Source organism: Aythya fuligula, chromosome 14 (genome assembly GCF_009819795.1).
Source record: "Aythya fuligula isolate bAytFul2 chromosome 14, bAytFul2.pri, whole genome shotgun sequence".
Lineage (NCBI taxonomy): Eukaryota > Metazoa > Chordata > Aves > Anseriformes > Anatidae > Aythya > Aythya fuligula.
The window spans coordinates 16,173,343-16,245,431 of NC_045572.1; the positions used below are offsets into that span (position 1 = coordinate 16,173,343).

The 72,089-nt window shown below is 42.8% G+C and overlaps 1 protein-coding gene across 2 annotated transcripts; it reads right to left on the reverse strand.

The window, feature by feature from the left end:
* Positions 1–6,503: 6,503 nt before the first annotated feature.
* SMAD5 (SMAD family member 5) lies at positions 6,504–35,825 on the reverse strand. Of its 2 annotated transcripts, none has more exons than XM_032196947.1 (7): positions 35,736–35,825; positions 16,056–16,692; positions 14,613–14,864; positions 13,289–13,408; positions 12,459–12,680; positions 9,697–9,953; positions 6,504–8,455 (listed from the first exon to the last, which is right to left on the reverse strand). In XM_032196947.1, the coding sequence occupies exons 2-7, from the start codon at positions 16,456–16,458 to the stop codon at positions 8,312–8,314; spliced, it is 1,398 nt and encodes a 465-aa protein (XP_032052838.1). In that variant the 5' UTR covers positions 16,459–16,692; positions 35,736–35,825; the 3' UTR covers positions 6,504–8,311. The 2 variants fall into 2 exon arrangements, with proteins under 2 accessions (XP_032052838.1, XP_032052839.1); XM_032196948.1 differs by lacking the exon at positions 35,736–35,825 and adding an exon at positions 25,845–25,976.
* Between the last annotated feature and the right edge of the window lie 36,264 nt (positions 35,826–72,089).

Genomic DNA, 72,089 nt, shown 5'->3' on the forward strand with positions numbered 1-72,089 from the left:
ACAGGAATTTCACTGGATTACACAGCACTTTTGCATTTAGTCCTGGAAATAACAGTGCTCTTTACAATAGCAGATGTATGACTTCAAAAAAAGGAGGAGAAAAGCTTGTTTGTACAGAAGAAAACACACCTGTCCTTAGAACAAAAGAGCTGTCAATTTTAAAAGTTTTTCTTTCTTAATGTTTTATGGAAAAAAGGAGACAGCAGTTACCTGCTTTTTTTTTTTTTTTTTTTTTTTTTTTACAGTACTGATCAAGCAGAGATCAGCTACTCTGCACCTACAGCTGCTCTGCCTTATCAGCAGTTTCCCTATCACATATATTGAAGGGAAACACCGGGGCTAGCAAACCAAATATGTTGGATATAGGAGAACTGAACATTGCACTTCTCATACGATTTTTTTTTTTTAATAGATTTGTCTTCACTTCTTGTGATACAACGAATACTTCTAGTGTCCTAGAGCAGATGTTGGTGCAGAACTGCCTGCTGTAGAACTGCCCAGCCACCAGCTCTAGACCCGGTGTAACCATCTCACCCAGAAACCAGGACGCAGGACAGCTGTGATGCTGCTTTCTTGCCTTTAGAAGAGCAGCTGATTATCAACACAGCACAAATGTAAGGTAGCAGGGAAAAAAAAGAAAAGTTTGGTGCCTGGCACACTCTCCTAGGCTCTGGATTTCCTGCCTCCAGTTTTTTTAAATGAACTTTTAGATTTTATTTATTTATTTGGTCATTTCAGTTTCAACGTTATGCTCTGGCTAGAGCTGCAATATTTTCCTTTTAAGCGGACCCCGGATACCCCACAGCAGCATTTACCAGCCAGCACCACCACAGCCTCAGACACACCTTGGGAAGCGGAGAACTTGAAGACTCAGAGGACTGCAAGCCAGACCTGCCCTCGTGCTCGCACCCAACTAGAGCCTAAAAAATGTTGTTTACAGAAGTATTCGTACAGCACACTTGACCAGGTGGCCCTATAAGGCAGTTAACAAGAACAATATATTCAAAAAGAATTTGACGCAAACTGCCTGGAAATTGTAAAATGCTGCAGCACCCATCACATGGGCATTTTATGCATTTGCACTTGGGCCAAGTTTTCTTTCATTAAGGCTTGCTCCCTATTTTTAAATGCAAAAGCACCACAAGAAGGCAATCAGCTGAGGCTTCTTTCTTACCAGTGATCTTCAGGTCTAGTCCTTAGACTGTGCTGGACTCCAGAGGTCTCTGAATGGTTTTAGAGGAAAATATTGATAAATACAAGAATATAGGACTGAGGAAAAACCAGCCTGTTTCAGCCTACCTGCAAAAAACAGCTAGCACATCCTCAAGGCACGATGGGCTGTTTTCCCCAGCACATCAGAAAACCTGGGCAAGCAGTAAGGCTCCAAAAAAAAATCCTTCAGAGAATTAAGGTTTCCTAGGTAAGGTAAGTGGCCATGGCTCCAATCCCCTTCATTCAGGTAGGGGAGAACACACATAAAAGAAGGAAGATGGCATTTTTATTTATGGCTAAAGGACGCTTGTTCTTTTTTATGACTTTCCAACTCCTTCAAGTCACACCTGATCTGAACAGCTGGGAGCAGCACTGAGACATTAGTGCTCGGAGTGTATTTTGGTGGATTTAGTGATGGCTTCACACTGTGAGGATTAATAATTTCCCAAATTTTAGTTTCCATTTTGAAATCTGCTGTTCCTGCAGGTGATCTGTTCTGGAGACAGATACAAGTCCGATGACATGAGCCTCTTACCTCCAACTCCATAACATATGCGTGTAGGCTGCATTTTTCAGCCCAGGTTAAGCTGTGTGCCAGCATGCAGCTTCCTTCTGCGTTGCTATTACACTTACCAGTGGCTGGAGTGCAAACCCAGAGTACAGAGCTAGAGCCAGCCATCTTCACTACACCTGTATAAAAATGCACAGGATGACATTTCTTTACTTAGAAGTTTCTATACCCAAAACTTCGGAGGAATGATTACTTGTGTTGAATGTCATTTAACCCAAACTGCTAATGCTGGCTGCCTACCAAACGCGAGTCAGCACAAACTAACTCTCTTGCCAATACTCATCAAGCAGTAAGATGATGCAGTATCTAAAAACGTATATTTAACCGAGGGGCTGATAATTTACAGGTACTTTGGGATTGCTACAAATGCCTTAGTGCACACAGAAGATAGCTGGCTCTGCATCCCAAGTCACAAGATTAGCTGTTTAGGAATTTAGGATTGGAGCCAGTGCTATCAGTGAGCATGGTCCAATTATTTTTATTATTATTATTTTTTAATGCTGGCAGTATTCAGAAAGCACACCAGGTATACACAGTGGAGCTTTCTAGTAATAGCAGGTGGAACAGATTCTGCTCCGACTCGTCTCACCCCTTGTCACATCATCAGCTGTCACAGCACACAACCAAACACACCTCCTTTCCCTTCCAGCCCTCAGCTCACTAGTGCAAAATTCAGTGACACAGGCATGGAATCAAAGAGGTGAGCTCCCTAGGCAAAATTCATTGATTTCCTGTTATTTAGCTTCGGTGTAAAACTTTCTGAATGCTGATCAAGCAGGAGGAAAGTAAATATTCTGTAAATATGTGTCAATTGAGCTCAAAATTGCATAGGGCAATCCTGAATTTGGAAGTCATCGGAATCAGCATTTCCACAATGACAAGTGCTCACTTCAGGAAAGCCGCCTGGAACATCCCCCCCGTTCTGTGCACTGACTCCAGACCATCACCAGCATCCTGCTGGGTGGATCCACGCACAGACAGGACCAATCCTAGAATATCTCATTTCCCAATTTTTCCTAAATTCCTTGGAACAGCTTTTCTGTGTAAGTAGAATTTCTTGGGAGGGAGTCAGGGAAGGCAGAGAGCACTGCACTAGACGAGGCAGGCAGATCTCTCCTGGCACAACACATAGGCCACCCGACATCTCATTACTGTAAACGCCAGTTGCATGTTTGCTTTGCTCTGCACACAGTGAACAGAAGCGGCCTCTGACTCACTTAACACACACCGCAGGTTGGGGTGGGGTGGGTGAGGTGGCGTTTGCCCAAAGCTTTTTCTTTTCTAAAAAATAATTTAAAAAACACCCAAAGAAAACAATAATCAGTTTCTGAGATTACTTTGGCTAGCTCCTCACAAGGATGTAACCATCAACTGTTAAAATACTTCTAAATTTCCCAGAGTAATAGGATTAACTTAACCTCTTAAATTCTATTAAATAATGTTTTAAAGCTATTAATAGCCTTTTTTTTTTCTTCTTCTTACTTTATAGAAAGCTATTAATACAGATCAACGTCAAGTTTCTGGAAAACCAACAAGCCACTGCAATGTGTAATTCAAGAAGTTACTAACCTGCAAAAAAGCCTCTATCATCTGGGCAGTACTATCACCGTAAATCTTTTGTCAACTTCTCATGGCCATTATTCTCTTGGAAGAACATCAAAGCAGTATGAGGAGGGAAAAAAAAAATTCCCCTTTCTCCCTTGCATCTCCCAATCTCAGTGCGAGTCTTTTCTACCTGATTGGGTGCTTCTTAGTACGCTGCAATTGCACATTCACAGGAGAACCAAACCAAAATAAACCAAACTTTTATTGAGAATACTGAGGACTTTGTGTAGTGTACCTCGAAGGTGGTGGTCTGCTAGCAAAAAGAATCAGTACTGGTTTTGATTTGTCCTTTCTGTAGATCTTACATGGAGTGGCAGATTCCTGTGGAATTGGGGTTCAGTATTTTTGCACTCATTCTACTAAAGAGGGGACTTCTTTTCCTTCACGCACGCCCTCAATTACTATTTCATCCTCTGTTTCTGTAGTATCTTGATAAACAAGAGAAATGTTTTCTTCTCCTCAGTCTTCAAAAGTTAGTCTAACACACAGTAACATAAAGTTTGCTAAAATGCTCCTAAATTTCTGTTTTATTGGAACAGGACTTGAATTTCAGGAGATATTCAAACAGCTTTCTTTTCAATTACTATTGGTCATCAGTCTAAAGCAACTCAGACATGATGAGTGGCTGTTTAAAAAGGTTATGGCCAGCCACAATGGTAGAAAAAAAGAAATTATCCACCCCCAAAACACACTAATCAGAACGTTACTTACAGATACACATCACTGTACTACTAATGCAACTATTTTTTATAAGTATCAGCAAGTGAATATAATTCCTGCAATCAGAATTTTTGGCTGGCTGATGTTTCTGAGAGAACTGCAGCAAAAAGCTATAGAAGAACATTTTTATAATTACAACATCACATTTGTATGAGGAGGAACATGTACATGGTAAGGCATCAGCAGTGAGTTGCAAGAACTCAATATAAAGCAACCATTGTAAATAAGTATTTCAACCCATACTGAGATACAGATAAAGGAAATCAGAAAAATCTGCAGATTTTTTTCGTTTGTTTATTGAAATATGAGCAGCAGTATGCAAAAAAAATATCTTTAAAACATAACATAGCAAAAACTAGTAATTTTAAAATTAACAAAATAAAAAGATGTTTAGAGTTAAATGAAAAACTCATTGCTAGAACTGTGTTTCCTACAATGTAAACAAAAGCATAAAGGTTATGCTTGCAACAAACACAGAAGCAGGTTTATGGAGCAGCACAATAAAGCAAATTTATGTTGTAATCTGATGGTTTGGTCTATTGATTTCAATTCAGAATGGGTTTCCTTCCTAAACAGAAACTTCACAACTACAAGAAGTTAGTCACATTTTTGTCTTTTGAAGCAAAACATTTAGCAAATGTTTTGTTGGCTTCTCTAAAGACCATCACTAGCAACACTTTGGGCAACTCAAACAATACACTGGAAAAAAAAAATATTTTAAACTAAGGAAAAAACTTGACACATTTCAGTGTTTGTCTAGACTTCCACTACGAGAGTAGCCGTCCAAGAACTGACAACTTTCACACTGTAATACTGTGGGGAAAAAAAAAAAAGTCATAGCTTCAGGCAAAAACCAGAAGAATTCCAATATTTTAAACAGTTCCACACTGCATCGTGATGTGTAGGCTGTTTCATCACTGTTTTGACTAACGGGCTGTTTTGTTAGGCTTGTCTCTCATCGGTCAGCCATACTCGAAGTTTTATTTTGGTTTCCTTTGGTCCTATAGATTTTACAACCCAATGTCAACTTTTCGTGTATAACTACGTCATGCCTAACGCAATTAAATGAACGTAATACTTACACAAGGTGCTGGATTGACTGCCAGCAAGACTGATGTTCTTAGAGAAGGAATATCCAAGCTACTATCTTATCTTAGTGACTATAAAAGCAAACCCGGAAGACCTCAGCATATGCCTGGTTCAGGCACTTTACTGGTATTGCCAAAGCTGTTAATTAATGCTGTGGTTGGTTGTAAAGTAGAAACATGCCCCAAAAGGAGAAAATACTTACACTTACAAAAGCCAAAACAGTTTTCACTGAAGAGTAACGTTCAGTCTAAGCTGGGCTATACTGGAAAGGCTCCATCTTCCACTACCACACTACTGGCTGATTCGATTTCTCCATCCCTCCATCTAGGATAAGTGACTTATACACAAGCACGCTGCAACAGAAGCAGCAACTCTGCTACCACGACACTTGAAACATTATTAGTGTCACACAGTTCTCATCCAACCCATCCATGCACTGACACCTGAATTTTGTATCAGCAGCACAGATAAACTAAGCAGGATTAGGACCACCATGAACCAGTAGTGCACATGATTTGCTAAGAAGCTGTCAAAAAAGTCCTACTTAAAAGGAACAGAGAAGCAGAATATAGGCAAATCTTACTTGGTCTGCTCTTGCAAGCCTGCCCCAGCAAAATCAGCAGCCACAAGGATATCCCCAGCACTGCATATATTACAGATCAAGAATATGTACACAAGCACAGAAATGCCAGAGTACTTTAGCACTTAATGACAGCATTAGAAGTGGGTTAACTAGAGAGTATTGCAGAAATTATGGTTCACTGCATGGGTAGCCAATCTAACCACAACACTAGCACTAAGCAGCAGCTCTGACTCACCAACTCCCACTTCAGCACCCATTCTTGAGTCATTTAGTTGGCCACATCCAAACAAGTGAACAGAGATGAAGCCAAGTGAAAAACATTATGGATAAAGCAAGATCTTGTACCTACAACTGAGATCTTTCCTTAATCCAACGTGCCATGACATTTATTATAAAAGCTAATCCAGAAAAAAAAATAAATCTGTAGTGTCAAATATACATATTCAGCAACTTGACAAAAGCTGGGTCTGGGGAGTGGAAAATGCAAGTATGATCCTGTGGCCAACTGACTTTGCATCTTATTCAATCAGCAGAACCATCTGTGGGTTGCAATCCCGAAGAATGAAAGAGAAGGCCCCAAAGATGAGTGGCAAACATTGATTTTTTTTCCCCTTCTCCTGAAGATGCACTTGTTTGTTTTTAAACACACTGGAGAAACTGGTTTAAAAAAAAAAAAAAAAAAAAAAAAAAGAGCAAAACACCAAGTAATATAGAAATTCCTGTACAAGAGAACATTAGGGTTCTGCAGAAGTGTTACAGTTTATCTTTATTCCTTTAAGGCATTTCATAAGAAACATTTTAATGACACGTAAACAACTTTATTCCTTTAAGATGATCTGTTACTTAGGTACCATATGATGCATGATTTCCACATTTGAGCAGAAACTGTCATTCAACAGAAGACAAAAGAACTTGTGTAAGCAATTGATGTCTCAGGATTGCAGTAGTTAACTGCAATGCACCTTTTAGTGAGTATTTGCATTTTTGAAGTTTTTAGTCTCTCCCCCAAATACTGAACTCTCTCCTGAAGTGGAGTTAGGGAAAGAGTAAAAAAGAAAATGAGTTCTGCATGCAAAGGCACTTTGTACATAATTAACTTCTAATTCTCAGAATGTTTCTTTCAACCTCTTTTTTTTTTTTTTAATTATTTAAAAGGGGAAAACTATGCATGTGTTACTTAACTGATTTCTTTTAGTGTTTAGTACAGTGTTTAAATTGAGTAATACAACAGTACAGGCAACAGGATTCCTTACATGACAGAGAAATTTCATCATCGTATTAATGCAGTCCTTGAATTCCATAAAGCTGCCAATTACAGTTTTGAGTCTTCTGACTGAACACCTGCCTTTAAGGTCAGGCTCAAGACCACTTTTCATGTAGGCTACAAAGAAGTGATTACTTTTGGTCATTACCAACAGGTCTGTATTAAATTACATGATCTGGAAGTAAAAGCTTCTGCATTCAGTTACTAATTTGCTAAGCCACTCACAGTCTTCAAAGAGACTCAAACTCATACTGAAAGTGAATTAAATAGTGTAATCACTAATACTGCATAATGTCTACCGAGAGATTAAAAAGCTTAACACAGATCAATTCCAGACAGGTAAAATAAACAGCTAGAACACCGAAAAGAAAACAAAAAACTTATTCCTTCGAAAAAGTAGTAAGCATTTACAAATTGTAGTGTTTATGTTAAAATAGAGAAAGGTACCTAAAAAGAAATAGGCCTTGGCAACCACATCCAAACGGCATGAGTGTAAATCAAAGCAAAACAAGAATTACTACTCCAGAAACGTGCAAGATGTTTATCTTGTATCAATTACTATTTAAAATGGTGGTTAAAAGCAATATTACAAAACTGAAGTGGGAAAAGGCTAAGAACTGCTACTCTGCATTAATATACAGTGTGTTTACGACAGCATTTTCCAATAGACAAGTGTTTTTACACCACTCCAATATTTGTAAAAAGTATATTTCATGTGTACACTTAAAAAAAAAAATCATTGTTCAATCTGAGGCAAATTAGCCATAATAGTCTAATTTTGCTTATGACAGATGTCAACCTTAATTTGTTAAGCAACTAAACTAAAAATACAGCTTGCAAGCTGGAGCTGCACATGTTCAAACAGTTTTATAAACGTTTAAAAAAAATCCCAAACTATGATATGTATTTATTTTTCTGAAGTCAGTCTTCATAATTCTTGTCCCTACAGGACAAAAAGAAAAAAAAATTTCCAGTTAAGACATATGCCTGTTTAAGTTCTACTCCAAGTAGGGGAAAAGTGTTCTGAATTTTTCAATAGACTTTTTTCCCTTAGGGCTCAACTGTCACTTAAGCATCACAAGAACAAATTGAAATGTAAAACTGATCAGCTATACACAATGGAATTGGTCACAACGGGATTTAAAAAAAAAAAAAAAAGTTAAACCATAAGATCCATTCTCCATACAGCTCACAGTATCCATACTGGAAGTTTCTCTAGAGTTGGAGCAAGTTCACTAAAAATAATGCTGAAGATAGAATTTCAGCACTATGAAACAGATGAGATGGGATTAAGAGGAGAACCCATTTGTGTAAGTACTTTATCCAGCCACTGGAGGGGCCCATGAAGATGAATTTCTATCCAGCATGGGGTGCTCGTGACATCTTGTCGATGATATTCAGCTCCCCAGCCCTATAAAAATGAACAAAATATTATAAATCAAGTTGAGAATATACTCACATTTTGAAATAACTGTACTAACAAGCACTAGAAAGTAATCTATGATATATATCTGAAGGTAACTCACAATCTAGCAACAAATCTTATCATCTATAGATAAGAAAAAAAACTCAGGTTTGGAAGGAGTGGTAGGGAGGCTGTGCTCAGAAGCCATAATCAAGTCTCCTCTGCTAGACCTAGAGTCATTACCCGAGCTCCAGAGGGACTCCTAGCTATAACTGCGTCTCTTTTCTGTTTCTCCCTCCTGCTCCCTGTCCTCCACACTCTCAAACTGAACACTGTTCATCACCACTGGCAAAACAAACAATTGTAAGATTTTGAGAAACATGTCTCATCCTGTGCTTATGCAGTATTTAACTACCTGGAGTTCATTTGGGTTTGTAGGCAGCACTATGACATGTATCTAAAGAGCAGGACAAGGTATAACGTATATAATGGTATATCTGGTTAACCTGAATGAACCAGGAGCCCTACCATATTTACTAACTCAGGCCAAATAGCAAGTGCAATGGGTACAAAAAGATCCTTGAGGCAAGATCCACAGAATTCCATTGGTTTTAACATGTCAATTTATAAATGGAACAAAGATTTCCTGCTTCATTTCATTTTAACCTTGAATACTTCATATCAAGCTTTCTTTTTGGACACAATGTGACAAAAACTGGAGGGACAATCAATTTTGAGGAAACACTACTGTGAGAATAACAGGACAGTTTGATTTCTTGGATTTAAATTATTTAATTTCCATATTAAATACAGTTATATAATTGTTTGTTAAATTTTTAAACTATTTGAAGGAGTTGCACAATTTTATTCAATCACTTACGCTCCTCTCTACTCACGTTCTTGTAATGCTCTTGTAGTTTATATTGCTCAGATTCAGAGCACTAGTTCAAATCTCCTTTAGTAACTTTAGAGTAACTACAATGATTAAAACCTTGTCCAGAATACTTAGAGTAACTGAATACATAGCCAATGTTCAACAGGTAAACTGTGCTTTTCTTTTCTGGCACCAATACCCTAATTTCCTTCATTTCTCCCTCCTAAGTCAGCATTTTCAACGTATTTTAAAATTGAAAATAAGCAAATCAGGTTCAGAACTGCTTTGCTACATTGCTATGGTGCTATTGTAAATTACTGCTGAGTACCCAAATCCACAATAAGTTTAAATGCCCCCAAAATAATTTCTTTACCTTCACAAAACTCATTCGAATGGTGCACATTTTGGTGAGTTCATATACTGCTTCAAATCCGTGGTTGACAGACTGAGCTAAAAGCTGAGCAAATTCCTGATTGTTAAAAATTTTCAGACTGCATCCACTAGGAATCTTGCACACAGTTGTTGGATGAAAGCCGTGGTGGTAGTTGCAGTTCCTGCTCTGTACAAATATGCTGCTATCGCTTAAACACTCAGCATAGACTTCCCCACCAACATAGTAGAGATGAACACCTTGAAAAAAAGAGAAAAATGTTTCAATTTTTTTAAAAATAAAAAAATAGCGTACTTAACCCCCTTGACATCAGAGACAACTACGTAAGTTTTCTGTTTAACAAGCTTTTTGAAAAAGCTGTTTTGTCCCACCCGTCTTATGCCCACAGCGTAACACATTTCCATTTCAAAATACAACAGGCTTCATTATGCATCAACCACTAGATGTCCTTCTCTCGTCAACTACAGAACAGAACGAAAAAACTACCACCCATGTCAACAGCTATTACAAGCTAGTTTCCTAGAGAACTTATGCAGATTCTAAAACTGCAGTGTTAAAAAACTGTTGGCTTCCACCCATGGGAATTCCAAAGAAAATAAAAGAGTCTTCGGTGCAGGGGTAGTGATAGACATGAATGAGAAAGTACATCCCTAGTCTGCTCGGATTTTCAGCCTATTTTTTCAAGCAAAGGCAGATGTGAGTCCTATTATCTGTACAAATTAAATAACATCAGGTTTTACAGACTTTAAAAATCAAGGTAGACCCTAGACTTATTATAACTGCCTGGTTTCAGCGATGCACATAAATAATTCCCTCTCTTTATATTCTGAAGCTCCTACTACATACAACATCTGACTCAAAATTTAAATATAAAAGCCACTAATCCTTTCAGTTCCTGACCACGGATGCTCACTGCCACTTTTCCACCACATCTTCACCCTTTCCCCCACCCGCCACTGCCATACAGTTGTGTTTTAGTTCAGTTTGGTTAAGTCTTTCTTGAAAGGCTCTGAGAATCAACTGCTGACTATGCCATCGTTTACCAGGTGAGGCTGTAGCAAGCCAACAAATGCAAGCTGATCTTTCAGGCAGCAACAACTGTTGTGAACATTGCTAGATCCATTTAGGACTACAGCTGAATGAAGTTTACACAGAGGAACCCTTGGCTTGATCAACTATAAACAGCTGGCAGAAAATCTGGGTGAGCAAGAATACATCTTCACTACACAACCCTATTTATGGCACAGAGACCACCACCACTTGCTAGCAAAATTATTTTTGGTAAAGGCCTACTGAGAGATATAAAAAGAAGGGAGCTGTATAATATAACAGTCTCAGAAGAACACTGATATGTCAAAACAAAAATGCACAATTAGAAATCATTTGTGCTTGCAATACAGTATGTCTACAGAAGAAGTTCAGCAGATAGAATTGGGTATTTTTTGTGAGGCAAAGAACTCCAAGACCTTCCGAACAAAAGCCACACATTATCTTTTATCCCAAACCAATCTGAATTTTTCTCAGGAATGCTACTATAAAGCAGTTTTAGCTTAGTAACTAGTACTAGACACACAGCATTTTAAAGCTCCAGATTTACTTGTAGTTTCTACTACTCTATGTGATCTTGGATCCATTTTAAATATAACATTTCTCTGCCGGTACCATCAAAAGTGGTCAAAGCAAAAAAATCTGACAATAATTTTCCCCTACTCCCATCCACCTCAGAAAAAATGAGTTGTTTTTCATTTATATTAATCCTTCTTAGACAACAGAATTGCAGAGATAAATTTCTAAAAAGTATTAATATACGTCTGGCAGTTTCCAAAACAACTGAAAAGTGTTGCCATGTTTATAGTAGTTTCTAATTAAAAGCCTCATAAGGGACAGGACAGGCCTTGAAGATGCACTATCAGCAACAGTGACTTGCATCTGGAAAGCTGAAGCCTGACCATATCAAACAATTTTAGGTGCTAAAAAGGCCTCTGGATCGGTGCAATAGAAATCAGGTGCTCTTCTCAGGACTTCACCAGTTAATTACAAAAAAGGGCATGCTCAGAAAGGGAGCACTACATTTTAAGATAATCCAAGCACATTCCATCAAGGATGAACACTGCGCATCTATACATGCTATCAGCCAAACATTACGGGAAAACTAGAAGATCTTGCAAAACCTGCTGTCTCCAGGAATCCCTCCCACACACATACACACCCATGGATTCACTCAGACAAATGAGCCCTTGCAGTTTTACATTAGCACTTCAAAGTCCTGCTGCCAACTTATGCAAGATATTTGAACATACTGTAGACAGCAGTGTAATACCCTGCATGAACAACAAAAATAAAAAGCATATCTTTGATATACTGTAAAGTGGTATGAAGAATTCGATTTATGAAGCAGATATAAAACTTCAGAAGTCCTGCAGTGTGTTTCTTGGTGCTGAAATAAAAATTTCTACATACAGAATATCATTAACCATAACGAAAAGCCCCTATGACACTATAGTTTGGTAAGAATTAGTTAAATTTTTAAATTAGTAATAAAGAAAAATGTATGCCATTTCTAAACCAATTAGAAACAAACCATGCCTAAGTAACTTGTCTTCAGATACTGGAGAAGTAGATAATAAACCACAGAATACTTCAGCTTCTCTGTGCTGCAACAATGACTACTCACAAACAAGAACAGAAGAAGTAAAAAACAGGACTTTAGCTTCCTAATCATGCATAATATGACAAAGCTTTACCTTTCCCAATATGTCGTCTAGTGTTCTCAATTGTTGAGTTGCGATTAACATTCGAGAGCAAACCTAAGCAGAACCTGTTTTTATTATTGGAGGGATCTGTAAACCCATCTACTAAGACACTTGTAGAAGATGCATGAAAAGCCTCTCCAACACGATTATTTAATTCGTAATACACGATCGAACACCAATGTTTGGGTTCTTCATAGGCAACAGGCTGAACATCTGAAAATAAGCAAAATGGAAATAACAGTTTACATAACTGTCAAAATATCAAAACTAAAACTGCAAAGCAAGTCTTCCAGGATATCAATAATCAACAGCTTAGCCAACTTTTATGATGAGCAAGAACAGTCCTGATTAGTCTTAATTATTTTCACGCATTTTAGCTGTCTGTTGATTTTAATCACTTTCCTATTTTAAGTCTGATATCAAGAAGAAAAACACACAAAAAACACAAATGACTGATACCCGGTGAAACCTTCCACTTTTTTTTTTTTTTTTTTAATTATTGCTATTTTGGCAATTTTCAGAGCCTTTGTGAATATAGAATTCTGACAGCAAGCAAAAGTAGCAGGAAAAACCCTAATTCTGAGAACGAAAAAGTTCAATTCATCGTAAACCATACTACTTATCTGAGGCATTAAAAGCAAGAGAGGCAAATGAGCAAGGCAAGTTTTGCTTCGTAGTTCTTACTGTTACAACTCCAGTTTTTCTTGGACTACTTCCACTTATGAACACAGATTTATTGCATCATTTGAAGCTATTCATTCAACTTGGTTGTGAGTACTAAGAAACCAAACAATGTTACTTTTACATACTATACAACTTACCTCTGGTAGATATATTTGGCATAATTTGAGGGATCATTGTATTGCTTGTGTCCATAGACTGCGAGTTATCCTGCCCCATCTGATCATCAGGGGGCATATATGCAGGAGGTGGAGTATCAGCTACAAACAAAAAAAAAGACTGAATAAACCTCAACCATTTAAATTATTTATTTATTCACTTTACAGTTGTAAATGCATTAAAATATTCTTTAATAGGAGATATTAAAACATTTGGACCAGTTTTCAAAGTAACATGAAGACAATACAGCCAGCTGTCTTTACAGCAAACTTCTTCAGCAGCTGCATTCTTAGTTTAGAAGAGACAAGGCTAGACATGAGAAAAACTAAGATATGCACCTTTTTCTTTGTTTGTTTTTTATAACTGCACTTCTGCAGCTGGACAAAACAACTACAGCTCCCACTTTTAGTACCACAAACACTAGCTTTTGTACCCACTGCTTCTCTCTGCTCAGAAAGAAACGAGGAAGAGGTAGAAATACTAATGTTATTTGCTATAGCCTGATGAAGGCCTACACCAGACAGTTATTTTTTCACTGCTTGTGTAGGCTGAGTTCATTGCACAAGCGTGCATCTCTGCATTGCTCCCTCCATTCAGCAGCAGTTAGTCTACTAACACAGTTACCCCTTATTTCAGAAATTCACTCTGGATATCATCCTTACTACTGATCTCGGTCACTCCCCACTCAAGAGGGATATCATGCTGACTGGACACTCTTTTTGCAGCAATGGGCAGTCAGAGAGAAACAAGATGAGGTCACTGAGCTCCTGGAAAGATGAATTCTGTAATTCTTTACCTCTGCAGCTTTCTAAATCACACCAATAATCAGACAGATTCAACATGGCTTCTTCCCTTTGCCCCTTTCAGTCAGGCTTTCCCCTCGTTTTCACCCAAATCAGTTAAGCTTGTCCCATTGAGAATTTGTTCCATTTTTTTCCAGTTAAATACCACACTTAAGTGTTCTCATTCACAGAAAGACATTGAAAACACCTTTTTGATAAGCCTGTGGCATCAGCTTTCTTTTCAATGCTTGACATTCTTCTAAAGCGTGTCAGTTATTCTACATTGAAGCTGTGCAAAATAACTCACTACTACGGTATCTGTGACAAAGAATATTTGGAAAGATAAACCAATTAACTCTAATCAGCAACAAATCCAAGATTAAAACTCCTTAACACGCAAGCAACAAAGCAATTTATTGCAAGTACCACAAATTCCTGAGTTAAGTCACAACAGGTCTTAGCACTGCAATAAAACCTTTCCATTACTTTTATTAAGTTCACATTTATGCTTACGTGTACTTACCTGGTAGCTGAAACGGACTAGATGGTCCAGAGCTAGCTGGGGAGCTTGGGTAAGTGCTGCTGGCTGGAGAAGGTGGATAGGGACTGTTTGGCGAAATGGAAAATGGAGTGCTGTTGGGTTGCTGGAAAGAGTCTGGAAATGTCGCATTGTGTGGCATATGTGGTTCGTTGTGGCTTAGGTTCCTGAACTGAACTAGTAGGCTGTGCTGTGGATTGAATTCACTATGTCTAGGCACTAACACTGGAGGTAGAACTGAAAAAGCAAGCAAACAAAACACAGAGAAACTTCGATTAAAAACTGAATTAGAAGGAAAAGGATATAAACCATGTGCTCGCCATGAAAATTTCAATACCGGTACGTGTGGAGAGAAGAGGATTCATCTGTCATGACAACACCCCATCCTCTCTCCTTCATTTTTAAATTACACTTTATCACGGCCTAAAACTTTACCCTTGCAGAAGACAGAGCTGAAGTACACTTATATTTCATGCAACAAGAAGCCATTTTTTTTATTATTATTAAAAAGAGTTCACATGCAGTGTGTAACGAAGTACTGATTTGGAAGTGCAAAACCCACTATATCTGTGCACAATCAAAGCAGTACAGACAGAAATCCAGACAACATTACTACAGTCGAACTATATAGCTACATTTAGACCTTTTCGCTGAAGACAATCTGTAATACAGTAGACAACTATTGCTAGATTGGAGTTTGAACTTTTAAATTCAAGAGTGCTGACTGAAGTCTGGAATTCAAGGGCTAGAGTAGAGCCCTTGAGCACAACAATCAGTTGCAGCAGAGATGCAACCATTTCGTGGAACAACGGAAGGCATTTTCACCACACCTTCCAGAGCAACCTAATTCTTCTCTCCCACTCGTAACCACAGTCCTCCCTCCTCACCTTCTCCCAAGGCAATGTGTCTTAACAGCAGACTTGCAACCTGCCACAAACGTGGTACCTACCTCGATCTAAGCGATCATTCCTAGTTCTGTTCAACTTTGCTGCTTACTGGTGGGAGTCAAGTGGGGAGCACCAAATCCCAGAATTTTTTTAATCCCCTCGGTTCATGTCACTCACTAATGAATATTAAAGCCCTGAAAGAATGCTACCAATCTCCTTGCAAAGACTGAAGTTTGTAAACATATGTCTCAAAGAGAACAAGGTCTGTCAATTACTGCCTTCCTACTTGATGGTAAATAAGGACTTCACCACTAACATTTAAGGTAGCAGGCTGGGGGAAAAGCATGATTTGCCACCAAGAAAACCAGTACAGAATGGACAACACACCTCACCATAACCCTACAGGAAAATTATACTTTTGAACATTATTCTTCCAAACTCCCTCTTACACCAGATTTAATTCGTTGTATAGTACTGAAGCGAAGAACAAGTGGCTCCTGGAGATTTTGTCCAGCTTTCAGATAGCCATGCTCAAACATACCTGGGCTCTCCACCCTCTTATAGTGGTATGGATTGATGCAGACTTCCTTCTGTTTAGATCCAAAAGGAAATTCACAAATATCCAATGGCTTCAGCTCATGATGGCTTTGGAGATCAGGCCAACGCCAAACACGACAGTAAATTACATGGGGAAGGCCTTTTCTGTGAGAAACTTGAAGTCGTCCATCTAAAGAACGGGGGATGGTAACACACTTGCTGGGCTGTCCTGGACTGCTCAAGGCTTTCTCCAGTTCTTCCATAGCACCCTTTTTCTTTTTCAGCTTTTTTACCAAGGCATCAACAGCTTTTTCTGCCCATTTTTCTTCTTCATCTCCTTGTTTCCAGCCCAACAGACGCTTTACAGCTGGGCTAGTAAAGGAGAACAAACTGGCCATTGACGTCATTTGACACAAGTCTTCAAAAGGTTTGTTGGGTTTTGTCTGTTGTTTTTTTGTTGTTGTTGTTGTTGGGCTTTTTTTGGTTGTTTTTCCTCTTGTTTTCAAACAAATGTCAGTGTAACTGAAAGCAGTTACTGCCACTGATGAACTGTGCTCTTTCTTGGACGCTGACAAACGAACATAGATGCCAGTGATGAAGTCTTCACATCAGAAATAACGATCAATTCTTCCAATTTAGCACTATTAAGAAGATGAGTAAACAGGCAATTAGTAAAGAATAAGGCAAAACAAAAAAGCAGATATTAAAATAATTCCTATTTCAACCCCAGCCATTGCATCTGATTTTGTTTCAGAACAAAACCCGAAAACTATCAGAATCTCTGCCTACAGCTGAATAAAGTAAAACGTGATCAAATCCCCAGCTGCTGCATTTCTGATTAGTGGGAAAAAGGACAGTTAGAGGACCAAAGAGGCAGCACGGTTTCTGTCAGCAATATTTTCCAACCATTCCTTAAATCCATGAGCTTCTTCCCAAAAACAAATTTGGGAAACATGCTTTAAAACTTGTGTTACGTCTCTGTCACGGTGCTTCACAAGAAGACAAACTCGCTACCAAGAAACAAGGAAGAGGCACGGTGGAATCAGCAGCTCCACACCCATTACTCCAGAGAAATCATCAGCTTCTCAAACGGATCTTCATTTATCAAAAGGAGAAAATACTAAAGCATCTACTAGTTCTTGAGCTCTGATTAGGTGCTCCATGTTTTTTAAAGAGTATTAAGACATCCCCAAACCCATCCCTCATGAGCCATTCAGAAAGGTGGGCAATCTTTGCAGCTATGGCTATTTTTATGTTGCACTTCCTTCTATCTTCTAAGAAGAATATTTGAAGCACTGGATATTTTTAGCTGTTGGCAAGAAATAAAGCAATCTTTTCCGTTCCCCAGAAAAGAGGAGGGGGGAAGGCATGGCAGTAAGTCCTAGAAACGTGACCTTTACTACCAAGTGCCCCAGAAAGGGGAGAAGGAGCAGAACAATGCTGTGCAACTCACGCGGTGCTCATGAATGGCGGGGTTTTCTACCACTCACTAGCTCTCATGCAAATCCTTAAAACACCGCCTCCCCTCCCAAATTAAGGAGTAAGGATGACAAGAGGAAATGATGTGCCGTGGCAAAGAACTGATAAGAACTTGTAAAATCTCTGGTGAATACTAAATAAGCAAGTATAGACAATGAGCAGCTGGCAAAAAGCAAGAGCAGAGCTAAGAGAAAGGATGTCAATAACAAAAGATGTTTCCTTTCTTGCTACAGAGACTGCCAAACAACATTGTCTCTCAACTTTTGATAAACCATGGTGAATTAAAACACCTAACATACCTCAGGACACCAAACCTGCACCTAAGAGAAAAAGGGGACAAGAAGAAGATTTAAGAACCTCTATGTTGGTTCTCTTAGAGTCCTACATTTAATCAAGTGGATCTTTTCTCCTCCCATCTTTGATTAATTAAACGTTATCTGATAAGGCTTTCCTACACGTTTAGACAAATTTAAAAACACGTTTAAAGACACAGATGGGTACTTTCTTTTAGCAGAATTAAGGACCAAAAACTGCCTTTCAATAACCCAAGCAACTTACTGCATTTTTGTATTCCAACCACAAGACAAGTGCCGAAGGCTACACCAAAGCAAGCAGTAAGCATCACCAGCCAAAGGTACAGCAAGCACCCCCGACAACACATTTGTACTGCCCCACGTGTAATTGTTCTAGGTTTTCAACTGGGGAGGTCAAAAAGTGAGGAAAGCAGGGAACAGACCCAAGGACACTTGGCTATCATGAAAAGTTTAAAATCTTATAAATGATTTTTGCAGGAAAAATAATCCACTTATTTCAGCCAGTAGCTTAACTCCACTGGTGGTGCTTTGATTCTTCAGCTTTTCTTCAATACTACGAAAAAAAAGGGGAAAAAAATGAACAAAAACAAAATGAAATTTAAAAGACAGATGTCTCTCACTGTCTCAGCAGTCCTTAGGCGAAGGTACTGCAAAAAGGAAAGAAAAAAAGCAGTAAGATATCACCAACTTTCTGAAGCAACATAAGAATGTGGCAGCATCTTCAGTAGAAATTTAATTCCCTAGAACAATTACACACGAGAACCTCTGCACCCTTCAAAGTAACAGGAAATACATAAAGGAAGAAACTTGGCCAAGAACACAGACTGAATTTATTCTTTTACTGAGATTAGAAGTTTAGTGTTCTAAAAAGTAAAAGCTGTTTATGGTGACAATTAACTTACTTCCAAGCCCTGGGTACATTCAATAGTTGGAAGATTTCAACAGCTGCTCACACCCCTAAAAAAGGAAATGAACCCACCTACAATCTTAAGACCAGCGAGAAGACAATTAAAAACTTCTATTTCTGTTTCTCAGCTATGCTTTCAAAGAATCTTAAGCATCATCAAGGCAGAGCATACACTAAAAATTCCTACAGTTAAGCTCAAAATAGATTTCAAGAAATGCTCGTCTCCTGCTAGTGGTCTATTCCATGACAGCTGCCCCATCCACACTATGCAATCAGATTTACTGATGTGATTCTATTCTATGGTTGTGTTTCGTTTTTTTTTTTTTTTTGTAGTATTTCAAACACAACAGTAACATGGAACAACAAGGAGCAAAATTTTACTGATTGTCTATCATTTCAACGTCATTTACCCACAACTATTCTCTTAGAATAAACAAGCAACTACAAGCAAAGAAAGCTGGAACAGTTCTACTAAAGCAATCCGTTACAATAACTGGTATTTGTAGGGCAAGTCAAGAGAATTTTGATAAGTGACTGTCTCATAAACAATGATTTCAGAAAAAGTCTTTTTGAAGTAATATAATTAGCTCTCAAAACTTTACGTAAGTCTGAATCCCTGTCAACAAAAGCAAAACCTAGTAAAACAAGTATCCCTGAAGCATCCTAACAATTTGATCTAATTTGTTTCATCTTCAGCAGAAAACTGCTTCCACATACATGCTTGTACTATGAAAAATGAGACTGCTGAAGTCAAAAACATTAATATCATTTACAGTAAATCCGTTCTGTCCGCCCATGAGGCTTTCTAGACTCTTTTGCTCAAGTGTGTTTTTACCTGTTCAAGAGCGGTGGGGGCAAAAAAGAAACCCTACAACAGACTCCTGTACCAATAGGCTTTCAGAAGTGGAAGAGACACTGACTGAACCTCATTGTAGGCCTTCTGGAAGTTCATTCTGGAACAAAAAATACTGAAGGTTTACAGCTTTTTATTATGAAAACAAACTAGCATTAAGAAGCTTCATAAATTATTTGTAGAGTAAAAGCATTTCCTTCTTTGAAGCCATTTAAGGTCACAAAGCAGTAGGGTCAGGAATTCATGTACAGAAACAGAACATTTTCATGTGGAAACTACAGCTCTTCTAGGATTTTAAAATTTCCGAATGAGTTGAGAATACCTTTAGAACATTTACTTGCATTTGATGTAATTCCAACACCTAATTATTGAAAGGCTTCTAACTAATAGTGGCATCTGCTAGGAACTGCTTCACCAGATCAACTATATTTAAAACCAATTTCTTCCAAGGGCTCACACATGCACGTAACAAGGCAAGACTTCAGTACACCAGTGCATCACCCTCAGAGAAAAACATCTATAGTCTTTATAGACTAAAAGCGATGCATTGCACGAGGTGAAATGAGGGGGCTTTCAATGGGTGAACACAGAAAGAAGTAATTGCTGCGCCAAAATTAGATTTTGGGGCAGACATCTGAACTTTTAGAGTTCTTACTGATGACTACAGAAATGGAAGGAAACTAGTCCTGTGAACAAGTCCATTGTTTGAACCCCTTCTTAATACCTCATCAAGCCAGCTAAATACAAATAAATTTGGGTAACAAACAGCACAATGCACAAATTACTTTTCATTTGTGAAGAGGGGAAAAATAGACTGTCGCTCACCTACCATCATAAACATGAAGCAGCAGAACTACGCTTTGCTTCCTCTGCTGAGATTTTCCTAGTCTACTGCTACTGATTCCAAACTACAAATTTTCCACCTGTAAAATGTGAACTTTAAGTCCCGTTCACCAAATAGCCCATCACCCTATAGGAATAAAAAGCATAAAATAAGTAACTACACCATCCTCATCCTTTCCTACTGTCAGCACTGACCTTGCATTCCAAGTGTACAAATGCTGTTCTTTGCTGCTTCATTTACTAGTTTGCAAATGAAGCCTCCTGCAGCACCCGATCCAATCAGAAGTGCTCCTGATTAGAAGCTGCTTTGAGACTCAGTTTCACAATATAAACAAACCACCCCTTATAACTAGCTACACAATTGGTAGGTCGTTAGAACTGCCTCAGACTTGCCAGTTAAAACTGTTTAGCAGTCAGCTCTGGTGCCTAACCTTACTGCCCCTTCAAACTTAGAAATGCTTCAGTACTTTGCCTCCACGGACACGTTAAAACAGTTTGTGTGTTTGTACAGAAAGCTCCCAAGCCCACTTACATTATAATAAGTTTATTGTGCTCAGCTATCAACATATTTTTAAAGCTATCTAAAACTACAATTTCTATTCACTTGGATTCTCATCAATTTCACTTTGTTTTAGTAAGATCCTTTTCTCCTTATAAATGTCTTGAACAGGAATTGTGCTGGATTGTGCTTGGTTTTGCAAAGCCTACATTTTCCATGTAGGAAATTTTCCAAAGCCTACATCTTACACTGTGTCCCAGCATATGGTCCCATGCAATGGCATTCATTAGTCTTTTCTTGAGGACAAATGCAGAAGACACATTAGAGTTCCATATTTTTTCCATGCACATCAAAGTTAAAATGAATCCTAAAGTCACACTTGGGCAACAAACTTCAAGAGCCTATGCACTCCCTGCCATCGCCACAGCTTTGGAACAGAAAAGATTTTTCTTCAATTCTCCTGTGCAGAAAAGCTATCACAAAAAATGAAAAGTATCACCCATCATTTGGTTAACTCTTCTCCCCCCCTCCCCTCAGGGGTAAGGAAAAGATGAAAGGAGATTTTAGGAAGGATTCTAACATGGAACTTGTGGTATTTCCATCAGAACTGGGCTTGCATATCTAAAGAGGCATCTAATTGAGTGAAACATAACTGCTTTTATACTTGCACTAGAGTTCTTTGCTTCAAACATGCCTTGTAAGGCAGTATTTTCTAATTAATAATACATGTAAACAAGAACAGAAAAGAATTGTCTGGTATCTTCAAAAATTTATTAACTGTGACTGCTCTCCCAACAAAAACTGTATTAACAGCTTCAGACATGGCTTTCTCACACAATACTACTTCTTTTCATTTCCACATCTGTACATCATCTAACACAGCTTTAAAAAAACCTGAAGCATATAACTCTGTCAGCTGAGAAGTATTTAACTAGCACTGGTAAAAGAAACAACAAAAACTGTGAGGCCAAGCACAAGATGCAAGTAATGAATGGGACATGGGAGAACTGGTACCATGAAAGGCGTATGTATAGCTCAGACCGCAAAGGTGATGCCTGTTGCCTGTTTTTATTTAGTTTTCTAAAAATTTGCTGCAAGAAAATAATACAAGTGATAATGATCTGTATCTCCAATGAGGTACGGCCAGAAGGAGTTCACCAGAACTTCACTGCATTTCAAAATGGCAACTGATGCCAAGAAAACCTCAGGAAGAAGTGTGACCTGAGAACAGAAAGTTTTGAATGTGCTTTGCATCACGGTACAACTCATATTTAGGTGTGATACTGTGGAAGAGAGACAGAGGGGGAAAAAAAGCAAAACCTTCCCAGGCCTGAAAAATATATCTATTTCTTAAGGCATCCACTTAAAACAGAAAAATCCTGTGCTCACATGGCCCTGGTTTCCACAACTGCTCTGATTACTCAGCTTTGTAGAAGTCCCAAAACTTGCAAATTCCACCTTAGAACCCAAATCTCTCTTTTAAGTATTTTACCAGAACCGTGCATTTTCTCACACTCCTATTTCACCTAACTGGCATTTTCCAACAGAAGCATTACACTAAGAAATGCCATCATCAACTGCAGTCAGCACTTCTGAAAGTCAGCCCTAAAACTGCCTCATATTTTTAAGGTTATTCAGGATCTACTCTAACCACAGCTGATACCTACAAGTTGGCTGCCATTTCTTGATTAAAATCACATACAAGGACATCACTAAATTTCACTAAATGTGAAAGCAAAAGCTTATGCATCCACTGGTAGGCTGGTGGACATGGCCAAGCAAAAGGGCATTTAAAATGGACTCAATACCACCTAAAGAAAAAAAAAAAAAAAAAAGGAAAAAAAGACAACATGCTTATACTTTCCACAAGCCCTAAAATACATTAAGAAATTAAAAAGTTCGACAAAGCCTTCCAAAAATTTCGCTGCTCACACACAAAACCTTCATTAAAGAATAACACCCAAAATACTGCCACTAAAAACATGAATTGGCAACAAAAAATGTAACTTGAAAGCAGGGACCGCAGACTTTCATAAAGCTTTAAAAGAGGGGAAGAAAAATAAAGATGTATACGTGTGTGTATTCGCTTCCACTCCAACTGAATTGCATTAAGACTGTGACAAGTTTACAAAGGCTACAGGATTTGGAGGGAACACTGACAATAGTAATTCAGCAAGCCTTTTTTCCCCCTTGCACAGAATGAATGAATGGCGAAGTATTCTAAATTTGTCAGTTTGTGACACGCACTGACCCAGAATTCAGAGACACTACCTCATAGTTGGTGGATCAGTAGCAGCGTCCTGACAAAGATCCTCTGTCAAGGATGACAGTCCTGGCGGGCGCAACCTTGGTGGTAGGTCAGGAGGGATACGGACTTGGCAGGCGGCATCCTGCACCTTGCCAACCCACCCTGGTCAAGCGGGCTGAAGCGCCAGCCAAACTTTTCGATGTGGTCACAGGAGCACAGCTGAGAAGGCTTCCAGAGAACAGCGCAGGAACTTGCACCGAGACTAATGATAACTGCAAAAGTCTTGAATTACTGCTCAACTTGCTTTTAATGAGCTGTTTATCAATGTTAGCCATGAAACATCTGAAGTGCTCTCAGCTAACACAAGCACCTTTTAATTCTGAGCATGAACTGCTCTCCTTACTTGAACGGACTAAACCTGTTGCTATATAAAATGACCTAGGGATCTTTCAAGGCATATCAACACATTAAAAATAATTTTAACAAAGCTATCATAGACATTAGAAGAAACCTGCATTTTAAACGGCACGAAGCATTTAACTGGCAGCAAAGGAAGGACTACGGTCTTGCAAAGAATTGCCCCAGCAGTATGTCTGCAGGTACATAATTTAGCTAAGGGCAACAGACTTGTTCTTAGAGCTTTCTTTAGAGAACTATAAAGAGAATATAATAGAACATCTTCCTGAAATTAAAAGCGTCCTCTTGAAGATTAAAGATCACAACATAATTTGCAAAGGCCGTTTGACCAAATACCGAAATACAACATTTACCAGAGCATTCACATTCTACCTTGAGAGCTGGAATTTCTTCCAACTCAGATACCATTCTGTCATCCTGGAAACTGCAAAGGAGATCACCTGCTCAAGCTGTGACATGAAGAATCTGACTTCGTAACAAGAACCAAGTACAGGGTCCACAGCTACCATTCCTTCAGGTTCCACCCCAGGTTAAAACTCTAAACCTCAAAGGAAAACCACGCACTATAGCTGTACGCTGCACACCCTTTTGCTGTGATCTTCTGTCATCAAGACAGAGAAATGCAAGGAAAGCCTCTCATCCTCTTCTTTTAGTTCTCATCACTACCCCCAACTGCCCTTCTTCCTGGGCTTCCACTAGGAAAGTTTTCTTTAGGAAGAAAATTCCCCCCTCAAGTGTACTTTCTCTGTATTTGAAAAGAAAAGAGAAGTTTAACAATGGCAGGTACCCCAGCAAGCACAAGGTTTGTTGTAGCTTTGTTTTCCAAAATAAATGCTGTTAAACACTTACTGTCAATTTCAAGGCCAAATGAACAAAATTTTATATCAGCTGTTAGACTAAACCACTATCAAGCAGCAGGGATTAAGACATTAAATTCAGCAACACCCTACGCAGACACAGCACTCAGAAGTTACAACATACTAATTATGAAACATCTTCAATTAAGTTATTTGCTTCTTCTATTAACTTCCACTACCACCAGCTGCCAATTTCGTAAAGCATTACAGCTTTTGAAGAGCACGGGCACGTGACTGAGAAATGTATGTACCATTTTTTTCCCCTTCTCTTCACTGGGATTCTCTCAGAATATCAGGAATCAGAATATCAGGCAGATAATCCGTGCAGAACTCCCATAATAGGGACATGCACTGCACAACACCTGCTTCAGTCGTCAGGATTTTAAAGCCACACATGACAGATAAATTACCTGAAATTAACGAAGGAATGAAAACCAGCAAGAGATTTCATCTAAAGCCATCACACACTGACAATCTAATTTCCCATGACGAGACAAAACTCACAGGCTAATGCAAACTTTGACAGTTATTCCTCAGAGGCTGCGTTAAAGCAGGGAGCCCACGTCACTCACTGAATAAACCCTGTAAACCCATAGATTCCACCACAAGCTTCAAGGCCTGTTACTGAACCTTTGGGAAATCAGTTCTTCCTCATTTTCCTAAGAAACACCTTCGCTTAGTTTGCTTCAAGTCACATCAAAAACTACACTTCTGGAAGAGAACGCGGATCACTTGATCCCCAGTCTTGTGCTTTAACCGCAAGACCATATTTCCTCTATTAACTTTACAACCCACAGAAAACAAAAATTGCTCCTCGGAATCAATTCCGCGGCCCATCTGTTGTCAGGCAGCTGTCAGTGCCGGGGGAAGGCTGCCGAGGCCGAGGAGGGTGAGGGAGCCCGAGCCAGAAGGCGCCGCTTCACCAGCGCTGGGGACACGGGCAGTTATCCCTCTCCTCCTTCACTTGCTCAGGCCTTTGACAATGTAAGAGCGGAGTTGCTCAGCTTCAAAAAAGGGGGGAAAAAGCGATCCTTTTATTAGCACCGAGGCAGCTCCGTGCACAGCACGAAGCGTGGGTCGGGGGGTGAGCGGGGTTACTGGGGCTGCTCCTTCACCCCCCTACACCCCCCAGCGGCCCTGTGGGGAGGGTCCCGTCCTCAACCAACGGGGCACAAACTTTCCGAGAGGGGCAAAACCTCTCAGAGAAGCGCACAAACTTCCCAAAAGGGGACAAGAACTTCCCAAAAGGAGGGCACAAACTTCGGGCCCGCGGCTCTCCCCCCCCCCCCAAGCCCTCCCTCCGCCGCCTCACACCCCCCCCCCCCCCCCAACCCCCCCATGGCGCCTCCCCCGGCCCCCGGGCCGCCCTCACCCACCCGGCACGGAGCTCGGGCGGCCTCCCGGCCGCGGCGGGCGTCCCCCTGAGGGCAGGCGGCGGCGGTGGCGGTGGCTGGGCCTGGGCCTTGGGCCGCCCGAGCTCCCACCACGACGCGAGGGGACGGCGGCGGCGGCGGAGCCGGCGGGGCCAGCGCCGGGACCCGGATGTGCGCGGAGGAGCGGGGGGAGCCCCGCGGGGAGGGGGGAGAGAAGGGGGCGGGAGCGCGCGGGCTGGCGGTGGCCGCGCGTGCGCGCTGCCGGGAGGAAGCGGCGGGAAGGGGCAGGGGCGGGAGCGCTGAGGGGAGAGCGGCGGAAAGGGCGCTCGGAGGGTGGCGTGGCTCGGGGTAGTCGCTTTAAAAACAGAAATAAAAACGAAACGGAGCCCAAAAGTTTAAAAAAGAAGAAGAAGAAGAAAAGAGATGGCTGTGTGTCTCGACTCAAACGTAACCTGCCACAAGATGGAGGCATAAAAAGCTCTGCTCGAGCTCCATGTTGGCCCGCGCTACCTCACCGCGCTGGGACGTGCCCATGGCTTCCACCGGGCACAGCCGCCAAGTGCCTGCTCGGTCCCAGCTGTGGGACAGCCACCGGCCCTGCCTGCCTCCTGCTGCCAGCCCGCCATTTGGCGGACGTTTTCTGGCACTAGGTTTTATGCCCAGTGCTGAGGTCCTTCAGGCGGCTAGATCGCAGATCACCAAAAAAATGACTGAAGTTTCAGGAAAACGTTAACAATATTACAATCACAGAATCATTAAGGTTGTAAAAGACCTTGAAGACCTTCAAGATCATCCGGTCCAGCCTTCACCCTATTACCAATGTCACCAACCTTTCTTCAAACACCCTCAGGGACAGCGATATTAGGAAAATTCTGCAAGGGCCCATATGCATGAGAATCTTCATGCTGGGTGTAACACCTGTGCAGGACAAACACCTACTTTTCACACAACCATCCTCTCTGCATGACATGGAAATAAATGGAAATGACCACCACTTCCTCACAGCCACTTGTTGGAAGGCAGAGAAGCTCATTTCAGAGAGGTGCTTGGCCAATACCATCTCCAAGAAGCCACAACAATGCCTGACCTTCATCAAGCATGCTACAGCCTAATTGTTCTTGTCATTATTAACTATGTAAATCAGTGAATATGAAGGTAAATTAATGAAGAATCGTGTTCAGCACCATGACTTGAAGTTACTACATTTCCATGTTTGAAATTCCCCTCAACTGGCAACAGACATCAGCAACTCTAAAAGCCAACATTTCAGCCATATCTGAAGAACTCGCATACTTCCATTAAATTCAACAATAAAAAGGAGTTGTTAAAGTCTCTCATTATAAGGAAGGACTGGGAAAGTCTTGTTTCCCTTGTGAGAGATGAGATACTTGAGAGGCCTCCATGAAGGCCTAACCAAGCCTGGTGCTGCTGGCCCAGCTCCTGAGCGGGTGGCACTGCTCACCACTAGGCACTGGCGAGGCCCAAACTGATGGCACAGAGAAACTTAGCTTTATATTCTTAATGAAAATATCCACAATGAGGGGAAAATATTTCACACTTAGTTCTCAAAATGATTTTAAGAGGAACCTTTTTCCTACAGGAAGACACTTCATAACCCAAAGGTGCCTGAGGCCTACCTGAGGCCTCTTCAGACACGCTGCTGAACTTAGCTGAATGGTTGCCTGATCCACTACAGAAAGTTCTAGAGAAAAGTTACTTCCTCTGTCAAAAACAGCATATGGGAAGGATATACTTGGCAAAACCATTCTTTGCATACAAATCTATATTTCTGTTTCATGACGTGTAACTACACCAGTTTTGAGCCATTGATAACCTGGTGTAGCCACGGCTTCTATTATGCCTACTGAATCTTGCTATTAAAATTATTCAAAAAAAAAAAATAGAAACAGGCAAATGTAAAAATTTATATATACATATATACTATATTTTATATAATTAAACCACCTTATTATTTGTGTAAATTAACTCAAAAACAAACAACAAAAAAAACTGAGGTAAAGTTTGTAGAAATGGAGAAAATACCCATGAGACAAACTGCCCTTGCCGTGTGAAATGGAAGTGGCTACCACCTCCTCACAGCCACTTGTTGGAAGGCAGAGAAGCTCATTTCAGAGAGGTGCTTGGCCAATGCCACCTCCAAGAAGCCACAACAATGCCTGACCTTCATCAAGCATGCTACAGCCTAATTGTTCTTGTCATTATTAACTATGTAAATCAGTGAATATGAAGGTAAATTAATGAAGAATCGTGTTCAGCACCATGACTTGAAGTTACTACATTTCCATGTTTGAAATTCCCCTCAACTGGCAACAGACATCAGCAACTCTAAAAGCCAACATTTCAGCCATATCTGAAGAACTCGCATACTTCCATTAAATTCAACAATAAAAAGGAGTTGTTAAAGTCTCTCATTATAAGGAAGGACTGGGAAAGTCTTGTTTCCCTTGTGAGAGATGAGATACTTGAGAGGCCTCCATGAAGGCCTAACCAAGCCTGGTGCTGCTGGCCCAGCTCCTGAGCGGGTGGCACTGCTCACCACTAGGCACTGGCGAGGCCCAAACTGATGGCACAGAGAAACTTAGCTTTATATTCTTAATGAAAATATCCACAATGAGGGGAAAATATTTCACACTTAGTTCTCAAAATGATTTTAAGAGGAACCTTTTTCCTACAGGAAGACACTTCATAACCCAAAGGTGCCTGAGGCCTACCTGAGGCCTCTTCAGACACGCTGCTGAACTTAGCTGAATGGTTGCCTGATCCACTACAGAAAGTTCTAGAGAAAAGTTACTTCCTCTGTCAAAAACAGCATATGGGAAGGATATACTTGGCAAAACCATTCTTTGCATACAAATCTATATTTCTGTTTCATGACGTGTAACTACACCAGTTCTGAGCCATTGAAAACCTGGTGTAGCCATGGCTTCTATTATGCCTACTGAATCTTGCTATTAAAATTCTTCCTTCCAAAAAAAAAAAAAAAAAACAACAAAAAAAAAAACTATAAACAAGCAAATGTAAAGGAATTTTATATACATATATGTATATACACATTATATTTTATATAATTAAGCCAGAAAGAAAGAACATGAAACCCCTTCTTTGTGTAAATTAACTGCACAGAAAAAAAAAAAAAAGTGAGGTAAAGTTTATAGAAGTAGGGCAAATATCCAGTGAGACGAACTGGATTCAATTTGAAATAAATTTGAACTTTGAAGATTTTTTTTTTTCTGGCTGAAAACCACATGACTTTTGATATAAACAGAAGTTTTTAGCACCAGTGTACTCTGATCAGATCTATACAGAGGTCAATTAATAGACCCACAGGAAGGATATCCCTACTAAAGTTCATGACAAACAGTGAAGGTGCATGGCTTTGGTATAATTCAGTCAAAAACAGAGCTAACCGCCCTAACTGCCTTTAGGGACTTCTGTGTATCTCTGCACCAGCAATTGTTCTACTTTGGCCAGGCAGTCCAAAATATGGGACCAAAAAAAAAAAAAAAAAAAGGCTGTTGGTCTTTTTCCAAATCTTTTGTGTAACTTAATTAATAAACCAAGTAACAAACAACAAATTGGCAGCAGCGTTTGAGGTGTTGTTCATGTGCCAGCCATCATGTCTCTACAAAACAAAATGTTCTCTTAATAAGAAGTTACAAAACAGTTGTATGTTGTCAAGTGAAGCTACGAGACAGCTCTGATGTGCTTCCTCCTGCAGAGGTTTTATAGTTTTATGAGGAGCTCTGCAGGTGTGCATGCAAGCTTATGGGAAAACTCCAAGTTTTCCAACAAGTTGTGCAAAGTTCCCAGTTTAAAAATAAAGGCAAGTTAGGCATGTCTGCTCACAACACACCACTCCTCAGAAAGCAGTGATTCTTAAGCACAATATACAGACTATTTTGGAGTAGAGTAATAATAATCTACCAGCTGAAAAATAGTTTTCTTCTGTTTTGTCATTTTGTCACAGACTAATTCTTTGTCTGATGTTAAATGGCCAATGACCAACTGCAAAAGACAAGTTACCTGCTTCTAGTCAATGGGACAGAGTAAAGGATAAAGTAAATTACATTTGCTATCTCATGATTCAAGTCTGTTTGTGCTTAAAGTCACAATAAAATTAGCACCACGTACACTTCTGTCGACTACATACAAAGTTGTATATAGTCAACAGAAGTTGGTGTACTCTAATAGCATACAAAGCTCAAAAATGGGTTGCAGCAAGTAGACTTGAGGCATCCTGCACATAGTTTCTGGAAATCATGTGACTACATGAATTTGGGAAATTCATTCATTTCATTACTCGTGAATCCATCTGTCCTCTTTTAGCATTGGCAAATGTACATTTTTCAAAATACAGACATGTAACTCTGATAATCTAAGGAAAAACAACTAGCTAACTTTCTACTTAAACATTTCAATTATAATAGTGTGCTCAGATTCTGCAGAGACAACTGCATGCGTTCATACACTTGCTCCGGCCTTGTAAAGTCAAGTAAAGTACAACTACCTGTTTCACATTCCTTTGCACGCAGTCTAATACCAGCGAAGACAGAAGATTGTCTTCTCATAAAACCTGAGCTGCTGTGCATGTTTATGTTGGACTAGCTATAACCTTACAGTCTGATCAAAGTACAAAACGATCAACAGAAAAATTACCGCTTTGTATGAGGCCTTGCATGGTTGAGAAGCAACTATGAAGTTCAACAAGTATCTTAAATTACGTTATTTTGATTTTCTCGCTAGATTTTGAATATGATCTCTACATTTCTTACTGAGATTTCTTGTTTGGTTAGAAATCAATGGTGTGAAAATTAGATTTTTTGAATTATAAGGAAATAGTTTAAAAAAAAAAAAAAAGCTTTATTATTAAACTTTGGCCTTCCTGTGACTTCTAAAATTACTACATTGTTCAACTTAATTCCCTATCAACTTTCTAAATTGCTGGGGGAGGTTTTTGTTAAAAAATAATAATAAAAAAGATAAAAAAGGCAAAATAATAGGATAAAAAGGATATATATATATGTATATATATATATATATATATATAGAGAGAGAGAGAGAGAGAGAGTTACCACGTCTCTACCCACATTAAGTATTTTCAAGGCCACTTTAAAATTATGTCAAAAAAAAAAAATCCTGTAGTGTGAAAGATGACTTGGATATTTAAACAAAATCCAGCTTCAAAACAGAATCAGGGAAAACAGATAGGATAGCTCCTGAAAGTTAGACTCTCACAGCTGTCAGCTGAGAAGAAATGGGGGAAGGGGGAAATACTGTGAAAGGAATTTTTTTTTTTTTGGACAGGGGAACATGCCATCCCTATTCAAAAATTTTCTGGGTGGGAAAGGCTAAGGAGGGGCTAACATACTATACATACCTTTACGTATATTTTTGAGGCAGAAAAAGAAGGTTATGTCTGAGCAGAGTTCAGCCAGTGGAAAGGGAGGCCATTTGGTCCTCTTAAATAGCCCCGCAATTTACAGCACGCTGAGAACAGGCACAATAGATGGTAAGCGGCTGCCTCACAACAAGAAAGCAACACAAATGTTGTGTACATGGTATCACACGTGCAAGAAAGTTAAATCCAAATGAAAAAAATTGCTTAGTGTCTGGAGGAAATGTATTAGAAGTGTTTATCTGCAAGGCCTTTGGTGGTGTGGACTACTGTGAACTTACCCTCGCTGGCTCCCAGCCATTGAGTTCCCTGTTATTGTTACAGCCACACTTCTGGAAATCTTACATTGCCCAACTCACACAGAGAAGGGGAGAGAAGGATTACTCTTGTTTCCTGAAGATACAGATATAGGACCTCAAGATGAAGTTGTAGGTCAGGGGAGGGAAAGACAAGCTAAAGGTATACTTCCAAGAAAACTTAAAGCTGCTGGTTTTTTTGTGTTTTTTTTTTTTTTTTTTTTTTACTAGACTGAAAGAATAAATGAGATAAACAGCTGAGTGCTGCTACATCTACAAAGATGTTTGAACTAAAGACGTTGTGTAAAGGTTTTATTAGTTTTAATCAACATTGTCTTTTCACACTCTAGAGAAGAAAAATGTAAATATATTAGGGGTGGTATATCTCGTTTAACAGATTTGAGAGTCAACTAAAGGTGCAAAACCAAACACACAATCCAACCAGTAAATGTCAAAAGAACAGACAAAAAAGACAAAGTCCTAAGAAGGGTGAGAGGACAATGCAGGAAGAGTAAACGCATAAGTAATGAATAGGAGAAGAGAACTCTGGGGCCTATTGCAAAGTCCATATCAGAGTGTGAACCCTCGACCACTGAAACTTGTGCATAGCATCTGGTCAGGGCAAAGTACTGCTAAATTGGATCTGCTTCGCAGAACGGGAGGTGGAACCTTCCTGGAGGAATGGAAAAAAAAAAAAAAATCCCAGCTGATTAACGTGAAGTAATACACTGCTTCACGGAGGAAACAATAAATAAAAGAATTTTAAATGGCACAGTTCCTTTGAATATTCTTCCACTGGTGCTGGTTTTCTAGACTACCTCCCGGCTTGCATTCGATATTGCTACAGCACTGTATGGCCGTACAGTATTCTCACTGGCATTCTTCTAAATCGGTGATTCTCAACCATTTCCAGAACATGACCTCCCATTACAAGAACACTTTCTGGAGTCTGTCACCCACTGCTAAGCTCAGAGGGAAGGTAGCTCCCACCTCCTGAAAGCTGGCTGTAGCAACCACATCCAAAACCTGCAGGCAGCAGGAAGATACGTCACAGGTTACTATGAGCTTTTTTCTTTTGTATAAACTATGCTCAAAATTACTCACGAACAAAGTTGTGTTGTTTTCTTCTTAAAGATTTACTCACTTCCCCAGCACCTGTTTAACATCCTGCACCGGTAGCCACCCTTGGAGCCTTCTGTGCACGTTCTTCCCATTTATTGCCAGCATGGACGCAGTTTTTCCCAGGGCTTTTCACTCCCAAGGCCAAATCCTTGGAAACATTCTCCCTTTGAACGTGATTGGCATTTGGGTGGGCCGCATTCTCTGTTTGGGACAGCGAGATCTAACACACAACCTCACATTCAATACAACCATCTGTTGACACAGTCGTGAGCTGGAATTCCATTTCTTGTAGCAATAGTTGGGACCAACATCCACAATAACTCTGCACTGAAAAGTTGTATTTGTGGCTCCATGGCCAAAACCACAGGGAAGCTATTTTTAACACAGCAGAGCTCTAAATAGTGGAAGCGCTGAAAATTTAGCTCGCATTATGGGCCAAATTCTTCTCCTGGTTACACCCACTCTATGGAGAAGCTTGGATACAATAAACAGAAACACTCTCAAAGAGAGATTTAAAAAAAAAAAAAAAAAAAGTAAAATCAGTATTTTCAACTTTAATTGAAGAAAGGTACACATCCCACATCACTCCCTCTTCATAAAAGAAAGGAAAGGAAAAAGGAACAATTTGAAATACAAGTGATCTGCTACAATAATTGTACCTCTTGTATTAAAGATAATGCTTCCCGCCGCATGTGCCTGAACCTACCTATAGCTAAAATCTCTCCAGTCATTATGCAGGCACTTTTGGCTTAGACTAGCGCAGAGGACATTGAGCTTTATCTGCATCTTGAGAGAAAACACCGCCGATGACTCTAGTGCATGAGTAACAAATCAGGTTATAATAGCTAGACCTAAGCTTAATTACTCATAAGACAACTTTCTAACAGCACGTTATCACCCGAGGATTTCACAACACAGACCAATTAGTGACGGCAATACAGACTACCAAAGCTTTCCCATGGCGGAGCTGACAGGACTTGACCTTCTCCTGGGTGCATTAGGTGTACTTCCACCGAAGTCCTGAAGTTACACCACACCGGGCCTTTACAACTCGTATTTAAATTTTGTGGCACACTTTGGGAAACAAATTTTTTTTTCAACCCTCATGACCAAATAGTTGGCTTTAATAATTTCCTCTGCAGTATCAAGATCTGCATATACAAGCATAATAATACCTATCATAAAATAAAAGTGTTATGGGGCGTAGTATGGTGCAGTTTGGGACAGCGTGTTGCAAGTTATTTGCTTCTGTTCACAATGAAGCTATTCCCACAGAAGTCAAAAAAAAAAAAAAAAAAAAAAAAAAAGAGGAAGGGGAACTGGATCATTTTCCGAAACAGAAATTAAAGCTTGTGGGAGAAGCCAATAAGATGAGGAAATCTCTAGTTTCTCATAGTAATAGTCAAGTGTTATTTTTCATTCAGGCTTTTATCACTGCTGGGTTTTCTTCCACTCTTTAAGCACTGGCCTTTGACATATGTTTGGAAAGGAAATATAAGGAGGAAAATAAAAAGGCAAAGGATTTATTTTCAATCTTGCTTACATTTTTTTGCAAATCTGAAATGTTGGCATTACTGTTATTATCCAAACACCTTCACATGGTAAAGGAAAAATTAGAAGGTCATAAACCTTTTGCTCCAACTGCTGAGATAGGCCCCATGTGAGGCACTGCCACTAAAATAGTTTTACAATTCACCACAGCTTGGGAACGACAGAAGCACAGAATCATCTAGGTTGGAAGAGACCTCCAAGATCACCTAGTCCAACCTCAGGCCTAACACTAACAAGTCCTCCACTGAACCATATCACTAAGCTCTGCATCTAAACGTCTTTTAAAGATGTCCAGGGGTGGTGACTCCGCGAGCTTTGTTGCCCTTCTCTGGACAAACTATAACTTCAACTATACTTTGACTCCAGGACAGTGTTCTTTTTGAGTGAAATGCTTGAGTGAGATGTGAACTCGCAGAGCCTGAAGTTTATCACCCCACACCCGCCTTCCCTGTGAGTTCATTGAAACTCCAGCCAAAATTTAGAGAGCCTTCATACTCTAAACTGATCTTATGTACTTGTGACAACGTACAAAATAGTACAGAGAAAAAAACAAACAACAAACACTGAGCCAAGAAGCATCTCCTAGGGAGAATGTATTAACATTTAAGAAAGCTAACTGCTGCAATGTAACATCATGAAGAACCGTGTTCTTTAGCTTTTAGTGTCTCCTTGGCTCTCTGTCTGCTGGCTTCTTATCGTCTGTTCCCAACTCTTGGCCAGGTAACCACTTCAGAGGATTGCAGCGGTACATAGGCCATGGTGGGAGCGTTAGCAGTCCTGACATTTAGGATTCTCGAGGCGCTTTCAGATCATTTTTAGACTGTGAATGTAACTCCAGCTGCTACTAAGTGGGTTTTATTTTGTACCAGATTTTAGCCTGTGGAATGTTATGTTTGGATTGAGCTGGAGAAATGGGAAAAAATGCGATAGTTTGCTTAACTAACTGAAATCAAACTCCTAAAACAAAGCTAAACTGTTTTGTCCTTTAATGTTCATATTCCAGTCTGTGCATTGGCACAGAGTCCCTGCTCGTAGATCTGGAAGTCCCCATTTAGATTTGGGAGGGGGGTAGGCGAAAAAACTCACTGCCTGCTCTGACTCCATTAGTGTAGCTAGCGAGAATTCCCGATCTCCGTACGCATTAAATAAATATTTAACATTTCAGGATTTAATCGGAATCCCGAAAGTTAAACAATAGCCTCTGCTATCGGTGTCGCTATCTCAGGGGTTGTTTTCGCAGCCGTATATTTAGATCTTGGCCACATCGCACAGTTGCATTACAAATAGTACAACCCTCCCTTAAAGAAGAAAAAACAAAAAAAAGGAAAAACAAACAAAAAAAATCAGCAAAATCTGCAAACTTTTAAAAAGTGACGCCATCTCAGTGAGTCTCCTTCCCTCTGCTCGAAAAAAAACAAGCGAGAGGCAGGCTCAGGGAGGAGAGGAAAAAAAAAAAAAAAGAAAAAAAAAAAAGAAAAAAAAGACAACAACGACTGAGCATAGCTTTACCTTCAGGACATTACTGCCGCTCCATTTTCTGCCCCTTCCCTTTCGCTCCAGCTCCCTTGCAAGCGACGGCCAGCCCTCTGCCGTGCGCTCATCCTGGCAGCAGCGAGGAGAGGGGCGGCGCTGGGCAGGGGCTGAGCTGGGGCTGGTGCTGAGCTGGTGCTGAGCTGAGCTGGGGCGTGGAGCTGAGCGGCCGCAGGCTGCGTGCATGCAGGGCAGGGAATTCACATTCCCGCTTTAGAAACTTTCTGCGATAGCGGCGTGGCAAGGCTATTTTTGCTTCCTGCCTTCATCCTGGAGTAATGCTCCTCGGTCCGCTGCAATGCAGCCATCTTTTGTGCCGTGTCTCTCACGCAATCCGTATCAAAAGCGCTTTGCCGGTGTAAATCGTGCCCGTGGCGAGGCTGGCTGATGCTTTTTGGTGAATAATTTATCCAGCGCAGTCTTCTCTGTGTGCAACAGGGGAGCGATAGCCATCGCAGTGTGCTGACCCTTTGCGTTAGGTCGCTCTGCAAAGAAAGTATGATATACACACAGTCTGGACGCAGTAAATGTAGATATGTGTGTGTAATACATATGAATAGATCTGTGTGCATTTAATGCATTCGATTGTATGCGTATGCACATGTGAATACACCCGCCCCTCAAAATGGGCCAGCTTAATTAGGATAATGGCCCTTTCCATGTAAAAAATACCATTACACCAGGTATGAATGATCCTCATACCAGGCCTTCTAAATTTGCATTTTACCACTTAGCATGTATACATGAAGATGGCAAAAACAGAATGAGAAATATTTTAAAATATAAGTCTGTGAAAGATCGGTCGCTCCGTGAACTTACAGACACAACAGAAGTCGTGTTGACAGCAGAGCACTTAGAGGTTTCAAAGTCCAGTTAACAGGAACAGTCTGACAGCTGCACATCCAAGAAGAATCACGGAAAGCAGAAGATAAAATTCCTGTGATTAGGTGCTTGCAGACTCGAAGCATTTATTATTTATTTAATGAGATTATTATGATTATGCCTAATCATTAGCCATTTTGCCTAGTTGTTAGCCATTGATCTTCATGAAATAACTGGGGTTGCGTTATCAGCTCAGTCCTCTCAAACTGTTTCTTAAAAAACTTTGTGTTTCCCTCCCATGGATTTTGTTCCCTTGCAGAGCTCCAGTTATCTGCCAATATTGGAGCCAGGAGCCCGTAATGCATTCACGGAGAAGGATGAGCACGGCAAAAGAAAGTTAGACCTTGCAGATCACTGCTGGAGTTCTTTGAAGGATTTAGCCAGCAGATATTTCCTTGCATTCTACTTGGATCTCTAAAAGACCCTTGACAGTGTCTCCCACCTTTCTCAGGGAAGAAAATATGTCAGGGGAAAGGAGGCAATAATCCCCCAAGAAGGTATAACTACTGAACGAAAAAGAAGCTAATACCTGGTTACTGTTGACAGCAGAGGGAGGTGGAGTTTCACAGCCACAAGTGCACATACTGGTCCAGCTCAACCTATTCCTGAGTGAGCTTGGGAAGGGAGTAAGGCAATCTGTGGATAACAAAGTTGTTGGAAAAAAAAAAATAAAATTAAAAAAAAAAAATAAAAATAAAAACAAGACACCAAGCTCTGGCTCTGTAAGTTCCTAGGTTGCTAAGTTCCTAGGTCCCTAAGTGCTAGGAGAGTATTCTGTGACATTCCTGCCTGCCCTGTCCTTACAGTCTTCCTCTGGGCATACTCTGTGGCTTGAAGTGAGGGGCCCAAAACTGAACACAGTACTCAAGGTGCGGCCTCACCAGAGCCAAGTATAGGGAGACGATCACCTCCCTACTCCTGCTACACTATTCCTCATACAGGCCAGGATGCCGTTGGCCTTCTTGGCCACCTGGGCACTCAGCTGGCTCACGTTCAGCTGAGCATCAATCAACACTCCCAGGTCCCTTTCCTCTTCACAGTCTTCTAGCCACTCTGCCCCAAGCCTATTCCATAGGGTTATTGTGGCCAAAGTGCAGGACCCGGCACTGGGCCTTGTTAAACCTCATCCAATTCACCTCAGCCCAGCAGTACAGCCTATAATGTTATGTACAACAAAGAGTATTATGTGTTTTTTTTTTTAAATCAGAGGACAAATGAGGAACATTTAATGGAAAAGTCATATCCAAATATTTTGTTGTGACAGTGGAGAGATGGGATTGCAGCTGAACTTTTCCATTCATCCATTCTTCTTCCCTAAACTTGCAGTAAAAAAAAAAAAAATAAATAAATAAAAAATAAAAACAAAATCCAGTGTTGGATTTGCACCAACTGGTGTTTGGTACAGAGGTTGTTGGGTGTAAAAACACAGCAGCTGCAGTTACACTGAAGTTCCCCTGAACACTGACCTTCTGGAGTTCCATAGAACAAGTAGGTGTTATAATTCTCTGTTACTAAGGACATGTTTCTGAGAAAGCCACACAATTCAACATGAATTAAGCTCTTTCCTGCCTTTCTGATACATACATAATCACGCCCAGATTTTAATGTGTTCCTCTTGCAAATCCACTCTGCCAATTTATTGTATAAGCAACACCTTGATCTTCATTCTGTGATACAAATTTCCTAGAAAAGCTCTGAAATTAGTGCCAGTTTTTATTAATGGCATAGTTGGAACAGCAGAGAGAAAGCTACAAACCTCAATTTTAGCAAAATAGTTATTAGTGCTTACATTTAAGTGTGAGAATAATCTCTTTTTTATTCAGCAAAGTATTTATTTCTATGCTTTACTTTACTGCACACTTAAATTCAATTACCTTCATTTTAATCATGGGCTTAAGTGCTTTGCTCTCTCAAGATAATAAGACCATTGGCATTTCATTTAGCTCGCCGAGCTTGTTTTTAAGTAAATCTCGTACTCTCAAGCACAAACTGACAAATATGCAAATAAGAGTTACCTTTTCTGCCTAAAGACAGAAAATGATAAACCCAGTAGTTTTACAGTCCATGAGGGGAAACACCTAGGCATGGAATAGATTTTCATTTCCCTGATACTATCATATTAATTGTCTGCTAGCGAAATACTGCCTTGCAAGCTGAGGTTGTACCATCTTTGATCTGCTTCTGTACATTAGCAAGGGCAGACTTAACCATTATTTTCCATTAAAATGAAGAATGTTGTTTGCTTGTTTGCTAGACAAAAGCAAATGTCTTTGAGACATTGTGGGCCATAGCTTCACTTGATATAAATTGGCACGTCTCTTTCATTCCAGTGGAATTACACTAATTTTACACCTCAGAGTACATCCCGGAGACTTTCCACGTCATGTATAAACTTGAATAGAGAGATTCTGTATCATGAGGTGAGATCATAATATTCAAGTGTTTCACAGACTTAAAACCATGAGGTCTGGGAATGCTTGACTGTAGCTAGTAAATACAATATGGTCTGGTAATTAAGTGGGACTGATTATTTATAAGAAGAATAAGCCAGTTTGTAGGCAGAGCCAAAAGCAGTTTTCTTTGCCATGGTACTCTTAATTAACACCTTTTCCCCACCGAAGCAGTAAAATGCAAAATTATGGTTTTATTAAGTCTTATGTTGCTCAAAAAAGACCTTTCAAACTTCATTAACATATGATCTGTTCACCAGCAAAGTGACCGTTTTAAAAAGAAGTGAAAGAATAATTGCAAAATTTGAACATAAACCAACTTACACCACTGGCTAGAATATTCCTGAAACAAATTGAGAACTGGCATCAAATAATGCCAATTTTCCACCATTCAATTTGAAAGGAAATAAATTATGTTGTATCAGTTACTTCAATTAAGCTGAAATAAAAGATTTTCAGGTTTTGCTAACACTTCTAGTGTTTATGGAATCAGACCGAAAGCAAATCCAGCAGAATTGAATTGTCTGCTTTCCACACAGTCACGACTACAAAAAGCGATATTAAAGGAAGCTTGGTATAAAAAAATATGTTGAATTTATGTAGCATACTTACATTTTTATCTTTCGAGCACTACTGCAATTATTTTCATATACAAGGAAAAAATATTCTTAGCAGAAGAACAACAATGCTGAAAGGCTATTTGGAGAACTTTAAGAAGGAGGCCTGATACCACCAAAACCAAAAGTTTAGACAAACGCTTTAAGTCTTTCACGACCAATTTGGAGATCTGAGAAGCTGCCTCAGCTCATGTTTACAAGAGCTGAAGGTGGCCGTGGACATCAGCAGGTGCTGTGGGTGCCACACGCAGCCAGGAGCAGGCCCAGCAGGGCAGGCCGGGCCATGGGTGCCATCTTGTACCATAGGCACCATCTTGTACCACCGGCCCACAGGCCAGGTCCGCCGGGTGCGGTGGGGAACCCGACCTTCCTCTCCTGCAACCCTCACTGCTGCAGGAAGTATGGAGCAGTGGTCGTGAAAGGAGAATAGCCACAGCTTTCAACAAGCATTCAGGGTTTTCCCTCAAATTACAAAATGTCTGTGCTGTTCCTGGTTGCTCAGGACTTACAGACAGTACAAACGTTGAATGGAATGGCTTTTCCAGGCCCTGCCCTTCACCTGACTGACAAACACCTTTTTTTAAGTTGAAGAAATACTGGTTTGGGTTGGTGGAGGCCTGGCTTCTGGCTGACAGGTTCCTCAGCCTGTCTTTTTTCCTTTCCCCTTCCTTTTGCGGGCTTCACACTGAGAAGAGCATAAGGCCATGCATAGGCCTGAAACGTATTATTTTAGTCCTTTCTTCGAAAAGGAAAAAAAAAAATGTCTGGGGGCAGAATGATTTCAGGATGTTCGAATTCCTGACGTGGAAAACCCTGTGGTTAGGCAAAGATAATCCTGTTATTTCCACCAGTTTTACAACACTGTAAGCATCGCTTCCCACCAGGTGGTTATGCAGCTACATCAGGGCTAGGGGAGAACAAAGTGAAACCATCCCAGCCTCTGAGTACAGAAGGGCTTTTGGACCTTCATTAAAGTTCACTTCCTCGTTGTAAGCAACAATAATTCAGGATAGTTCTTCCTTGGGTCTTCACATTTAAACATCAAATAGGATGCACAGCCTCAGAGGTGTTTTCTATCTGCACTGCAAATCAGAGAAAAAGGCAGTAAAAGTTAATAGCTTCTTTGGAACAAATTGTCATTTACAGCCAGCTCAGCACTGATGTGAACCTGAACAATCACCTCAAGTTCATCAAGTTCAGTGGATTCAGTGTTATTTGACTAACATTCTTATATATTAAAGGCCAAGTATACATATATATATATTTTATTTATTTTTTTTTTGGCTGAAGTCTTGTTTGTTCTTTCTGAACAGGGCCTGATTAATGACAGCAGAATCCAGCTTCACGTTAATGCACCATTCAGTGCCCCGCTTTCACACACTGGAATGCTACATCTGTGCCTGTTTCACGTTCTCAGTTAAACTGGAAGCAAAAAGAACAGATTGAAATGGTGCATTCCAAGTATCTCTCTCATAGCTTTGCTTGCAAGCTGAATGGACCTTTTTGTAACCAAAAGGACCAGAAGCAGCTTCCTTTCCCAACTGGAGGCCTTTTTAAAATCCGGCTTTTACATTTCTTTCTGGCAGCAGAGAGAAAAAAGCACAGCCTATACTGATGCTGTGTCTGCAGGTTGTCTTTCATAGCAAGGGGCACAATGTGTTTCCCTGGCCGATGCATGGTTGTGCGAGAATCATACATTTTTATCACTTGCAGTTATTGTTTCCTTCCCTCACCACAAATATTTCCCACAGTGCCACTGTTTTCTATTGGCCTCCTTACTCAGCCAAGCTAATAGTTAGGGGCACACTGGGCATTTTGTTATGCCTTTTTTTATGTTCTGGAAGGCATGAAAACACTCAGTAGGGATTCCATTATGTTTTAGCACTTGTGTTGAAGGGTGAAATAACTTCACAGCCTGTCAGAGTAGTGATGCATCATGAATAGTTCCTTCTTTATTCTACATATTTTTATTTAAACATTCTTAGCCGTGTTTTGTAACAAGCTGCTTTCACTGTACTTGACTGTCTGGAGGAGGAGGATCTGTTTTAATTTTCGAATGACCATGAAAGATTGGAAAGAAGTAACAAACAAGAACATCTCTGTATTAAGTTATCAAACTCAGTCCATGGATCTGAGGCTGGAGAGACAAATCTCAGAAAAAAAAAAAAAAAAAAAAAAAGTTTTTACCTTCATTCAGTGGTTTGCTGCCCTTGTTCTCAAACTTTGACAATTTTGTCTCTTCCATGATTTATTTGAAGACTGAATCTGTCAGAATTTACATAGGCAGAGCAAAAGGAGAACCAGGGTCAAAGCCCACAGAGTTTGTGTTCATTTGCCTCTTTTCCCAGATAGTTGCCTTCAGAGCCTTGTCAACAGCAACTGCTTTTCCAACACCACGGAATGTCAGGTTTGCTTTTTTGTTGTGTTGCTAGAACTCAACTCAGTCCCACATTCAGCTGAATAACCTCACCAAGCCCCTGGTTAAGCACATCTCTGATGAGTTCATTTTCATGAAACACCCAAAACATCTTTTCCAGTATCAAATGTGTGAAGGTCGTTTAGCCGCAGCGAGGAGTGCTGCTTGGAAGGGACTGTGACCGAGGTCAAGGATGTAGCATCAGCATGGGAGAAGAGGAAAGGGCATTTCCCTACTCACATTGCTCCTCACAGTGCAGTTCAAGCTAGAAGTCACTGAGTATTCCCAACTGTTCCTCAGCTTTTAAAAACAAGAACGTCAGTGATAGAAGGATTTTCTGTACTCACAAGATGAACGCAAGGCACAAAAACTCTGCAGTATCTTCTCAGTACAGCAGCGACCTTCTGACTCACCACAGCTCTCCTTTGGGTTTACTTTTGGGATCTCTGTGGGGCTCGCCAAAGCCACCAAGCCAGATGGTACATCAAACTGGGATGATGTATCAACAGTAGCCTTTGTTGTGTTCCCCCATGTGCTGACCCATGCTCATCGGTAAAATTTTTTGAATCGGCCATGACAATATACGCTCCCTATAGGACTACCTTTAAAAACAGCTTACATGCTATATTCTAGAACATTAAGTTGAAAACATAGAAGCAATTTCTTTGCAGTACTTCTAAGGGCCCAGTCAGGGGCATCTGCTGTAGCTTTGCCCTAAACCCCACTGATGGTGAGCAGGACACATGCCGCCGGAGGCAGGCTGAGAATCAGGTCGTGACTCAGAGCGTTGTTAATCTTCCTTCCTTAGGGTTTCCTTCCTCCCTGTCTCCAGGAAGCGGGTCCTACACCAGCTTTCTGCCTGGAACAAAGGGCGGCCCCACCGCAGCATCTTGGGCTCACCTCCTGCAAAGGAAAGGAGTTCACTGCGCACGCAGTCCCATCAGTTCCTGCTGACATCCAAGGAAAGGCCAGAGCTGCCCGGCTGCCACTACTCACTTTGATGCTACCCCTGGTGTGAACAGAACAGCACGTCCAGGGGCTGCTCAGCAAAGCCAGACCTGGTCAGGTTCAAGCACTCTGTGCCTGACCCTTCATTTCACTCAGCACCCACAGCAGCAGGATGCTGAGCAGAACATGGCTGTGTTGTAAAAGACGGGACATGAAGTACAGAGACTGGAGCAGTGTGCTGGCTTGTGCCTTGCCAGAAGTCCCAGGCTGTGCCCACCCCATGATGCTCCTCCCGGGATCGGCAGACTCGCGTCCCTGTGCTGAAACCAAAGCCCTGCTTCCCAGCCCACGCACCATGTCAGCTGCACTCTGGCTCGTACAACAGATACCAAGGGACTTATGTGCACGGCAAAGTCAAGCTTCAAATCCCATCCCCTGTTCCTAAACTAAAATGCAGAGAAAAAAAAATACTTTAATCAGTCCATTGCACTTTGAAAAATATGGGAGTGAACGGGACTAAGACAGCCCACAGTAAAGGGAAAGATGAGAACCCTCTCTCTAAACCTCTGTAGCCCTCTGTTGATTTACAAGTCTTAGAGACAAAGTTCATTAACAGCATTTCCCTTATGACTTGACCTGGGTTGGAAATATTTTTTCACCATTAGCTAAGAATATATCCTAAGAATGGTAACACAATTTTTTCCTATTGACCCAGCAGAAAAAAAAAAAAAATGGGATCAGTTAAAATAGATGGCTGTATGGATTCAGCTGTGGAACGAGCCGCATACACTAAAGCAATTGCACCAAAATTATAGCAAGATATTTTAAATAAGCAGTAAAATATTTTGGCTCTGTCCTTATGTTCAATTTTCATTGATTTACTCTAATGGGATGCATTGAAAGGAACCTTCTGCTTAAATCCATAGTGAGCTATAACAAGGTTTCTATGACACGATAGCAAATTTGAAAAAAAAAAAATTGGAAAGCTCTGCATCATGAATGTAGACTGGCCTTTTAAGGATACCATGTAGTGCTTGGGTTTTGCAGAAGTAATTCAGTAAATTTAGCAGCCCAAAGCCAACAGCTTCTTGTACTTTCAGCAGTTATGTGGTCTTGGGAAGAAAAAAAAAAAAACACTTCCCTTTATCAATTTTCTCAGAATTTTGAGATTTTTTCCCCTATTTTTAAAATATAAATCAGCAACTCTTTTATGGACCCATTTATTGCAGGAATAACTGTAAACTGCAGGGTAAAACTGCTGGCTCAAAGAACTCAAAGGACACAAAGCAGACTTCGTGCTCCCTCCTGCCTCACAGACGTTTTATCAGCTGGAAGAAAATTAATAACATCCCAGAAGTGATTTGCATTCACAAGCTCAATAAAAGAGAGGCAGCACAGAAAAAGTAATCACACGGGAATGCAGAGAACATTAAAACCAGCAGGAGAAGGCAGCGTATAGTCAAAACACAGGTGCTTCATCGTCATATTTTCACTTGCGTGGCCGTATCCTCAAATAACCTGCAGTGAAATCCCTGGAAGAGGTGGTGGAGGGAGGATTGTAGGGGATGCAGGAAATGATCTGAGGAGGGCATGGAGCTGGCTCTGCAGGCACCAAAGGATCGGAGGCAGCAGGAGGGGCTGCGCTGAGCTTCTCAGTGACCCAAAGCTATGAGGGCACAGGCTGGGCTCTCTGATGGGTTACCTGCCATTTTCTCAGAAGAGCAGGTAGGCCCCATGAGCTACACACTTGACAATTATGGTGGTTTGTGAATACAAAATACACCCTTCGGGTCTGGTTGGCCCAGAATTTTGCAGGCAGTGGCTGGAAAGCGGGTTGAAACGTGGGCCCTTGCTGGAGAAGGGGAGAACAGAGGGCAGGGCTGCGTGTCACCATGCACAGTGGTTGCAGCCACCACGAAGAGCGGTGTTCCTAATGCCAAACATGTGCCTAATGCACTAAATCATAACAAAATAGACTTCAGAAGTCTAAGACCATCCGCATGCACATTGCTCTAGTTACGTGCTGCCTCCATCAAGGTGCCTGGATAGCCAGGGCTGTAGAAGAGCAGATGTCACGTTCACTATTTGACCATCCCTGATCAGAAGAAGGAAGGAGAGAAACCATGTATGCTTACAATTAGAAGCCGGGGGCCTGATCCAGAGTCTATTGAAGTCAACAGAAAGGTTTCCATTGACGTCAGCGAGCGCTGGGATGGGCCCCCAGAGCTTCGCTGCATGCTAACAACATCTTGCCTGTAGTCAGCTGGGGCTCCGCAGGGTGAATTTCAGGAGTGGTTCGGATGCTCCTGCTCCCTCGCCCTGTGCTATGGGTTCAAGGGCAGCCTGCAAGCAGGGGGCCACAGGTTTTAGGCTGGTTCCAAACACAGACCAAGCAGCAGCACGCTGTGCAGCAGCCTTGGGCTGTGCTAAATTAATGCCATCTGCTACTGGCCTTCCTCCCCTCGCCTCCTCCCACCTCCTCCCTCAGGGGGCTCCTGACAGTGGAGAATAGCTGGAGTACAGTCACAAGCCTCACGCCTCTTCCTGTCCCTAACACACCCTTTACACCCTTTGTTTCTCTCTAAGTGTCATGGGTGGAGTAGGATCCCAGTACGCTGGCTCCAAACCAGCTGGCAGCATCTGGCCGGCCTCGGCCCCATTCCTCCCAGGCTTGGAGGACCTGGAGCAGGCACAGCCTCAGCTCTGCAGTCTCTGGGGGTTAATGTTTTTTTCTTTCTTTCTTTCTTTCTTTTTTATTTATTTATTTATTTTTTTAATTTTCCCCACCAGGAGAGGGGTTATTTTCAGTGACATCATTGCCCCCCTGGCTGAAAGCTTATGAGCTTTCCAAACGCAGAGGAGAATTGCAAATGCTGTGTGAAATCTCCTCTCGCCCTAGCTTGGAGCCTTTGCCAACAGCCCTTGCAGGGGAAAGCTCCCACTGCTAGTCTGAGAGTTCAAAAGGTAGCAGCCATTTCTCACCATGAGTGTTTGGGAAATGCAATTGAAAGTAAAGATCCTAATTACATTTGGCATTTCTAATAGTCAGTCTCCCGCTAAACAAATGACATCATTTGTGGCATTGGCAGCAAAAAGAGCCCACTGTAAAGAGACTGTAAACAAGAGTCCATCCAGACTCATTCTGCTCTAACAAAAGGAAGGGGAAGAGGGGTGAGTCTTGCTCAATGACCACGACGCTCACATTTTTCTCAAGTATTAAACATGTTCGATACCTCTGCAAAACAGTTTGGAAATGGGGAAAAACACGCTCAGAAATGGGGACTTTTGGCAATCAAGGAAATTGCCACACTCAGCTGTGCAGCCGCTCAGGCTGGGGGCACGGTGGCTTTTCTGGATCAGAGCCTTGTCAACATCAAGGATCTGTGAGGCTGGGAAGAACCTCCGCTTGGTTATCAAAAGCTATATTTGACATGTTGATGGGATGTCTTTTCCAAAACAGGACACACAATTCACAATCCTCTTTAAAAAAAAAAAAAAAAAAGTGCATCAGTTTTCTTCTTCGTACAACACTGCGTGCTCTTTGCCCTTCACCTGAGGGTGTCACAGCTCACATCTCCACTGAAGTTGCATTTAAACCTATACAGAGCTCCCTCTAGAGAGGACCAAAGAGGCTTTTCCCCAGCACGGAGAAACTCCCCACAGTTTCTGTGTAACAACGCATCAGCACAGCCTTTGGGGGGAAATACCAGCGAGACGCAGGAGCTGTGCACCAAAACGTGGTTAAGGGAAAAGGCAAAAATTCCCCCTCTTATTAAGAATAAGAAAAAAAATAAAAATCAGAGGGCTGTATTTCAGTTTCAGTTCGTGTATTTTCCAGAAATACCCACAGCCTGCGTCCTGTGGCTGTGCTGGGGTCAGCGCAAGGCAGGAGGATCCTTTGGCGCTCTCCTTCCCTCCCGGCAGTCCTGCTTGGCCCCGCTTAGTTTGTCATAGTTGAGGGCATCCCAGCATGAAGCGGTGTGAACACAGCCCATTAATTGTAACAGGATGTGGTTAGAGGCTTTTTGATATCCGCATGCCCGTAACTGTAACCCGTATTCAGCTGTTTTCAACCCTCAATGCAAATAGAAGCAACATTTGCATCCAGATTGCCTTTAGTGCATAGATGTGCAGATGTGATAAGTTAAAACTACAGCATAAGGGGAATGCCTACCTTTTCCATGTCAAGTTTATTGTTTTTTTCTTTCCTTTTTTTTTTTTTTTTTTTTCTCACCAGGTGCTGGAGATAAGCGCCCTCTGTCAGATTTCTTTTTAGGCAGTTGCACTCACTGCTGCAGAAAAATAACATGAGTTGAACCGCGATCTTAATCCTTTCCCGCTGCTCGATTTTTGAAATTGCTGTGCTTCGACCAGCTTCCTTCCCCTAAGGAAAGATCTCAACCCGTCCTCTTTTTCCTTTGCACAAGTCTGACATACGCTTTTCGTCTAGGCCTGTGGAAATATCCCCGAGCCTGCAAAGTGAGATGGGTTCATAATGTTCCCTTTTCTTATTAGTTGAGTTGCATGACACTCTCTGAACCTCATGCGAGCCCTTTCACGGTAGTTAGGCCTCATTCATGGGAGCACTCGCCTTGCTGAGTGTGAAAGAGGCCATTTATGCCTAATAATGATAATAACCAGCAGTTGGAGGCTGGGAAAAGAAAGGAAAATAAAACGCCACAGAAGTTTACAGGAAAGGCCGCTCAGCGCTGCCAGGAGGGTGAGGAGGTCAGACATCTGGTGCTCGGTCCTGCTCTGGATCACAGGCAGGAATGTACGGCCGCGGTGGTGGGGCTGGGCCGCCTGCCCCGGCTGGGAAGCTGGTGGCCAGCAGGGCCTGGGGCGTGCTGCCCCGGGACCTCTTTCCTTTGGGGTCCTGCAGGCAGATCCTCCTGCCCAACCGGGCTCCCAGGAATGAGAAAACCTGGCACAGCGGAGGAAAAACGCACCCTGAAAAAATCACGCAGTAAGCTCAAGTGAGGACTACAAAGGAGGTGTTTGTGAAGTCCCTCAGAAATTATATTTACCCTCAATTAAGCATTAAAAAAAAAAAAAAAATACCCACACTAACAAACGGCAATCACAGAATTACAGTAACCTACGTGCCCTAACTCAGCGGTCCCAAGCTTTCTGGGCACAGGCTGCCAATGTTCATATAAAAAGTGTGCGTTTCTGGGAAGCCAGCTGCAAACCACTTTGCCCCTTGTAGGTCCTGCTTTAAGGGGCCACAGACATTACTGCTTTATTCTGCTCCAGCAAAGCCCAAATTTGCAAATATGAGGAAACCGCGAGTATGGCTTGTTCTGGATACACAGAGCTCACACAGATGTTGGTATCTGGACCTCTGCACGTGTGGTGCACACAGATCGGGGTGAAGCTGCTTTCTGTTTCAAGGTAGAATTTGCAAATGCAAATCGCCAAGCAGTGTCCTAGCATCTTCCTGCTGTGAAAGCAATGGGACAGACATCTCATATAGGTGCAAGTCACTGAAATATATAGAGTAGCAGTTTCCTAAAACCTAGAATAATGCTTGAGTTTAACCTTCAAGAGCTCAGCAATCCACAAGAGAAAGAGTATCTTATTACCAAACCCTGCAAGATTTTGGAATGTTTTTCCTTTGATGCTACAATTTCAACACCTCCAGCATTTATTGTCTCTCAGCTATTGTATCCAGCTATCTCAAGCCTTCACTGTGTTGTTCAGTTTATGTTCATCTCCATCTATTTTTAACAAAAAAATAAACTCAAAAGCACATTGGAGAAGTATGGTATTTCTCCTGAGTATCATAAGACTGCTTGATCACGTCTTTTCCTGGCACTTAGTTCATTGGTTTATGAATTATTTTGCTACACTGAGTGCATAGTTGATAGTTTAATGGTCGAAAGCGATTGTTCTTGAAATAAGGAGGAAGTTGTCATGGTAATACATTGCCACGAAGATTAAGGCATGCTTAAATTAAGGCTTGCATTGAATTCTCAGTCGTTTTAGCTACTCTTTCCTTGCCATGTTTGGAGAACATCATATCTAGTGAAATCCTCCAAGACATCTTATTGGATTACCCATCCAGCAGTGACTAACCAATGCCTTGAGTCACCAATTTGCCATCCTTGGAGTCAGGCCAGTCATGTGCAGCGTACGCCCCGGCCCTCTCGAGCAGGCAGGACAGCCATTGGGCTCCAGCACTGCCTGTTTTGCAATACCAGGAATTCTTTCCACCCCCTTTGAACTAAATCTCAAGCAGATGAATACTCCGCTGGAGCATTTGGCTCAAAGACCAAGGAAGATTTTCAAGGGTGGAGAAGAGTTCAGATAACAAGGAGAACTGGGGTTCAAGGGTTTGATTTTATATATTTTTTAAGAGCTTTAAAAACATCACTAGCAGTAGATGGGGTTTAGAAGGCTTTCAGAAACACTTGTTGAAAGCATCACCCTCGGAGTTGCCTCCTACACACCTTATGCAGCAATTTGTTGAGGAAAAAGTCACCACAGTGGTGATTTCTATCAAAAACTCTGACAAAGAAGATATTAGTCAAGTGTAGAGTATATTTGATATCCCAATAGCATTTCTGACTTGAAAGAGATCAGCTGACACCAGTTAAATGTCTGGTCATGTGTGACCTGTTGCTGGGGACTTTTCGTGCAGCGCATCCTCCCACTGGCTCACTGATGGGCTGGGGGAAGGATGAAGCATCATTTCCCCAAACCCAGCTCCCTGTAACCAGCCCACTCCAGTGTTCGTGGTAGTTCACAAAGATTTAGTCTGTGCCTCCCCATCAACGCACAGTGGTGAAGAACGTATTGTAAAGCCTTATCTTTGACAAAATTTGTATGGGAAAGGAGCCGTATTGCCAGTCCCATGCAGGGTCTCAAATTCGTGCTGGTATTTGAAACACGAGTAAAGAGAAACTTCCAGACAAACTCAAAAAGAAAAAAAAAAAAAAAAAAAGAAAAAAGGAAAGAAAAGAAAAAAAAGGATAAAAAAGAGAAGAAAAGAACTAGCTATTAGTATGTGAAAATACAATTTTCAGAATTGCCTAAATAAGACAGAAGCCCTATATTTATTTCTAAAGTTCTTATCACTTTGGAGGAAGCAAATCCAATAAGCATTTGCAAAGAAAACTGTTGTAAACTCCACTAATGCACAGCAATAACACATTGCGACTGCAGTCAACACCTTTCTCATCAGTCCAGCAAATAAATATTCACTGCCCTGTACGTGATCTGCAGCTTGCAGCAAAGATGACCCCAAGCACATGGGAAAAGGATCAAAACAAAAATCACGTGATTATTCTGAACAGAAACTACATTATCCATGGAAGAGACAAACACACATGGCCTTCAGATTCTCGTAAAACAATACCAGGGCTGCATCGGGACTAAAATTGGGAAAAGCAGATGCTGCCCAAAGAAGAATATGCTGGAGATGTTTAACATGCACAGCACATATCAGGAAATCATAGTGCTTTCATGTGAGCTAAGAAGAGCTCATTTCAAGCTCATTTCCAGATAGCATCAATGAACCTAATGAAGGAGAGACTCAAGAGGCAGAATTCGGGGCAGGGGCTGTAGGATCACTGGGGCTGGCTGAGTGAGCCCTTTCATTCACTTCTCCTGAAGACAGGAACAAACTACAGAAGTGATTCCGGCCTTAAGGTCAAGAGCTACTGAAAAATCACAGGAATGGTTCTCCAGCATTTCCTCTTAAGGGACCCTGTTATCCACAGCAAGGACTAGAAAACTTCAGATGGTTCTTGTTCATGGAATGAGAAAGAGTGCTGCAAGGCAGGAGGGTCCCTGAGACACAGGGGAGAGCACTCCCCTGCCCCCTAAACTGCAATTTTGAATCCTTCTGAAATGTATTGAATTTAACCCTTGCATTTTTTTTCAGAACTAAGACACACTTTCTGGCTCAGGCATGAAGTGGCAGAGAAATCATATTAGATAAAATGGACAAATATTTGGGGTGTTCACATGGGGTATTCCTGGAGCAGGGTGCAGAGCTTCAGGTGTGTGTGCAGTTGGGCATTCACCATTTTCTGTGCGCACAGTCTACAAAAAATGGGAGAAAAAGAAACCTCCATGTTCAACCACAACTACCTCCATAAGGTCTGTTAGCCAGATTTCAACTCCTCCATTCTAAGAAGACTACAAAGGCCACCACATTTCCTCAACTGTCATCACCAAGCACGAGAAGGTGATGCTTGGAGTCCCAGCTCAATACATGCACATTGCACCCGTGGTCCTCCAGACATGTCCACCAGGCTCTTCCAGAGACACCGCAGTGCCATGTCAACATCAGGTGAACAATGGCAAAACTCAAGCCAAAAGTGACAACAGAAACAGCTGGGTCCTACGGAAGGGAGGTGACTGTGCCGATGATGTTGCTGTTGGCCACGGGCCCTGCTGCAGGGCAGCTGCAGCGCAAAGGCCGCAGCTGCCTCGCTTTTAGGATGCACACTGTGCCTGTCAAGGTGAAGGAAAAGCAGCTTGTGCCCTGTGTCTATTCTCACCCTTCCTTCCTCTTAAAGAAGGAAAAAAAAAAAAAAAAATAGAAATCAACAACAAAAACAGCCCCCCCACATAAAACAGAAAAGCAGATGATTAAAATGTTGGGGCTGACACTTTGTCTAAAAGTTTTTTGTTTTTGAACCATCTGGTATTTTAAAGTAATATGTCAGGGGGAGTTAATTATCCTATAGGCATCAGATGAGGCCAAAACCCCAGTGTGAAAACACACTGACAAGCACCGTTCACACAGTTAACAGCGCTGGCGTGACGTGTGAGCTGCCCGCCAGAGAAACACGTGAAGCAGCCACTTGAAAAACAAAATTCCCCACTTTCTTGTGCATGTGGAATGAGCATGATTTATCTGGGAAGGAATTTGCCCTCAGTGTTGATCTCCTTAAAAGAGACTGCAACTAAAATAGCTACAAGGCTGTTCAAAAATTAACCAGTTGTCGTGTGCAGGGACTTTCACGGATTTTCCCTGCATGCTGAGCCAGGCTCTTCCCGACACTGCTGTCAGTGCCTCAGGAGCCTTCATCCCACAGCAGATGGTGGCAGTGGGTCCAAGTGGGGTAAAGAAATCACCACTTTGGGGTGATTTCTAAGGCAGGAGGCCCCAAGGGAGGGCAGGATCCCAGCTGGGAGCAGGCCACAAGGGCCCGGGCCTTGGGCAAGGCCTGTGGTGGTTTGGAGGCAAGGCCAGGGCCAGCTGACACAAATCACTCCCCCAGCCAAACGGGGAGGATCGCAAAGCTCAGGAAGCGGGATTAGAATCACAATTTGTTGGCATGGACGGTGTTGGCTTCGTAGCATCTGCGAAACCTAAAGGGAATTGCTGGGGGGTGAGGGGAGGCACCCAACCAAAAGCCTCCCAAACAAAACAGCCTCTCTTGTAGCGTACAAACTCTCCCACACAGCCAGGCCCCGAGCTTTGGGCCAAGCTTGGCTTCCATTTCCAAAGCAAAGCAGCAGCAAGGCAGGGGTCAGGGCTGGGCTGCCCGGTGACCATAGGCAGGGACAGACAGACCACATCCCCCCTCCCCCCAGGGCCCACAGCATGGTGAGACGGATTTCACGTCCTTTTACTCACAAAAATCTTCATTTCAGTCTTTTACATAGAAAAAAAAGTAAGAGTTCATTGAAGGGTTTTAATGAACCTTTAAAGACATCACTGCGAGGAGTGCTGAATTAACCTGCCAAAACAGCATTATTGAGCTCCTGGAAATTCATGACAAGGAAATGCATGTTTAATATACCTCATTTAAGCCATATTATTCAGGGGAATCAGCAGGTGTATTGCTCTGGAGCACACGAGATGCTAATGGAGACAGCGTGCAGTCATTCACCCTGTGCCTTTCTGGAACTGAAGAAAAACAACAAAAAATAAATACTTTCCTCTCTCCCAGAGGCAAAGGAGCTTTCGGTCTTTTATTTTTTATTTTTTTTTCCTCCTCCACATACAGGACAGGTCTGTGTGTGAAGCAAGGAGTAGCAGACTTGGTCAAGTCTCCTGCTGTGCCAGAGACAGCCCAGAGCCCATCTGCTCCTGGCATTTCAGACCCAAACCACAACCCCAGAAGCCCCAACTTCCCTGCTCCCTCACCTAGGAAGCACTGGGATGCCATGGAGCCCTTAAAACTTCTCCATGTGCCCCAAATGACTGAAGATTCACTGACGCCCAGAGCCCGATGCTGCAGCACGCTGCCTGAGTGGAAGGGGAACAACTCTGGTCTTTACTTCCAAAACTGCTCCATCTGATGGCGATCTGATGTAAGACACAGCCAGAATTTTAGAAGCAAGAGCCCAGTAAGCTGGCCCTTTGCTACCAGCATCCACCTCAGGTCTCACAGCTCCTTTCGTAGCATTACAGCTGGGAGCAAACGCTTGCACCCAACACGTCTGTCTTCAACAACAGCAGTGATTCACCTAAATAAATCCCTCTATATCTAGTTCCTGAAATCTTTATGCCAACACTGCTTCTCTATAGCAAAACCTTTCTAACAGCGTGGACAGCACATTCTCTCTGAAGACATATCTTGCGCAGAAATAGCAAAGAAATTGCCCATCTCTCCGAGTGAGAAAGGAGTAGGAATAGCTACAAGTTGCCTGTCAATACATCTTCACTGGGATACAGAAAATTGCTCCATTGTTTGGGAGGCTGTGGAAAACCTGCCAGGCTACAAAAATACTGAGATGCTCTTATCAGAGTGGTGTGAGTGCATAGAAAAGGAATTGCAAGAAATTGCCCAAATGGAACCAGATCTGGAAATGCCTGCAAATAACAGTGTAATCGTCAGACTTTGGAAGAGACGCATCTTCCACAGGAATGTTTCTGGGCACATGAGGGCCAGAGGGGTGACAGGGCAGTAAGAAGTAGATCTTGACCAGCTTCACGGCTATGGGAGCCAGCACTGGGGAGCTCTCACCAGCTGGCCTCTGTTCACTGTCCGGCTGGCAGCAAAGATTGGGATTTCAAACAGAGCCTCTCACGTGCATTGTAATGTAAGATGATGAGAAGTTGGAAGAGATAAGAAGGGGGTTATTCTGCTATTTCCCATAATGTGAACGAAGAGATGAGGCCACCTGTACAGCAGCTGGAAGCAATAACACCATGTCCCCCATTTCAGACTTTCTTATTCAATGCTGAAGAGGACAATCCTTCCTGATGCCCTGCGTCCACACTGCTCAGTATTCATGCCCCTTTTTCCCCCACTTCTCTTCATTTCCACAGAGGTGTTGGCAGAGCAGTGCCACCAGCAGGGAGGGGACAGCAGGAGTTGATGGGCACGAGCTCCCCAGCCCTCCATACTGCAGGTTTCTGGAAACAACGCCGGATTGCTCCCACTTACTAAAACAGTCGCAGTTTTTACAGCACCATTTAAACGACTTCCTCAGGAAATTTCACAGGCACACTGGCAGGCATTGATTTCAAGCAGAAAATAACCCAGCAGGAAACTCAAAGAGGAAAGATGTGCTGTAATTATATCTCTTCGGGGCTTGCAAGACAGAGGAAGACAAGACATAAACGAGCACATGCACCGAAGCTATAATGTGAAGCAATGCTGTAATTAATACAATCAAAGCTTTCAGAGTGCTTTTCTCATAATCAGAGTTTCGATGCCTAAGCACACAGTTATCCCTTTGCTTACACACGAGCTCAGCAGCGTCGTTGTTAATTGGCACGGACCGTCTCATCTCTCCGCAATCCGGTTAAACAGACACAAGCAATTAAATACCTGTGACGATTCCTGGCTCACAAAAAGGGCCTGGGATGCAGCTTAGGCTTTCATTCCATTTCTAGAAATAATCGCTTTAACAGAAGAAAACAGCACAATGAACGTAGGTAATGGCTCTGAGGTCTGAAACTGCTTCACACCGTCACAAGAACAGACATTCCTTTTATGCAGCTTCTCTCAAATCACCTTTTCTCAGTCAGTTGAGGATCTGCACACACACTCCCTCTCTTTAGCTAATTGAAAATTAACCTGTGGTGTCTTTTTGCTTCGAAGCACATAATTTACAAAGCATGGATGAGTTGTACGGTGATAATTACTTTCAGCTTATTGAAGTGATACTCTCAATGGAGAAATGGAGGTTGGAGGAGGGACCGAATTCACAACTATTTTTTTTCATCCAGTTTCAATGAAATATATTTTAGGACACATGCCAGAGACCCTGGATATCTTAGCATAGGTCCCACGGTGAGCCTACAATGGAGCCCAGCTTTCCCGTGACCCAGGCAGCATCCTACCTGTTGGACTCCACTTTCTCTCTACAGCACTCCTGAGATGCTGATGTCCTCTGGCTGCAGGAGACAACAGCTTGCAAGTCTCCCGATATTAGCTTGCTCTCTGTCCCTCCATCAAAAGGAAAACTTCACTACCACAAAGAGCCATCCCAGCCCTCCAGCACCCCAAAGCCACCCCATCACACAGAGCAGTGATGTGGACAGCCTGTCAGGAGTCGAACAGCATGGCTGCTTGTTTAGTGAGCTGCTAACCCTTGCAGCCAAGGTCAGGCACGACGAGGCTGCAACCACAGGCCATGTCAAATATGCTGCAAGCCGGCACCAGCAGTCGCTGAACAATAACTGTTTTCACTTTTAGCCACCCAGGCTGCCCTTCAACTTGCGCTACACAAGACAATAGCCTGACCCCGACTCAGCCAGGCCCTCCCTGAAGAATCAAAACTAATGCTTTCACCCAAAGGAAGACTACTTTTTTCCTCCCCCCTAGGAGGGGTTTTGAATATATTATTGAAAAATAAAAGAAAAAAAATCTCTACCTAGTTCTTGCATCCAAAAATTTGTCAGGCAAGCCTCAGATTTATTTTTCTAAACCTGATTTTGCAGGAGCATTATGTAAGCAGAAGTTTTCCATCTCCTACTACTATAACATAATGCCTATTTTGACTTTGCCACATACACCCAGGTACAAATGCAACATTTGTTTAGGGAAGGGGAAAACACTTATTTTACGTTTCTCCTCTGAGCAGATTTACCCATTTTTATTTGCAAGAAAGGAAGAAAGAAAAGCCTTTGTTGGTGCAAACCCCGAGCCTGGGCACAGCTCTGCAGCCAGGTTCCTGTAAGCCCGGTGTGCGGGTGGGGTGGCTCCCGGAGAGCCTCCTTTCCCCCGGTGCCGCCCGGTGACTTCTTGCACTTTCCCCACCTCGGCGCGAAACGCAAAGCGAAGCTTTCATCGCACGGCTCGGGTTTGCGTTGTTACCAGCAGGGCTATTTATATTCCCTGGAACAATAGCTGACCTTGGCCCAGCTCGAGCCCTTGGATACCCTGGACTCGCATTGTCCCGCGGCATTCCCACCCAGCCGCCCGCGGCCGCCTTCCCTCCCCAAAGCTGCCAAACCCTTGGGTGCAGGGTGGGGACGTGGCAGGCACCATAAACAAGGCGAGGGGAGGCTCCACGCTTCCACACTCAAGGCTCGAAGCCCAAAGGCAAGGAGAGAGGTGCTGCATTCCCCATCCTCCTGCAAGCGCGGAGAAAAGGTCACCACTTCCCCTGTGACCTCTGCCACGAAATAGTTTGCTTCGCTAGCAGCAATTACTTCTCGGAAACACAAAGCGAACCGCTCTCCCTAGCGGCTGGCTTCCTTTCCTTCTGGAAAGAAAGGAAGGGGCCCGGCGGAGCCCCCCGGTGTTGCACCCGGGTGTGCTGCGGGTCCACCAGCCGGGTCCCCCCGCCTGCAGCCCGGCGGCGAGGGCGCTGCTCGGGGCTGTGGCTGCGGAGGGGCCGCCAGAGGGACCTCGCGCCCAGGGCTGGGACATCCGAAACCAGCAACGCCCCAGCACCCCCGCAAAGTCCCGGGGCCCCCGGCACAAGGGGCAGGGCCGAGGGGGCGAAGCAGGGTCCCCTCCGTCGCCAACCCAACGTGGAGGCGCAGCGGAGCGGATGCGCTCCTGCGCCTCCACCCCCGGGCATCGCGCTCCTCTTCTGCCCTCTGCACAGCACGTTTTGAATTCACAGCTTACAGCCAGGCAGGGGGCACCTCCCGTCCCCCACAGCAACATTTTGGAGTAGGAATAGTTCCTTCTGAATTTGAAGATCTCCCCCGAGAATGAAATCAAATCAATACAGGCGTATAAAAGCGTTTGACAAAGTGGGGTCCCTGTCTCCAGGTTGAACCATTTTGTTCTGGAAACTCCCCAACTCACACCTGGGAGGACAGGCAGGTACCTGCCGGTGCCATCAGCCCCTCTCTGGGCAGATCCGGGGCTGCACAGCCCAACTGGACTTTATCAGAGCAGCTATTTGAGGCTGAATAATTTCCTCCTCACTCTTCTAACAGCATCTTCAGCTGGCATAGGGCCCGGGGGCAGGAGGAACCTGCCAAGGAAGTAGTTCTGAGTTGCAGCAGCTCTGCTGGGAGATTTTAATTTCTCTCTAGCATGACTCTGAGCATAAATAAGGTCCAACAACAATTAGATTAGAGGTTAGATTGCCTCCCAAAGCCCCAAGAGAGCAGCAAGAACAACAGGGAGAGGATACAGAGCTGCCTGGTAGGCAGTTCATGCCAGCACACACCTGCAGCAGACCCCAGCCAACACCACAAACAAAACCCATCGGGTCACGTAACAGCAGGACACAGCCCAGCAGTGCCCAGAGCAGCCACTGCTTCTTTGGGTCCATGGAAACAGCAGAGGCAGCTCTGTCCATGCTGCATAACCATTTTTTTTGCCTACCTCTGGGAAAGTCTCAGATTCATGCTGTTAGCCCAGGGCAGGAGCACTGGTCTCCAGCACGCCCTAAGGCACCTCAGCTGGAACCAACTGGTTAGCCAGCACTCAGGTCTTGTGCAGAGCATTAATTTAGAGTTTAATAGCAAAAATGTGGGCATAAGGGTTTTATTATTGCTTTTATTTTTTTTGTTTGTTTGTTTTATGACTTACTCTTTCAGATCAAAGATGCTAAAACCTTGGGAATGAAACCACCATGAGGAGCAAGAACTTTCCCTATGAGTATGCAATGGAAGCAGAGAGGCTCCGTTCTTGGGGTGGTTTTGGTGTTGTTGTTTGAACCACAACGCCATGGTGATAGCTGTGAGAAAACCTCCTACAGTTTGGACACAGATCCTACTGACTTCAGCAATTTCAAGGATACCCAGTGCATTTTTGAGGCTTGGAATGAGCGTGGCTGTGTTGAAAGTTTGTTCCTTTGTTGAAGCAGGTTCATCCCGCGTGCCCGCTGGACTGCAGCCACCCCCTGCTCCCACGGCCATGCCCCACGGCCTCTCCTGCTACGCCTCCTGAGAGGTGGGGTGGACGCTTTCTGTACATCACTCCCAATTTACCCCTGCATTTCCAGCCTCTTCTTTCCATTCACATTTTAACTTTTCATTTTTACCCCCTTCTGCTGAGTCTGAACTCTGTTTTCAGAGACGCCTCCCACCAGTCCTTTCCTCTGCCCCTGTGCTGCTGCAGACCAGTGCTGCTCCCCCCACCGAAGCCCTTCCCAAAAGTTGCATTTTCCTTTTTGTCCATGCACTGCATAAGCATGGACCATCTTGTTCTGAAAGATCAGATAGAAAACCCAACCCAATTCAGTTTTTAAGTCACATCTCCATATATTTTTATATGAATGGAGATATGACAATATATTATTGTGACATATATTTCTCTCCATTTATTTTCATTGGAAAGATGTTCCTGCAAGCAAAACACCAAACATCTAAGGCCACCACAAATACTTCGTTCCAACATTATAATCCTGATAACACACTGAGCTACCCTATTTTTGCTTCACATACCCTCTCATACATTTCTGCACACATTATGATGCCTGTTGCTCTGGTAAGCCTTGGTTTAGGTGGTGTTCTTGTATGCCTGGGAAAACTATTCCCCCTTTTTTAAAATAGATTCCATCGGTTGCTTTTTTGCACACAGCTGATCGCATCACACTTCAAACATGCTCTGAAAGCGCCATGAATCAGCTATTGATATTTATTTTTATATGAGCAATTTCATTGTGGAGTAGTTTTCAATCATGCTGTGCTGCCTTCAGCTTGGTCTAACCCCCGGCTCCCACCAAGGAGGCAGCCATCCACGTGCACCTCTCCACCCGGTTATTATTAAACATTGTGCTGACAACTGAAATCTTTAGTAATTATATGATAAAATTCCAACCTCAAAATCCTCCTGCAGCTTCCACAAACATCTCCCACTTCTTTTCAAGAGGCAGCGAGGCCCAGAGCGAGCGGGGAAACAATGCCTGCGAGCTAAATCACCAGCGCTCTGAATTATGTGCAGATTAATTCTCGTATTGATGTTAAGGGGGTTTCCTTTCTTGATATGATCATTTCCTTTAACTGCTGAACTTGGAAGGGAGCCGTCCCCTTTGCCATTGTGCAGGGCTGAGCCACACTGGCCTCCCCAGCCGTGTGCCTTTGTGCATGCAGGGGCTGACAGTGCCCCCAGGGCCTCTCCTGCCCTCTGGGAACGCGCACGCCAATGCCACAGCCCCGTGCCAATTCCCTGCCCTTCTTCCATAGGACACTAAAGCCTTTTGCTGTTAGGTTTTTACTTTTCCTTCTCTCAGGCAAAGGGCAGCTCCATGGCCTTGACTATGACCCCATCCTTTCCCGAGCTGCCCTTGTCACTTGTTCCAGACTCTTGCTCCTTCTCCTTGGTGCCATCCACAGGCTCTGGGTCCCTCTCCAACAGCAGAGCTTTTGCAGCAGCCTCCACAGAGCACCTCACTGACATCTGTTTTACCCCTGTTTTCTCAGGGCCTGAGATGTGGGCTCAGCACAGCATTTCATCATTAGCAGGAGCTACAATGCTCTAAAAATTACACAGCTGCCTCATCACACTGCTGCTGATTAATGCATCGCAGCCGTGGTGGAAATATTTTTTGTTTAAAAGAAAAAAAAAAAAAAAAAAAAGAGCTACAGAGGGAAAAATACTCCCTATGGCCAAGTTGAACTCTCACTGAAATTCCCGTAACTCTCTCCTCTGGCTCCAGGGGGAACTGGACCAGATGCTCTCCAGGAAACAACATATGAATAGATGAGATTTCTGTACAAGCCATCTATATACACACAGTCAATTCTAGCTCCTTTCTCCTCTGAATCTTGTCTCATAAACAGCACTAATGTGAGGAACACTGTCCTCCTGTTACCTCTGTCCTTTAATGCCATAAACCCAGATTCCTGCATGTGGTGGCAACCACAGACTGCCAAGTACAAAGCTTCACCTCCTGACTTTGTTGCAGCATGGATTTGCATTTTCTTCCACGTTGGTGTTTGCTTACGAGCATCAGTTCTGCAGCACTCAGTGACAGCCTTTACCTGCCACCTGGGTGAGCAGCAAGGAGAGCAGTGGCTACACCAGCACCTTTGCAGAGCCATGCATCAGGAAGCCATTAACCATCATTAGCCAGTACTTTCTGTAGCTAGAGATCTTCAGAGTGTTTGAAGAGAAGCAAGCAGCCTTATCGGCTAAAAGGGTTTAAGCAAATTAAGGCCAAAAGAGCTCTTCAAGAACAACCAGGAAAGCAAGCAGACATGGGAAGTCTTCCAGATCTACCCTCATCTGCCTGACCAAAATACCCCACAAGTCCATTTCAGGGAATTTAGGAGCATCCAATGTGTTTTAAGAGGAGATTGCTGAAGACACTGGCAGAGAGAAGAAATGCAGTAATGATAGAGAAGCTTTAAGAAGCAATGAAACCTCCCTCACACCACATGTCTGAGACAGAGGAACAAACAAAAGCTGTAATTACTAGAAGGAAACATTCCCAGAGCCAACAGTTATCTAATTAAAATAAAGACGGATATATACAGGATGGACCTGAGGACAAGCAGCCAAGTCCATGTCCCCAGACTGCCCCCCTATAAACAACACTTTCTGCCAGAAACCAGGCTTTCTGGTGTCTCGCAGCCAGAACCTAAACCACACCGTACCAAGGCTTTTAGCAGCCACGTCCCTCCCCTCCCCAGGGCCTTGGTAGGGCCAATGACCCCAAAGATTCACAGATCCTATGCAAGACAGGATACTACCATGATGGTGACCAGTGACACCTGGAGACAGCATAAGAGAATCACATTCTGAAGAGGAAAAAGATTAAAAAAAAAAAAAAAAAAAAAAACTTCGCTTGCTTAATGTACATTTTTCCTTTTGGAGACAGGAAAGTTGGGTTCAGATGGCCACCTCCCATTAGGACCTGTCCAAGCTTCATTGACTGCATCACACTACATTACTTGGTGTGGCTGGCCAAGAATAATCTTAGGAGGTGTTTAATTCTCACGTTGTCCACAGCCAGAAGCTTAGCATTAAGGTCAGAGATGGTCATAAAGTGCCGGCTTCACACAACAGAAATGGGACACAATGGCTTGCTGCTACCTTCCACGATCATCTTCCCAACGCATACCAGTGTCCTTGCTCTACATCTCATTTCTTGGTATTAGAAATTAAATTGTCCTCACCATGAAAGATGAGAGCACAGATTTTATGGTCTCTGTAGTCTGTTTTCCTTCCTAACTAAAACAAACTAAAACAAAAACTGATGTAATGTTACCTCTAGAACTCTGAGCTACAGCTGCTTCCTTCCCCTAATGTAATTTTCAACTTTTCAAAATTCCATTTAATTAACTTCATTTATTGCAACAAAATTAAAATCTAGATAACTAGGGAAATTTCCTTTCACTTAGAATTTTTCTGCTTTTTTAATTGCTTGGCCCAAAAGCAAGCAGATCTTTTCTTATCAGCCTTCCATGCTTATTGTTAATTTTCTTCTATAAACTGAACTCCAGACGTCTTCCTAGTAAAAGCATGCCAGAATTTACAGTGGCACCAGGCTAAAGCAATAACTCCTGCAGAAACTAAGCAGATTTCATTACTGTCAGCATGTTTTTCGCATCAGAGGAAAAGGTTGGACAATTCAAATGTCACATAAAAGGTGGGATCATTTTACTAGGAGGGAAAGCTGGAGGATCTTGGTCCCCGTGGTATTTCAACAGCTGTAATTCCTCCTGCAAGGCAGGAGAGGAAACTGCAGAAATCTGGAGACAAAATACTGAAACAGGAGCTCTCTTAATTTCAGCAGAATTTGGACCAGCACAGGTATGTAGAAATAAGCTTGTTTTGAGTTTCATTCAGCTCCTACAGAAGGCATTGGCTCCTATTTCAGCTGGAGCAGACTATTGCTGCGTAAGAAAGGTCTGGAAGGTAGCTTGCCAAACCAATGAAGAAGCTAATAGACCTTCGAAAGAGAAATCCATCCTGTAGGCCAGCGTCTAAATTCCTTGTTAATTCTCTAGTTGCCTTGTGCAGCCCCCAGGAATTCAACCAAGAGCTCTGGGGTATCAGATATTTCTTTTTAAATCCTATCAACACGACATTTATTTATTTAGATTAATTTTTAAGCAGGTCTCTGAGTAAGATCAGAGACAAATGCTTTCTTCAAGACCTTAGGACCAAGCTTAGGTATTTTTGACTACGACTAGGCAAAGAAAAAAATAGTATGGCCTCAAACAGCACATGGTAGAGCAATAGTCAAGAATCCTAACAATTGTACAAACCCTTTGGGTTTGACCATGAGTAACTGCTCCTCATCTCAACACAGAAGCACTTTTTTATTTTAATTCAAAATTAACTAGAAAAACATCAAGTTCATATGCAAACCATTAGCCACATCTTTGCAATTACACCACATTTGAAAGCTTTTGTCTGACGTCACTCTGATGACCTCACTGCTTTACCATCCATGTGTTCAGCATCCAGATACGTCAGTCTCCAGCCCCTAAGGGCCAGCAAGAGATAGATGGGCTTTTGCAATAGGAGAGCCTAGGACTCTTTCCAGGAGGCTGTGGAGAGCTGCCCCAGCATGAAGATCCACAGGGAGCAAAGGCAACAGGAGTGGAAAGAAAGATGCTGCTGATGGACCCATACAAGATGCTGTGCTCTGTTCAGGACCCTCTGGAAAGTTAACAGGAAAGGAAATCTCCAGCCATTTCCCACCCTTAAAGCCAGCCCTGGGGCCACCATCTCTGCAAGGCCAGGTGAGACAAGCTGAGCTCATCACAGCCCAGCCTGGGGCCAGGTTGATCTCTTCCTTCTTGAAGGTGACCTGTTTGGATGCCACCAACACCCCCACAAAAAGAGCAAGACGGCCTAGGAAGGAGAGGTCTTGGGTCAAAGCCCAGTGAGGATCAGCCCTGATTTTATAGGGCAAAGGAGAGGCATTTCTTCTACTTCCTATGAAGCATCGGTTATTGAGGAAACAAATCACAACGCAGTAGCACATTTTAAACTGCTTTGCAGATGGTGAGTAGGCTGCAAATGAAAACCTAGGACACACAATGTTACAGACAAAATGAAAGCTTGAAACAGCAATAAATTTAAGGAAATGATTTTTGAAATCTCTAGACTGTCTGCATACAGTCTGGCCATATTAAAGTGACTGTGCTCTTCCCACAGCTAAAATACTTGACATGCCCGAAGAAGCCTTATGCAAACAGGCAAATAAACATGCTTACGTTTGATCTAGCAAGCTGGCATTTCTTGTGGCACTGCGCGTTGGCACAACAAGTTTTCAAAATGGAACAGAAAAGCGGAACAGGCAGTGGGAGAGACCCTCCCAGGAAAACCACACAAAAACGTGCAAAATACCCTGACAAGCAAGGCTCTGTGACAGCTACCTTCCCTGCTCTGCTTCTATGGGAGAAGCCTCGATGCCCGGAAAGAACAGACAGATACAATCTCACTCTCAGATTGCCTCTCTGGAATAAGCCAGAAATCATTACAATCAATTGGGCTGTGCACTCCCTGCCTCCTCATTCCCTAGCTTTACATCTGCTCAAAGCTCTTCTATACCAAGAAGCAAGAGGAAATTCTAGTTTATTCGGTGTTAAAATTTGCAGTTTTGTATGAAGCAACTTCATGATCTAAGTGCTAGAGATAGGCATTCCTTTCCTATTAACTGCGTACAATTTGCAGGAGATAGTTCCTTTGGAGAAAGCAGCAGCATGTCAGAAGCAAATCCAAAAGGCTATGGTTTGGACATCAATGCGAGAATGGAATAGCTTTCAGTATTAAAAAGACATTTTCCATTAATATTTGGACGTCAAGTGAGCAATTTCAGCATGTGAAAGCTACTGCTGGGGAGGGATGCCCATGTGTTAATGAACAAAGGTCATCCATCCCGCGTAGCCTCTCTGGAACAGACCAGCTGCTGGAGGTGGGACAAGTGGCACTCTATTCAAAATAATCATGGCTTCAACCCAGGCCCTGCTAATGAGTCATTTTTATCTGGGAACATTTCTCCAGAGCAGCTGCTTTCAGATCCCAGTGTTGACATGCACGGTTGAAATTGGTTGAAATCTTCAGAGACACAAGGAATTCGGGCACGGCTTCCAACACTCCTCAAGAACAGGGAGTTCTCCAAGCATCAGGCTCCATGTACAGAACCTTTTTGCTCAAGTGCCATGAGTGCATCCACAGATATTTCCCATGTTGAAGCTTAAGGAAAAAGTGAGTGTGAGCAGTCAGTGCCGGGGATGCTCAGTGAAGCTGAGGACTTGGCCTTCTTTCTGTAGTCAGAGGCTCAAACACCAGTAGCTCAGCTGCACTCCAACCTCCCCACACTACTACATGGCTGGACAAGCCAGCCTGAAGTAGGTTCAAAGATACTCCACGTGGCTCCCAACGTTTGAATATTTGGGCTGAAAGTTGCTGGTGGCTGCTGAGAGCAGCCAAATGGCGTGGGGACGTCCCAGGATCCCAGAGCAGCCACCCTGTGGCAGCAAGTCTGTCTGCAGGATCTCTGGGAAGGGGATTGCCACCAACTCCATTAGCACAGCCAATTGTCTGTACCTGACACACTAGGGAGACTGAGGATCTGCTCCCAAGCAGCAAGAGATCCCTGGGGATCCCAATGACCCATTTTACAAAAGCTTTGCAGCAACAGAACAGTTAGCAGCTGCCCTGTGGCTGACAAAAGTCTGCTGTACTTGGTTTGACTTAAGTTATTTTATTTATTTGTTTTTAACCTTTGCTCCCATGATTAATAAACGCAGGAGTAAGAGGAAAAAACCCAAGTGCCTCCTACATTCATCCAAACCTTCCATTTGCTTCGACATTCCTCCTTTCCCTTTTCCCTGTGGCCTCGCAGGGACAATAACTTTTCCATGCCATGAGCTGGAAACAATTAACACAGACAACAGAAAAACATCCTTTACAGATTAGTTCACATAAGTAATTGCATTAGAGTTCTCAGCAAAACTGTGTTGAAGCCAAAAAGCTCCTGGCTTTAGAGAGTGCAGGTGGTTCCAATTATAGGCACCTTCTTGCAAATGAAATCACAGGCTTGCTTCAAGTGACAGCAGCTCTGTACCTACAGTAATTGTGTGACACTTGTGATATATTTGACTGCCAGAAACATGGCTGTCTAATCTCCAGAAACAGATTACCAGAACCAGAAAAATGTGGATGGAGTCTAGAGTAGACAGAATTATACTACTACCTTACAGTGGTGGTTTATTTTGTACATAAAACTCATAAAATGCAAGGCATCTGTATGTGCAAAATGGAGAGTGATGGAGAAAAAACCCTCATTAAAATCCAGCAGATGAGGCACAGAACAAATTCCAGCGGCTTTGCCAGTATTAAGCAAGCAGTGCTTACAGCCATGGGAGACTAAAACTTTACAGACGTCTGCATCCCATAAGCACACAGTTGCAAAAAGACAGGTAATCATTCACAAATGGACCCTGTGCCACGGTTTGAAAGGCCACGCTGACTTGAACATACACTTATTATCTGAATGGATCTGCTGTAGTTGTAACACTGATGCTAAAATACCATATTATGTATTTATTTAGGTACTTATATTAGGTGTGTTAAAGTACATGTAAATTGATGTAGGCAGTTTACTCGAATGGAGAGGCATAGCTGATGTTAGCCAAGGCATTTGTGGCTGAGCTTCAACATCATGCCAAGCACAAGGCTAAGGCCTGCAGCAGAGCTCAATGAGGTTGGGATGGGGAGGGAGAGAGGAAGCCAGAAGCTGCCACTAGGCAAGCAGGGCCACTGCTGTCACTGGAGGGGCTGTGGGCAGGTGTGCTGTTGGCTAGCTCACACTCACATATCCTCGAGTTCCTGTCCTGGTCAAAAATAACAAGGGAAACAGAAGGTACGGATTTCTCTCCATGAAGGAGTGGGCTAAGAGCTGATAACTCAAGTACACGGAGCATATTCATATCTATGAATAGATACCTGGTGGGCGGATCTCTTTTGTAACAGCAGAACTAATAAATACATATTATGTATTATATATTTATTTTTTTTTGTTTTGTTATGGCGCATACAGGTCACCAAAAGGCATTAACCAAAAGGCTGTGTCAGCCTAGCAAGGTACGTACACCACAATTCATATAATTGATGACAAGCCCAGAATTACCAGGATGTGGGTGTTCAGGCTGCTAACTTGGGCTGATGGCCACAATAATCTCATTTTGCTTTTGTTTCCAAGCCTCCTGTCCTATCTTACAGCCCATGCTGCATGCTGTTGTAGGGATGTGAGTAGGAGCAACTGCAGCAGAGCCTTATTCTTTCTGATGGACCCAATTCTGAGAGTCTAATTGATTAATCAAGGCTCCTATAAGGTAAAATCTATTTCAAGATGCTATCCCATTTGCAGCAGGACAGACTGACTCAGCTAAAGCCCCTAGCACAAAGTAGAAAAAGCTATCCTTTGCAGAGCAGTCCCCAAACCAGGAGCTGGTAATTCCTCTTCTCCATGCCTCTCTAACCAGAGCTGCCATCCCTCATGAACAGCAGACACTGATAATCCCCAATGTTCTGTTCTTGGAGCTTCCCAAACCCATGCAGAGAGCTGGGACACCTCCTGCATCTCTCGCTGGAAGGACAAAATGTATCACTAATCTGCACCTGAGGTGTGGGTGAGCTCCTCGAGCCTAAATCCAGCCTGAAATACCAGCAGCTGTTGCTCAGACTCCAGTGGGAGTTGTGCTGTGATGGTCTCCATTCCTCGTACCATGGGTGGGCTGTTAGGCACAATGAGAACGCTTGTCTCGTTTTACTTTTCACAAAGTTATGGTTTCATCAAATCCACATTTCCCAGCAAAGAAAGGTTTCACTGGAAAAATTCTTAAAGCAGATCTAATTCTCTCCTAAACGTCATAAAAATTCCAGGACAGCTCCTCCAGTGCTGTAAGTCCAGCGCCCAAGGCATGGTGGAGCAATGCCACCTCAGCAGGGACCTGGCACACGGGGCTGTGGCCAGCTGCTTTCTTCCTACTCGTATGGCCATTTCAGTTTGCCTTTACCTTAAACAACCCAAGCTGCAGTGGACAGCTGTAATATTAGATCCGTAGCTCATTCCTTTTTTTGTGTCTTGCTCTCCAAGCTGTCATGGTGATCCCTTACACTGAACCAGCTTGTGTTTGGCAGCAGGCAGTGTGGGGCAACGTATTAATGAGTCAGTATTTGTCATGGTCTGGAGCAAGTCAGCTTTGGTTTTGGGGACATGGTTACCTACTTCCATGTGTTTTTTTCCTCCCCCCAAAAAAAACATTGAAGGGGCTCTCAGCCTTGCTGTATCCCTGTCATTCCCTAGTAATCATGGCAAGATTGAGAGAAAGTATGACAATATTATTCTGATATTTCCATTAAAATAAATAGAAAGATGGGGAATGAGCAGGCACTGCCCGTTCAAGCTGATGGGCAGAGACTTAAAAGTGGTCTGCAGCCCCAAACCAGGCAGCATCACATTCTGGGAAAAGTAAAGCTGCTAGAGCTTAATGTAGGCAGCCAGATTTTTCCTCATAAATTATGCAGAAAAGGGATTTCATTGATGGACTTTCAAAACTAGTAAAAGGGACCTCCTCCGTGCCACAGCCCTGCTGCCTGACCTCAGCTGAATTGCTTTGTTTTATGTGTGTGTGTTGCTGAATCCCTGTGGTCTGGGAAGGAGCTGCCCCCGATGACATCTGCACACAAACACGGGTGACAGGACAGTGTGCTACGAAGGGACGAGGCTGTTCCAGCAGCACTGATGCACGAAAGCAGGGAAACAGACATTCGGTCACCTCATCTACACATGCCTGCAAGATCCACGTCAAGGCTTTGACCTACCACTGGGTAAAACCATCACTAAGGCTTCTGGAGAGCCACAGCTCTGGAGGAGAGGTACGCGGGGAGCAGCAGCTGGCTGAGCACCCCAGCCTAACACCAGCAGGTCTCTATTGAAGGGAGAAAAGAGCAACAAAGACTCACTCAGCAGCAGTGAAATGCCTTAACCACTTTCACAGGCCTCACCTGGTGACACTTAGGGCCCAAACGCTAAGTAGGAGACGGACACAAAATATTTTTCTCTGGTATGCTGAGAACATTTCTGTAGATACTGTCCAACCATCCCCACCTTTGGGCCTGGCTCCTAAAGTATCTTTCCAGCTGCTGAAAATTTGTTGTTTTCTATATAGTATCTGCAGTGACAGCATAAAAGTAAAGAAAAAGCAACCACACAGGCCTGTCTTCCCTCGTGCACCCAGCATTGCCCACCTGGGTGCTCTGCTTTCCTCCCAGGACTGAACCAGATAGCTTTTCTACTCCAGTGCACTCTATGAATAAATTTGCTGCTGAGCTCCATATTTTATACTGTAATAAAGCCTTCCTGAGATCCCACTGCTGTTCGTTGCTGGAATTTACAGGAATCCTTAAAAGTTCATTTCCTTTTACAATCTTTTGGCCTCTTAACAGGCACGCTGCTCACTGAAAACCACCCAGACAATGAAGTGCAACTCAGCCTGTGCGCTCCTCCAGCCAAGCTCACTGCCCACCATTGACTCATTCAAAAGAAAATTAACTCAAATCATAGAAGTGGATGAGGATTTGCTACCAAGAGAGTTTAAAAGTAATGAAGTCTCAGCATCAGAACAAAATTTTAGAGAACTCTTCTCTTTCCATTATTTCACCATAATAAGAGTTCACTGCTGAAGCTCTTAGAAATAGCTAAATATGAAGGCTGTAGCAGGGATGGAGGAAGTTATTTCAATAAATACTCCAGTTTATAGCTCTGTAGTTCTCTTCATTTTGAAGATGCTTGATTTAAAGAGTATGATTTCAAAATATACAGAAAGGACACTGGAATCATTTCATCTCTACATCAACACCTTTGACTATGAAGTGACATAAATCAGTTTTTAAAAGCTTAATAATGCCTTTTGCCTGAAGATGGAATTTAGTGACTTCATAAATGGCAGCTGTTTAAAACAATTCCACAAAAATTTGGTGTTAGATTTTTTTCTCCATTTCATAGAGCTCCAAAATATCGTCTCAATACCAAATAATGAATGAGCAGAAACAAGAAAGTCCTAGAAAATAAAAAGTTTGAGAGGAAAAAAAGCCCCAGACATGAAGAGCCAGATATACACCCCAAAGGGTTCATTTCCCTCAGGTGCCTGCTGCTTACACAGGCTTCATCCCTGACTCATTGCTTTCCATTCAAGATCCACATTGTTTTCCCTCAAAAGTACGTTAAGGGCTTGAAAATGCCAGTCCCACAATGAATAGCTAACATGAGAGCAGGTTTAACACACATACCATTACTGAAAGCTTTCCAAAAGCCACTTTCTGGCCCCAAAGAGCCCTAACTTAAAGATTCTAACATTATTCAGCCTGTCACATCATATAGCACAACTGCTTACATCAAGGCATAACAGCTTTTTTTCCATATATATATATTTTAATTAAGATAGCCTCCTTCCATATCACCGTGCAGACATATTGTGTACAGAAAATGGGCTGCCTGGAAGGGACCAACACTTCAAGAATCATGAACTGTTTTGGGGATATGGTGCAGTGGAAGCCTGTTGCTATTTAGACTTTTTTTTTTATTATTAGAAAAAAAAAGAGATCTTAGCTACAGTTTACTTTTCCCACTTAGAAACGTGGAAAAGTTTGTTCAGCTTAAAATTTCCTGTTTGGCATTAGCAGCTGCTGGCTATGGTATTTATAAATATTTCAGCAGACATTTCTAGGGGAGTCTGGTTACAATTAGGTGGGGAGTGACGCAGCTCTGCAGCCCCCAGCTTGTGGGCAGCCCCCATGCCGCGGGAGGTGAGGGTCGCTGCTGGGCGAGCACCAGCAGCCAGGGCTGAAGCTTTAGGGGGTCTGTTTTCAACCAGGAGAGTGAAGTCACTCGGTTGTGGTGCCCAGATATAGTAGGTTGGGAGGAACATTTGGGCAGCAGGCCTGGGACCACCTACTCCAAGTGTTACTCATCGCATTTCCCTGGCTCCCCCGTGCCCTGCAGCATCCCCAAGTTGTGCAGGGCAGAAACACGCATCCCCACGCTCAGCATCCCTCCCTGCCCATCAGCCCTGCACATCCCAGCACTTTGTGCTTTCCCTGGGTATGCCCAGCCTCAGTTTCCTCCGATTCTCATTAAAAGGACCTAAGCGTCATATTAAAACAAAGCATCAAAGAACAAAAGGAAGAGTCCAAATTAAGGCAACCCTTTGATTTCCCAGGCACGTCCTCCCACAGCTTTCTGAAGTCTTCACCCCTGCTGAACCAAAGGCCTGCCATTTCTCCCCTGGCAGCTACCACCTCACTTCAGGGCTACCAATGGCCAGTTTCTTTCTAGCTTTTTTTAAAGGCTCCAGTATGATCTGGACTGCTCATCTCAGCATCACCTTGCTTTCTGCAAGGCTTTACACAGTGGGCACACAGCATCCTGGCCAGGCACTGCTTTGACGCCTTGCCCGAGGTGAGCGGGTCTGAGACAAGGCTATAGCAGCTTCTTGCTGGGGGTGAGCGAGAATGTCCTGCAATATCACCCCAGGGTCACCCCTACACAGGTGGGGTGGAGATCCTCATCTAGCCCTGTCTCTTCTGTGAGACTCTCTGCAGACACTTTTTTTACCCCCTAAAGAAAGGGTTCATTCCTGTATATGTCAATGCAGCAGCCTGCCAGACCCTGCATGCAAGCCCCTGGTGCAATGCTGCCAGTCCTGGGGGTCCTGGGTGCTCTGGCACAGCCCCTCGCTGCAGAGACCCCAAGTTAACCCAGCTCAGTCTCTTTTGTAACTCAACTCAGGCCTCAGTAGCTTCACAGGGATGTCAGAAAAGCTTGGGGCACACACCGTTTCATCACCGTTTCTCCACATTTCAGGGTAACAGCAAAAACAGAAGGTAAAAACAGCCCAGAACGAGAAAACAAATAACTCTGCAGTCAAAATATCTTACGAGAAAAGGAGCTAAGTTCCCCATTTGCTGGTTTTACATAAAAAGAGAAAAATATGCTGAGCAAATGAAAGGCATAGCAGCGCCTCGCCCCCAGCCTGTTTCCGGCCGTACCCGGTCGCACCGTGAGCTGGGTGAGGAGCAGCGTTTCCTGACCCTCAAGTGCTCGCAGCTGGTGTTGTCCCAGAGCACTTTCTGCTGATGCTCCTCGGTTCCCTTTGCCTTGCGTGACTGCTCTGTGGCTTTGCTTTGTTTATCCCACTTCTTCCTGCTCTTTAGTTACGAGCTAAGGAAAGGAACCAGCCACTTGTGCTCGTTTCGTTACTCGCTGGTGCCTGTTCACATCCGTGTGGGTGATTAATGGGGCGTGTCACTGTCATCCACGGGAACCAAAATTGCAAAATCGGGTCCCTCTGAGTGCGGGGATGGATGCACCACTGTCAGGGACCAATCTGTAAGTGATTTATCCAAGCAGTCTGGGGGTCTGCAGGATGAGAAGGCTGAGGTTCCCTGTCCAGTTGTAGGACCAAAGTTGGTGGGATGTCTTGGACAGCCTCAGGGTGCCCAGATGCCCCAAGCTGGACAGCACACCACCGTGTGAGCCCAACTAGTGCCCAAAGCAATGAATGCTACTGACAGCACTGCTAGGAGCATACACAGTGTTGAGTATTTAAAGTAGGAAGCCTACTGCTTACAGCAGCTGGATGCATCCTCAGACTTGTGTTATAAAATGAGCCTGAATTATAAGGTCATGACTGCTGTTACCATCACTTCACCCCTCTGCAGAGCCATCC

Bases quoted from the DNA above. Each gene is read 5' to 3' on its own strand.
- SMAD5 (XM_032196947.1), bottom strand. From the start codon at position 16,458: ATGACGTCAATGGCCAGTTTGTTCTCCTTTACTAGCCCAGCTGTAAAG. The intron at 14,865-16,055 runs GTATGTTTGAGC...TTGCTTTTTCAG, and splicing joins TAAGAGGGTGGAGAGCCCAG to TTCTACCTCCAGTGTTAGTG. The intron at 9,954-12,458 runs GTAAAGCTTTGT...CTTTTTTTCAAG, and splicing joins TAGACGACATATTGGGAAAG to GTGTTCATCTCTACTATGTT.